Below are 72,089 nucleotides of genomic sequence, written 5' to 3'. Positions count from 1 at the left end.
TTTATGCAATTTTCATATCTTATTGTTATGAATTACTTAGCTATGTCTGAGTAGTTCTCTCTATTAGATTTAGGGTTCAAATATTCATGAGGGATTGGCCAAAAATATAGAATTTCTAAGTGTTAGGATATAAATCAATTAAACTGTTCTTAATGCATGTGTTCTAGAATAACTAACTAGGACCTTGCCTATAGATATTAGGGTGCAAGCGGAAGCTTGGTTCTCTGTCTGAATTAGTATAGATTGTGATAGGATTGCTAGAAATAGGCGGAAGCTGATTTAGTTAAGCCTACTAAACTCGTGAAACCCGTGCGTTAACGCTCCCAGGAAGGTTCATCGATCGACAACTCATTAGCTGTATCGATCGACGGGCTGAAAGGTGTATCGATCGAAACCTTGTTGTTGGAATCGATCGACACTTTCTCAGGACCGACAAGCGACAGCTGAGGTCCTAGATCCGGCGATAGATAGTCTAAAAATACGAAAGTTGATCGACTATTTTTATTGTTTGAGTTCTAGAATATCCATTATATACTTAGTATTTATATCTCTATAATTCTGATTGTCTGAATAGAAACCCTAAATCTAACGCTTTCCATATATGTTTTAAAAACCACAATCAATCAATCGAACAATTACTTGTTCACCCGTGCTATTTACTGCTTTAAACCTATTTTTCTAACTTAACTACATAACTATATAGATATATTGTGTGCCTTAGCTCCCTTTGAATTCAATCCCTAAGTGCTACAACTCTACCTCTTACTTGGTAGAGTAAATCACTCCTTAGGATAATTTGAGTGATATCACTCTGCTGCGTTCAGAGTTGAACGCGACGCGTTCTGATTTGAGCATGACGCAAGCTCATTTGGGTTCACTCGAGGGTTTTCTGGACGTTTTAGCAGCTGGAATCCGCAATTGGAGAGCATGTTGCACACGAGACGGGTACAATTTAGCATTCCACAGCCACGCCGCCGCGCACAGGAGGAGGAGGAAGAGATCGATAGAAGGAGTCAAGACTTCTTCCATGAGTTCCAGAATAACCCCTAGCTACTTTTTTCTTTTCTTTTTATTGTATTATAAAACTTAAATATTTATTATAAAATATTTTCGTTTTTGTTTTATTATTTAAAATTTTAATATATTTTAAATAATTTTATTTATTCATTTGATTATAATTTTTAATGTAGAAAAAATAAGAATCAAAGTAAATTCGTGGATAAATTTAAGTCGCTTTAACGAGGAAAGACTTGCAGATTCCTCGTTAAGTTTTACTTGATATTTATTTCGAAAGACATGCAGATTCGTCGTAAAATGTATGTGTCTTTCACGATGAAATGGAGCGTGGACTTTACGAGGAACATGTTACAAGTCTTTTACGACGAAACGTGGACTTTACAAGGAAACGCTTACGTGTCTTTTACGACGAAATATTCAACTCTTCTTTACGACGAAAGTTTTTCTCGTAACCTTACGACGAATTAGCGAGGAAATGCGCCTTACGACAAACGTCTCACGACGAATTGACTTTCGTGGTTATTTTCTCGTAAAGGGTTAGTTACGACGAAATAACCACGAAAATGATCGTCGTTACGTTCATGTTTTCTTGTAGATGATCTCGTAGTATTGTTACATAAAATATAAAACAAGAACCAGAGACATAAAATTAAAATTGAAGTGGGATATATATAATTTCAGCAATTGCAGAAGTTGAGAAGCTTGACATCAGCGATTGGATCTCTCTTCTTTTTTGACTTCTTGAAGTGTTTTGAAGCTGCCTTTAACACACCATCCCATCCCTACAATCTTCACATATATTATAGAATATAAATCACACTGAGAACAAAAATAACAGAGAAAAAGAAGATCATTATCAATGTATTTACCTTAGTATGAAAAGGAAAACAGCCGCTATTAGGAGAATCTTCATTCTTTATCAAAGACATGTCTAGTTTCACTAACTTACTCTTCTTCATTTTCTTGTTCATTGAAATCTTGATCATCTTCTTGCCTTCTTGAAACTCTCCGAGTTCAAGGTTACGACAAACGCAACTGTCTGAGTTCAGATCGGAAGGGCTTGCGTAGTTTCGAGGCAAGAAAGGAGACCAGAGAGAGCTCTGCGTGTAGTCGAATCCGAATGCAGAGTTGTCTGGAAACTTGCAGAGTAGCTCTTGACACATTACAGGTTGCAAGTATTCAACTATTTTTGTTGTTATAAGAGGACAGTTCTCCTTCTCTTCTTCTAGACTTATTTGCTTCACCATTTTTGTTTACTTTCTTAGCTTTTGTTGTTTCTGATCTTTCTTGCTTTTCTTGGATACATTGGGTTGAGTCATTCTTCTTATAGTTTAGGCGAAGGACAAGAAAAAAGAAAGACGACCGCTGGGTCATATTGTGGACGTGTCTTCTAGTGGTTGGATAACATAAATTGACTTCATGTATGAAAAGTTACCGTTGGAACACTAATACTGCGATCGGCGCAGGAATCATGTAGTGCGCCACTACCGAATCCAACATTGTTAATACTATTTATTCATGTTATACCGTTATTCTGCTAAGTGCTAAATCCACTAACAGCAATCTTGATTATTACAGGTTATAATTATTTGATACTAGGTGTTTTTTCTCGCGCACACGGATATAATTATCTTACGAATACTTATCAGTACATCTCCTATATACTAAACTGCAAGTTGTCTGGCAAATCAGAAACCGTCATGTGGAAATTTTTTTTAAGAACAATTAAAAAAAAATTGAATTTCTCTTTACATCTCCTATTTCTTATGCAATCTAGAATTTCTCTTTACATCTCCTATTTCTTATGCAATCTAAATCAACAATTCCTATATTCCTAATTTTTCTCAAAAGTTTTAACCCCGTTAACTCAAATATTCAGAAATTGTTTCTTCATCTCCTATATAACTTGCAAATCATCTCTACTTTCTTCTCTATGACAAACAAAATTTAATACATCTTACCTTCAAATTTTTTTCCTCTATACTTTTCATTTGTGGTTGGACTAAGGAGCTACATCACCTTATCAAAAAGAAGAAGTAAGTGTTTCATTGTCGTGCAATAATAATATAACGTTTACGTTAAGATTTACTGCCCATGTGATGGCGGGTAAGAACTGATGATATCAGCTCAATCTAGGGATTTCGATTTGAAATCACTAGAGACCTGCTTCTTGAAGAAGATGAATTTAATCTAATCTCTTTCAAGGCTTCTCGAACAAGATGAATTGAATCAAATCTCTATCAAGGTATAAAGCTCAAAGCTAGTTTATTAATTATCAAAAGTGTATCTTACAAAAGCCATAAGAAAGTTCTTTATATAGAACTCTTAAACCGTCATTAAAATCCTTAACCTAATAGTAAAAGGCAAAACACAAAGCCATAAGTAAAAAGGAAATACTAAAACAGGAAAGTTGCCCTTAAGTTCTAGGATGCTGCTGCATCACCATGTGCAACCCATAAGCACAACTACGTAATGTATGGCTTATTAATTTATAGATATCAATTTTTCTGAATGTTTTTTGCCAATTAGGTTTTAAAATATTCTATACATATTTGCTATAATAGATGGAGAGATCAAATGTAAAAGAAGATAACAAAAACCTGCAACTCCGCTCACCATCTCAAGACTTGATGAAGCATCGCTCAAACTTGAGATAACATCAAAGGTAAAGAGGTAAATCATCCATAACACCAAAGCTTAATACTCTTTATATTAATGTTACCGTAATAGTATATAATAAAAGAGCAAATCACATGTTTACCACTTTCATGGTACCACTTTTCATTTTTAGAACCACTAAAGAGACATTTTCAAAAATACATTCTTCATTAAGTGGCAAAAGACTCTTATGCCCTTGTTATTATATATATAATAAATCATTATTTAAATAAAAAAATTAAAAAATTAAAAATTAAAAAATTAAAAAAAGTAAAATTTTGTTTTATGTTTTCGAATTATAATTTTTCAAATTCAAACTTTTTTATAAATTTTTTTTTTTGAAATTTTTATTTTTTTTTCAAATTTCTTTTTGCGAAACGAAAATTATGTTTGAAACTATTTTTAACAATTTTTTTATATATTTTTTAAATATTTATTTATATATTTATTAGAATCCTAAATTTCACATTCCAAAAACCCTACCCCACCCCTCAACTCTAAACCCTAAGTCTAGATTAGTTAACCCTAAAGGTATAATTGTCTTTTACCATTCATTAAAAGTGAGGATAAAAGTGGTTAGTGTAAAGATGAAAAGTGATACTATGAATGTGTTATTTGTGGCAATTTCCCTTTATATAATAATAATTATGAAAGAATAAATAACTTTTAAATTTTTTCTAAATAATTTAAAATTAAACTTGAACTTTTCTTATAAATAATTGTGTATGTAAACACATAATATGATAAAAATAAAAATTTGTATTATATACATGTATTGTCTTTATATCTTTTGTGTTTTGGATTTTAATACTTTTTTATTATTTAAATATAATCTATTTATTTGAATCGTTTTTAATATTCAAAAATGTATCTTTCCCGTTTGATATGCATTTCTCCTACATGATATGTTTAATCTGTCTGCATAATCTGCTTGATCTTCATATCTTCTGTATGATCCACTTGATCTGCATTTGTTCTCCTTGATCTGCATGATCCGCTTGATCTGTCCTGTTTGAAATGTTTTCACCATTCAGAACCTTAATAGAGATATATATAGCTTATTGTTGACTTAAGTTTTTGTAATTTTCTAGATATATTTTCTATAATATATGGCTTTGCAAATTCAAATTAACACTCTTATGTATATTTTGTCATTCAACAATAATGGAAAAACAATTTATGTAACTGTTTATATATTTTAACAAAAAAAAATACATATTTTAAAAAAGAAATTCTTTAACCGTACGTAGGGACCTAGTATTATAAATTTAAAAAGCAGCATGATAAATTATTTTATGCATTTAATCATTTTTTAACCTTCATAAAAACTTGAATATAGGGTAATTTTCTCAAATAAATCTTTTTAAGTTTTTGTTACAAAAAAAACTTCAAAAACTAAAATGATCAAAATAGCTTATTTTATTTTGAAAATTTTTAACTTTTTTACTAATTTGAAATTTTACTCTCCAAATCCCACTTCTCAACCCTAAACCCTAAACTCTAGACCAAACCCTAAATTCCACTACTTAACTCTAAACCCTAATGGGTTTAGATTAATTAACTATAGGGATATAATTATATATTTGCTTCTTTTGATAAAATTTTTAAGGGAAATTGGGCTGCATAGCTACAAAACAAAACATAATTAAATATCTAGCCAAAAAAAAAAGTACCTCCATTATTTATGTAATATATACTATAATACCCTTAACAACCGGTTAATGAAAGATAAAAATATCTCTTCTTCTTCTTCTTCATCTTCGATTAACAATTACCATCAATCTGCTTTCATCTCCACCACTTTGTCCTCCGACGCCATTACAATACGATCATCACTAATTCTCCATTGTGTTTTGTGTTTATCGTCTCTTTAAAGATTTTTTTTTCTATAATCAGTATTCCTTTTTCATAATTATTCTCACCTCATTCATATTCACATTCATCACTGAACCACCATCACCATAGCCATGAAATCTACAGATCACGACGGCGTTACGGTCGAGGCGCCCTTATTTGAATCCTAAGTTTTTGATTGTACTATGCTATTTTGACAATATGTACTATGTCATTTCGTTTGTTACTATTTTATTTAATATGCTTCATATTATGTAGTACATGCATGTTTTGATATTTGGGTTAGGGTTTATATTTTCTTTTGGGGTTTGGTGATTGGTGTTTTGGGTTTAGTTTATGTAAGGTTTAGATTGACGTTGGGGTAAGCATTACCTCATTCCTGCAATCATAAACATTTCAAAATTTGAAAAATATGTAATATGCTATTTTGTTTGTTACTATTCTATATGATAATGTTTCATATTATGTACTATGTGCATATTTTGATATTTTGGTTAGAGTTTATATTTCCTTTTATGGTTTAGTGATTAGTGTTTTGGATTTAGTTTATATGAAAAGTTTGGGTTGACGTTAATATGTACTATGCTATTTGGGTTAGGGTTTATATTTTTTTTTAGGGTTTAATGATTAGTGTTTTAGGTTTAGTTTATGAGAGGTTTGGGTTGACATTGGGATAAACATTATTTTTTTCCATGTAATCATAGACATTTTAAAATTTGAACAATATGAACTATGCTATTTTGTTTGTTACTATTCTATTTTGATACTACTTCATATTATGTACTATGTGCATATTTTGATATTTGGGTTAGGGTTTATATTTCCTTTTAGGTTTTAGTGATTAGTGTTTTGGGTTTAGTTTATGGAAGGTTTGAGTTAATGTTGGGGTAAGCATTACTTCTTTCATTGCAATCATATACATTTCAAAATTTGAACAATGTGTACTAGACTATTTGATATGTTCCATTCTATTTATAATATCTCTTTCTTCAACCACAACCACAGTAATCCTTATCATGAAAGATCATCTTTTTTCATGTATCCACGACCGCTTCATTCTCCATAGCCACTACCACCGTAGTTTTCACATCGTCGTTGTAACCATCACCACCACATCTTCCATCCATTGCCATTGCGGTAACCACCACCATCCATTTTCTAAGCACTGTTGATTTTCTTACCAATTACAGTCTTGATATTTTAGGTCCACATATTTTTCACCATCAACGTCACCACTTATTTCTTCTTTCACCTGCAACTTGTTATGAAAAAGGATAAAACCGGATGAAACTTGGAAAAAATTGTTAGTGACTTAATAATGTCAAAATCATAGCTATATTCTTCATTTTGCCTCCAAATTTAGCTATTTGGCAAATTAACCCATTTTTTAATTCTATTTTGATAATTTTTCTTTTATTTTTAAGGTCTATATTTGAAAAAAAAATATCTTTTCCACAGCAATCATTGTCGTCTGGTAGTGACCATCTCACTCTTCACTTCAAGCAATCTCGATATCTTCTCCACAACGTTTCCATATCTGATCATATACCTCTCCAAATCAAAATCTGATCATATACCGCTCTGCTCCCGAGTCATCATGTGGCGATCTGGAGATTTATAGGAAACGGTGGCTCCAAATCAAAATCTCCAATGAGATCTTGATTTCCCACGATCACGACGTCCATCGACACGTGATCGTGATTTAGTCTTGATGCATGCGTAGAAGCCCGTGAAGAGCACTTTCCAAAGTAAAAATTCTGTTTTCCTTCAATGGAAATAAAAGACTCCTTTGAGTTATTATTAATGGCAATGTGGGTCAGCAGAACAGGGAAAAATAAAAACGCGGGAAGGGTAAGGGCAAGATGATTGAGGAACCTGATTCCAAGTGGGTAAACGTGGCAGAAAGAAAGAACAAAAGACCCCACATTAATCAATGTAACAACCGTGGAGATGAAGAAGGTTCTCGTCATAGGAACACAGCTGGGAGCCGTTAAGAGTTCATTCTCAAGACGATCATGTCAGGTACAATCGTGGTATAAGAAGAGAACGAAGCCCATAAAATGATGTAAGAGAGGAAGTACGCGACGAGGGAAATAATCTGAACCAGGAGGTGAGGAACACCCAGTAGGAAGAGAAGGAGTTGACCCAGGCATCTTAGAGTTTCAAGCTGAACTGATCAAAACTCATGCTGCACCAACAAAGGTAATACGGAAAACTTTAGGTGAGGAAAATGGCTTAGATTTGGTCAAAGATACTCTATAGGAGCGTGATAATTTGTTAGGTGTTGATGGGATGGACTTGGATGAGTTTCATAATAGCTTGTTAACGAATGGGAATAATGAGAATGTTGAGGATGAATTTCATAGTCTCTCTGATTAGGAGATTGAGGATGATGTTAAGTTTCAGGAAGATGGGGTTGTTAATGTCGAGGAAAAACAAAGTGACGATGCAGAGGCAAAGACTCTGGTTGCTGGTGATACGGTGATGAAGCAGGGGGCCCGAAAGTGGTTGTTTAAACCATCCACTATCACAGGAGGATCAACTAAGATGAGAATGTATCAGGCGCTGATTTCTCCACGCAAGCGTAATGTTGCCAAAACAGGCACCCTCCAAGGAGACAACTCTAAACAGGTGGAGGATAAGGGTATATCAAACCCAAAACCTGGTCTACCAAAACCTTAATAGTGTTTATGGATCAAGTCAGTCCAGTTGAGAAGTTATGCGAGCAGCTTTTGGTTTATGGTTTCAGTATTTTAATTGTTCTAATAAGCTCCATGAGCATTTTATCTTGTTTTATTGTTGAGGTTTCGTGAATTCCTGTTTTTTTTTATTGAGGATTTGGTTGTTGGTAAGATCTATTTATAATGGCCCTGTTCGTTTGTACATCTGGAATCTGGAAGATGCATCTAGATGGTCCATCTAAATGTCTTATCCAGATGCTTTATTTGAGTGTTGTTCGTTTTTTCATTTTGTTCATACATCCAGATGAATCATCTGAATGCAGCTATGTTCGTTTTTTTAACTTGCATCTGCATCCAGGTGGACTTGTTAATAAAATGACTAAAATATTTTTTTTTATGTTTCGACGGAAAAATAACATTTTTACGGGTTTGGCGGAAAATACGTTTTTATGGGTTTTGGCGGAAAATACGTTTTTGCGGTTTGGCGGTAAAAGTACGTTTTGCGGTTTTGGCGGAAAATGTGTTTTTGACGAAAAAGTGTGTTTTGCGGGTTTGACGGGAAAAGTTTTTTTCGTAATTTTGGCGGGAAAAGTGCATTTTTGCGTTTTTGACGGGAAAATGCATTTTTGCGTTTTTGACGAAAAATATTTTTTGCGGTTTTTGACGGGAAAATGAGTTTTTCTGGTTCTTGCGGGAAAATACGTTTTTTTGGTTTTGGCGGAAAAATACGTTTTTTGGTTTTAGCGGGAAAATGTGTTTTTTCCGGTTTTGGCGGGAAATGCGTTTTTCCGGTTTCGGCGAAAAATGCGTTTTTCCGGTTTCGGCAAAAAAATGTGTTTTTCCGGTTTCGGCGGGAATATACGTTTTTCCGGTTTCGGCGGGAAATACGTTTTTTCGGTTTCGGCGGAAAAATGTGTGTTTTCCGGTTTCGGCGGGAAAACGTGTTTTTCCGGTTTCGGCGAAAAAATGCATTTTTCCGATTTTGGTAGGAAAATACGTTTTTTGGTTTTGGCGGGAAAATACGTTTTTGGGTTTTAGTGGAAAATTTTTTTTTTCGGTTTTGGCGGAAAAAATGTTCGGTTTTGACGGGAAAATACGTTTGGTCTCATTAAACCGTATGCAGCTACGAACTAGATGCCTTATAGATGTGCTGGACAGGTTTACTGGTCTAACCCGACAACAAGCACGAGGGTTTGGTGATATGGGATACAATGGTAATGGATTGAGAGTACAATGGTCAACTATAAAGCAGTGCCAGGCTAGGAATGAGTTATGGAATACCAATTACACATTGGTTCCTAGTTAATGGCTCTATAGTTATATTGCTTTGTGTTTATTTGGGTTACACATGATGTACACATTGGTTCCTATTTAATGGCTCTATAGTTATATTGCTTTGTGTTTATTTGGGTTACACATGATTCAACATAAATTATCGATCAGTATTTATTCTTGACGATTTTGTTTTGTGTATGGTTATGGTTATATATGAGTCAGAGGTTACTACACAATAAGGATATACTATTTATTTTGGTTAACGGGTGTTTTTGTTTTGGTGGTGCACATTGCTTCTTCACATAGTATAATCTTATGAGGTGGGTACAGAAACAAACAACAGACATTTGGAAAAATATGGTATCACGGCTGCATGCGGAGAACAAGCAATCACTTTTGCCTGCCTTGGTAATCAGAATATCAATGCAACATCATAGGTTATCTGGGCACGTAGGGTTTCTTTGCACCTGGTTGCTTAGCTCAAAGGAGCAAATAAAAAAATATATTATAAAAGTTCTCAGCTGGAATTGTAGGGGTATGTGAAGCAAATAGACAATAAATTATCTTAGAGAGATATGGCATAAACATAAACCTAATTTTTTTTGTCTTAATCGGAAATAAAGCAAGATTTTGCTTTCATTCAAGGACTTCAATCACCCTGGATCAGCTTTATACTTCAATAATGAGTATCAGGTTAAAGTCTTGTACACAAGTAACAAAATGATAGATATGGAAGCAGTAGCTCTTGGAATATCAGTCTTCATGAAATTTGCATACGGAGACCCGGTTCAAAAATTAAGAGATCAAGTATGGAAACATACAAGATATAGCCTGGAAAGATCTGGCATGTGGTTTATCATTGGAGATTGAATGAGATCACTGGAAACCATGAAAAACAAGGTGGTTCTTTGAGATATGCAAGATCGTTCTTATCCTTCAATAATATGATTTGGAAAAGCGGACTTTTGAAATTTCCGGCTAGGGGGAATCAAATGTCCAGGCAATGAAGAAGAAGGAAAACGATGATTCGGTGTTGTTTGGACCGAGCTTTACCAAATGAGGACTGACACGCGTTTTTTCATGTTCTTACACAGAATATTTAGGGATGATAGGCTCTGACAATCCACCAGTAGTTACTTATCTTGAGGATGAAGTACCCAGGCGGTGGGGACAATTTCGATTTGATAAAAGATGAATGGACAGGACGGCTTATTGGAATCCATTGGTAGAAGCTCGGGTCATTCAACATAGGGGAATATGGGGGATTTTTGTATCAAAAATTATTAATTGTCGTCATGAGATTGCTCTTTGGCAAAAGAATAATCCAACATATGGCAAGGAGAAAATCAGTGAACTTCAAAAAGTTCTGGAAGAAGTACAAACAGAAAACAACAGAACTCAAGAGGATATACTGGAAGTATCTGGGAATTTACAGGAAGCGTATATGGATGAGGAGGAGTTCTGGCAACAAAAGAGTCATAATATGTGGTATATATCAGGGGATCTTAATACTAAATTTTATCATGCCCTAACGAAACAACGTCGTGCTCGTAATAGGATTGTAGGTCTCTACGAATATGATGGAAACTGGATAATAGAGGACAAAAAGGTAGAAAAAGTTGCAGTGGATTACTTTGATGGCATGTTTAGTACCACTTCACCTTCAGAATTCCAAAATTTCTGGATGAGATTACGCCTAGCATCACTGCACAGATGAATCAAAGGTTATTCAGGATTGCAACAGGGGATGAAGTACGACGAGCTATGTTTACTACGCATCCAGAGAAAGCATTTGGACCGGATGAAATGACAACTCTATTTTTTCAACACTCTTGACATATAATAAAAAAAAAAAAGACATTCTGGATATGGTTAATTATTTTTTACTACAGGGAAACTAGATACAAGGTTAAATATTACAAATATTGTTTGATTCCTAAAATGAAGCGGTCCACAAGGATAACAGAGCTCAGGCTTATAAGTTTCTGTAATGTAGGATACAAGATTACATCTAAGGTATTATGTCAGAGGTTGAACTTGAAGGCTTGTCTTCCCACACTTATCTCGGAAACACAATCGGCTTTTGTGGCTGGAAGATTGATCTCTGACAATATCTCATTGCTCATGAGATGTCACTACAAAAACGTTTTTTCTTTGCGTAATTAAAAAGCTATGACATGTTATTCTTAACGTTATTGAAACCGCTATGTCTACCCAAACTATAATAGGCCTCCCCTATATCATAGCAGTTTTATAAAATGCTATTGTCTCCAAACTATATAATAGCATTTCTCATAGTTTGTTGTTATTGGGTAACATCATAATTAAATAAAAATAAAAATTAATCCAAAAACTGATTTATAAATTAAAAATAAATAAATTTATTTATTTATAAATTAAAATAGAATTACAAATAAATTTTGGTTTACAATGTTAAAAAAGAATTAAAAAATAATTAAACCAACACAGATGCCCAAATCGATTTACACTAAACCAAATCTATAAAAAGAAAAGACATCATGCATGAGCCTTTCCTCTTCCTATGTTTGCTTTGGATATAGAGTATAAGCATTATGGATTATACTCTATGGTGTAGGTTTAAGGTGGAGAAGCATTATGTTTTTTTCAAAAAAAAATTTGAAAATCGAAAATTATTTTTGAAATATTTTTTATATTTTTATATATTTTTAAGTATTTATTTGTATATTTATTAGAATCATAAATTTCACATTCCAAAACCTCTATCCACCCCTCAACACTAAACTCTAAGTCTAGATTAGTTAATCCTAGGGTTATGAATATCTTTTACCCTTCATTAAAAATGAGAGTAATAGTGGTTAGTGTAAACATGAAAAGTAGTACTATGAATGTGACATTTTTGGCAATTTTCCATCAATCTAGACCTTTCAAAAAATAAAATCAATGGTCAATATTAGTTATCATCACCCTTGTATGTGATTGGCCACTTTATGTTTACCAATCAGATTTTTAAAGCTATTTTTTTTAAATACTATTGTTTTCTACACTATTTTGTGCTTTAATATATATAATATTTTTAATATATTTTCGTAAACAAAAAAATATATTGAGAAAACATCAAAATTTTATAATTCACAATAGAAAATTTATAATTTTAAAAGTTAAACTTTGTGATTGATATTTGGGTATAAAATAGAGTTTATGGTTTATGATATATAACATAGGGTTTAAGTTTAAAATTTGAAATTAAAATTCAGAGTTAAAAAAATGAAGTTAAGGGTTTAAGAAATATAGTTTTGGTGTTTAAGTTTGAAAACATCAGATTTATATTAAGATTATGCGTTGGATATAGAGTATAAATTTAGGGTTTAGGGATTGAAGTATTGTGTTAAGGTTAGTTTTAGCATATAAAATTTATGTATTTGAGTTTATAATTAATTACATTTTAGTGTTATGATATAAGGTATGGAGTATGGGGTTTGAGATTTAGAGTAAAATTAGATTATTGAATAAAGTTTTAAGATTATTATTTATGTTTGAGTGTTTTGAGTAAAAATTTGGGGTTTGGTTTAAGATTTGTATTATTTTAAAATTTTGAGTGTAGAGATAATTTTTTAAGATTTTAGAGATTTAAGTAGAGAATATTAGATTTGAAGTTTAATTTATGAATTTAAATATATGGGGGAGTTAGGGTAAGATTTGAGTTTGTTTTTTGAAAATAATAAATTGATAGTTTATATTAAGGTTTGGTGTTTAAGTTTCAAAAATATAAGATTAATATTTATATTATGATTTGGATGTAGGGTTTTAGGGTTTGAAGTGTAATGTTAAGGTTTGGTTTTAAGATTTTAAGATTAAAAATAACTAAATTTTAAATTTTATTTTAAGAATTGGAACTAAATATGAACAGTAGGGGTGTTGAATACAATATGTTAGTGTTGATATTTATAACTTGGAGTATAATGTTTATATATAGAGTTTAGGATATATAGTTTAATTAAGGATTTAAGGTTTGTGGTTTGGAATTTAAACATTAAGATTAAAAGGGATAATTTTGAGGTTAAGTTTATGATTTCAGGTTATTGTATGAAAAGATTTGAGTTTTAAGGTTTATGTTTAGAGTTTAACGTTTAATACATGTTTAGGGTTTAAAATTTCAAAGATTAGAAATTGATTTTTCATTGCAGTTCTGAAAACAATGCTATCATAATGTGTTATAGAAAAAAAAAATATTATGTCTAGGCGCATGTCTAATTTTCACCTAAATATTAGCGGTATTAGTGATTTTCTCTTCCCGCTTACTAGTTTTACACAACAGCATTACTACACTGCTATTAATATAAACCTAAAAAAAATAATTTTTGATAGCAGTTCAGAAAACACGGTATCATAATGTGCTATCAATATCACTTTTTTTTGTAGTGTGAGTAAAGAATATGAGAGGATTGAATGGACCTTTATTCAGGCACTACTTCACAAGATGGGATTTTGTTGTAGGCACGGGTCCGGCCAATCCTGTTGGATCAACTGAGGTTTCGGATCCGACAGCAAGACGGTATGGGCGAACGGCCGGAATGGACTTTTGGAAGCCGATTTGTAACCTGAAACAAAAGTGTAAGTTTTTATGAGTTTTCTTATGGATGTTTATGAATGAAACATAAACAAATAAGATAACTAATATTATGAATAGAATATGAATGATGATGGACGAGTTGATCAATGGGCGATAGATGATATGCAATATGGAAATAACAAAGAAAAGAGATAGGATCGTTGGAGGATGGAATCTTTTTGCTGGACGTATGTCACTCTCAACAATATCAGTGGATGGAATGATGGATCCGGTTAGTGCTGGATGTGTATCGCTCTCAAGAACAGACGAGGGATGAAGATGGATCGATGGACTCCACAAAGAACAATGGACGGCTCTTTGATATGTCAACGATTTTCTGTCAAGTTGGCTTCACGCAAACTGGAAAGAGTTTAGGATTTTGCTAGAGGAAAACTGACTCATATATTATCTTAGGTAAAAAAATACACGGCTGCTTATAGTGGGTATTAAATACCCGGCAGTTTTGCCTTTCTAGAAGACTTGAAGCAAAAACAACATGGACTCTGACTCTCTTGGACTGTAAAGCGACAAGGCCAAAACATAATGGACCGACTCTACTTGGACTACTAAAGCAAAGGCTAACAAAGGCCTTGAATTATTGGACTCAAATCAAGCTAATGAAAATCGAATCAGCAAGGAAAAGGAAAGAGAACCTAATCAATTTGGAATACAAAAATTATGGAAACTAAGTTATTGCGGTCGACCCGAAAATGGAAACCGGTCGAGAAAATTGGTAAGAAAATATCCGACCAGCTTTCTAACCGAGCTAAAGATCTAATATTGTTTTTTTGTATTTTCAATTTGAATGTAATGATGAACACAAAAGAACAGAAACCTAAATATGCAATTTTTTTTTAAGATGATGCATAAGTAAAAGAATGCAACTAAGAGAAATAGATAACCGAAGGAACCAGCTTCGGCTCTGATACCAAAATGTTGTAGGCACGGGTCCGGCCAATCCTGTTGGATCGACTGAGATTCTGGATCCAACAGCAAGACGGTATGGGCAAAAGGCCAGAAAGGACTTTTGGAAGCCGATTTGTAACCAAAACAAAAGTGTAAGTTTTATTAGTTTTTTTTATGGATTTTTATGAAGAAACAGAAACCAACTAGATAACTAAAATGATGAATATAATATGAATGATGATGGACGAGTTGATCAATGGGCGATATGCAATATGGAAATAACAAAGAAAAGAGATAGGATTGATGGAGGATGGGATCTTGTTGCTGGACATATGTCTCTCTCAACAAAATCAGTGGATGGAATGATGAAAAGAGATGGATCCAGTTCTTTTTGTATGTGTGTCTCTCTCAAGATCGGACGAGGGATGAAGATGGATCGATGGACTCCACAAAGAACAATGGACGGCTCTTTGATATGTCAAGGATTTGCTCTCAAGTTGGCTTCATACGAACTGGAAAGATTTTAGGGTTTTTCTAGGGGAAAACTGACTCATATATTAGCTTAGGTAAAAAAATACACGGCTGTTTAAAGTGGAGATTAAATACCCGATTGCTTTGCCCTTCTAGGGGACTTGAAGCAAAAACAACATGGACTCTCTTGGACTCTAAAACAACAAGGCCAAAACATAATGGGCCGACTCTACTTGGACTACTAAAGCGAAGGGTAACAAAGGCCTTCAATTATTGGACTCAAATTGGAAATAAAAGGGTACAAGTTTGCCCATTGTGTCTTAATGAAATCGAAAATAAATCAACCAAACACAAACCAAAAAAAAATAAACCGGTTAGAAATCATGATTGAATCCTTACATGCTTACCTTATTTGGATCAGGCGGCTAAGTCTCTAAACCAGATGCAATTGGACTTGAGGCCGAACCGAGATTTAATGTGGAGATGATTAGACGGGCTTGGTTCTGGGTGATGGATGAGAACTGGATCGTACCGTACGGATCTTGAACCTCTATTGGACCGGCTTGTTCTTCAATCTTTAACTCGGCCATTTCTGAATCAGCAGCTGCTTGAAGCCGGTCTTGTCTTGATCTATCATTTCTTGGACATCCTTGGTGAGAACATATCTTATGACCCCCGAACCTGACCTGGTTGTAGGACCTTTGCGAACTAGAGGAACCTCAGCTTGCGTTGCCACAACAGATTTGACCATCGTTGGATCCAACTAATGATGGAATATATTTCCTTGGTATAATTTAGAGGTTTATTGAATGACTAACCATGGGGAGACATAATTCCACATGGGATCCTACGATAGGGTGATCCTTTGTCTCGTTATTTGTTTATTATGTGCACAGAAGCACTTATTGCGAATATTTATAAAGCTGAGAAAGAGAAACATTTAGCGGGATATGAAGGTTGCAATGACTTGTCCCTCAATTTTTTATCTACTCTTTCCAGATGATAGTCTCTTCTTTTGTAGAGCACAAAAACAGGAATTCCAAAAAATTCTCAGGATTTTGAAGGAATATGAGGGGGTGTCGGGTCAGCAGATAAATTTTTAAAAATCTCCGATTCAATTTGGTCATAAGATTGAGGAACCCATCAGATATGAACTATGGGATATTTTAGGGATACAAAATTTAGGAGGAATGTGATCATATATTAGAATGCCTGATAATTTGGGAGGATCAAAAACACAAGTTTTTGGTTTTGTATACTATCTTATAAATCCCTTATATATTAATTGAGGATCTTTTAAATAGTTATAACCTTAAGTTTGTGATAATTAAAAAATGACCCCATCCTATTTGGCAGTGTTTTAAGCTTCTTAAAGGCTGACGTGTCAGAATTATAAAGCATTTAGGAATAACATAGTTTAAAATTAAACTCCCTAGAGAAATACATTATGCGACAGTAACATGAATATTGGTCTATCGTTTTTAAATGGGCTGTCGTTTTAAAGGAGTTTTAAAAAAATCCGAGTATGTTAAAAAAGGACCCATCGTATGTCGTTTTGATATGTTGTGTAATATGATTGTCCACCTAAAATCATCGAGTAATAAACTTCATCGTGTATATAGATTTTTTTTTGGAGCTTTGTTTGCTGTTGGGGACCTCTAACAATAAGAACAACCAGGACCTGGAGATAAATTAAATTGTACTAAACATAGTGTCTTACAATATGTCAAAAAAGTAACGCATTGTGTCAGTCAATTATTCCATCAAGTTACTCTGTATGCAAAACTAATAGTTTGTTCTACTTCTCCTTGGTTATCTTAGTATTAGCAGCAATTTTTTAAAATTCAACATCATCATACATAGCATCATATATTTGTAGTATGAGTATTGACGAATGTGAGTAAATTATACAAAGACTATTGCTGAACATGTTAATTTCTATGAAATTTTTTAGAAATTGTGTATTTAGTCGTATAGCATTACAATGTGTAGCAATGGTCTTATAGCTTCTGTATCAATTGACAGCCAAACGTAACCAAATCACAAGCTGGTCATATTTGAACTTAACTGAAAAACCGAAAAAGTTTAACTTCTTTTTATTGTAAATCATAGTTCCATTTTGCATTTTGATTTCAATTGAACCGTACTATAAACAATTAAATAATAAAATTGGTATAAGACCAAAGTTATCTTAGGCGCGCATCGAATAACTTCTGTAGGTCGACTAATTAATATGGAAATATAGTATTTACTACTTTGAAAAATTTGGGAGCAAGGCATAGGTTGATATGATATTTTAGTTAGTTAAGGTAACCTAATATAAGTGCTTATATATCGAATATAATTGCTTGATACACAAGTTCGGCTTAATTAAGTTTAGAAATATTGTATTTACTACATTATAAACTTTGGGACCAAGCCATAAGTTGATATGATATTTTCGGTAGTTAAGGAAAAATACAATTAATCCCTTTAGTTGCAGTTAATGACGATTACTAGAAGAATTGAATTTTTTAGTTGCTAATCAAGTGAAAAGATAATATTTTAATTTTGAAATATAAATTGTTCTTTAATAATTATAAACTATTGAAACCATTAAACATTCTACATTAAAAAAAAAAATCGTTGGTGTAAAATTTTGTTACACAAATATGCAAATAATCATAAAATAATATGAGTAGAAACCTCATTAATATCCATATTAAAAAGTATACTATATATATCTATGTTAATATCATTTAAATTTAATTATATATCATAAACGATAAATAAGATTGATTAATTTGATTTATTTACCATAAAATGATTGCGAATAAACAATAGCGGTCGTTTGATTTATATGCGTACGCCAATTTAATACCTAATTGTAACTGATTTTTTAGTTATTTAATATATAATTATTATTTTATTATTTCATAATATGCAGAAAAAAATAAAATAATTAATAAATATAAAATATTTATTCTGATCAAGGCGCTGATCTTAACTTAAGTATGTATCTCTTTAATAATTTTAAATCTTAAATATTTTCGAAATCTCAGATCAAAACAAAATAACAAAATTAGAATAAACTCAAAAATCAATATTTATATCGAGTAATAACCAAAATGAAAAAAGTGATATAAAAATGAGAAAAATATTAAAGATAGATAAGATTGGCATGTGAACGTAAACTTCTTATAACCATAATTAACTTTTATATTTTTAAATCATGATACAAAATCGAGCTACCATAGTTTCATTGTAACCAAATAGTAGGCCTGAGATTTTTCGGCCTAAACGTTAGGTTCTTATGCGATAAGTGATTTTTTTGACCTAAAATATTTTAAAAAATTGGATCAACTCATCAAAATATAAATTATGTAATTAACAAAAAATTTCTTTAAAAAATTGCTTAAAAGCCAAAAATATTTATTCGATCAAGAATATAAATTTTATTTTTCTATACAATATTTTTTAAACAATTTTCATATAAATTTACCCTGCGCAAGGCGCAGGTCTTATCCTAGTAACAGAGTAAAATGGATGGATTTTTAACTTTTTCACCAAGGGAGGAAAGTGTTTTTTGTCTTCCCAAAATTCGAATATTTTTGAGTTGGTAAAGACCCACCCCTAGTTTCAGTCAGAATGGCTTGAAAGAGTCTTCTTTCCTCTTCGGTGAAAGAGGGCAAAGGTGTGTAGGAGAAAGAATTCTAAAAACGTTGACGTTTAATTCGCCCCCGAGGAATGCTAGCCACAGACGCTCTTGAGTCTTTCTTAGCTGTGGTCTTATCAGCTCAACCAAGTGATTATAAAACTATGGTGACGGCTATGCCAAATCATGTGATGTCTTGTTTTTGCATACCAAAAACGGTAACGAAGAAGCTAACGAGCGCAATGGCACAATTTTGGTCGAGCTCAAGGGGTAATACTAAAGGAATGCACCGAAAATCATGGGATAAAATATGTACTCCTTAGGACGAAGGAGGCTTAGGTTTTAAAGATCTCATAGACTTTAATACAACTATATTGGGCAAGCAGTTATGGCGGTTGATAGAGAAACCGACAACCTTATTTTCCCGAGTTTTCAAAAGACGGTATTTCAGGAATACATCACCCCTAGAACCGATAAGATCGTACTCACCGTCATATGGTTGGCATAGTATTGTTTCTGCTAGATATTTGGTTAGCAAGGACTAATCAAAAGGATGAGATCAAGATTATCTATCTAAGTATGGAATGATCATTGACTCCCACCCACCCACCTGGGACCAGCAAACAAAAATCAACATATCTTTACCATGACCATACAATGGACTCTCTCATCAATGCAACTTTGAGAACATGGAACTTACATGCCATTCAGTCTCTGGTAGATTCCTCAACGCCAAGTTCGGTTAATCCGGTTGCAAAGCCGAAGCATTCACTTTCTCCTCCACCAAGAAAATACCACGTACATTGAAGCTTTCAATGGCATCAGCAAGGGATCGAGAACCAAACCTGAGGAACAAATACCTTGAGGTGTAATCGAACTGTGGTGAAGATAGAAACTAGAATAAAGTTTTTCTGTTCCTGCAAAAAAAAAGAAGATAAATATGCCGAGACAACCGAGGAGCCCTCGCAGCATTGGGATGACAAATCCCAACCATGTCTCCTCGCCGAATGCAACCCGACTGAATCAATTAAAGCTACAAACGACGTCTTGGTCCAAATCAGAGAACCCGATCCGTTTACTCTGCGCTTGCGCAAGATCAAACGATGATGTAGACACAACGAGGACCTGAGAAATCAGAGAAGAAGGAACATAGAGACCACACATGAACCGTCATTAGCGACACTTGAGCTAGATAGCGAGGAGGACATCGAAAAGGAGGGTAACCACTGAACAAATGGCCAAAACTGCCATACACGACAGAGCAAACCGCAACATCTGAGTTATAAACGCACGAACTTTAGAGAAGACGGAGCCGCATGACCAGTGGAGCCTTTGAGTACGCGCCGATCGAAAGCATCTAACACCTCCTTTGAACGCAAGCAAAAACCTGAGTCGAGACTAGACACCAAGCCTCAACACATAGACAGCCAACAATCCACTCCACAATGAGGACAGTCTTTGCTAACATCACATATGAAGAACAGAGGAGAGAGCCCATCTCCAACCCTCATGTGGTGTCACCACAAGAACTCCAACCAGATCTACAAACAGAAAATGAGATCCGTCGAGGTCCAAACCCTAAAAGCCGACTTTTTCCGTCACACAACCCTTGATAACTCGTTGAAAACTACATAAAAGGACCTTAAAACACCGGACCTAGCTCTCTTCGGAGCAGATCTAGGGTTCCAGCACAAAAGCCTCTACCAGAGCGTCAGACATATCGCTGTAAACAGAAAGATGAGGAAGGAGAGCGGATGAAAAGAGGGAGGGAGGAAGAGACTTGTCCGATAACGGAGCGAAGACCGAACTCGGAACAACGAAATCACCTTTATATTCGCTTCTTAGAGATAGTTTTTGTTTTTCACGTGTTTTTCCACGTCAAAGTTTTTCAAATTAGAATTCTTATAATTTATATTAATATATTTGACATGAATTTTTAATTTTTTTTTAGAAATTCATAAATTAAATACTAACATAATGTATAGTGATATTTGTGAAAATTCAGTTTGAGAAATCCCGAATAATAAGTTAAGACTTTCTTTAACACTGGATAAAATACATTACATCACCATATAATTTTAATTCTATTACATATGATGATCAACTATGTGTAATATATGCAATATTAATTAATAATTTCACGGATAATGATTCTACGATAAAATTCTCTCCGAAACACTTGGGTCAACGGATGGTTCTGTATGTATGTATGTCATTTTTTATGGATAGGTTCTCTTTGCAGCAAACAATCATAACGAATGGTTCTGTTTATCTATAAAACCTCAGATAATATTTGCATCATGTAATCTGCAATAAGTTGTATAAGTTGGAATTTAGATCCCAGATCTAAGTATTGTGGGAACCGAAATTCGCACTGTCGATTTCCGTTTAAATAAGGAAACTAGGAAAACCCTAATTTCCCAGAGGTCCCGGATCTCTGCGAGAGCCAACGGCAAGTGACCAAATATATGCGGAAATTATGAAAAGATAACAAACGAGTTTAGAGAAAACAGCTGATCTTATTTCGAGTCTGCGTAAGAGCGTTGCGATCGTTACAAGCGATCATAAAAGCTTTGGCCGCAAAGGCTGTCAGCGAGTTACTTAGTTCTAGCGGCCTAATAGCTCAAACCTAGTTGAGTCGCAGCTCGATAATGAAAGACGAAATAGATAAAGAAAAGGTTTTTGATTGATTTCGGACTGAACCTTGTTAAAGGCTGCCTACGTACCCCTTTCGAGGATCAAGTCGAACGTAGTTCAATTGATAGAGCTGGACAAGAGATCGAACTGCCTGGGCGAGTTCGTCTAGTAATTGAGTGCCAGTCATAGAAACCGAACTTGTCGAGAATAAAGCCTAAAGTTTCTAAGTGCAAAGAATTCTGAGTCTAAAAAGTTCTCTCTCTCTTCTTGCTCCTCGCCTAGGACTCCTTATATACTAGCTCCAAGGTCGGTTTACGCTTTTACTCTTCTGCCCTTAAGCCGTCATAACATAAAAATGGAGATATTCCATTTTTCCCGATCTTCACAATTATCTTCAAAACTTCCGTATTTATCCGCGGAAACTTGACATTTATCCTTCCTTGTGGGCCAAGCGTAAACCATGCTGTGGTTTACGGGCTTTTGGTTAGGAAAATCATAGGATGGGCCTCGAGTCGTGTTTTAGGTCCCTTTGGGCCGTCTTCCGACTCGACACGTTTACTACGAGTTTTCCGCGGTTTCTAATCCGCTAAGTTTGATCGATGAATTAGAATGGCGGGAAACATGGACTGAGCTTGCTACGGTCTTCGGGAGATAGCGTTCGAAGGTTTGACGAAAATGCAAGAACTGGTGTTGTATCGATGTTCGGAAAGGTTCAATCGCTACACAGCGACCGAATTTTGGCTCGAGCCCGGTCACTTCGTAGCGACCGAGCGGGACGAGCGCTCGGTCGCTACGTAGCGACCGAGCGGGACGAGCGCTCGGTCGCTACGTAGCGACCGAGCTTGGCCGAGCTCGGTCGCTATGTAGCGACCGAGCGGGACGATCGCTCGGTCGCTACGTAGCGACCAAGCTTTGGCTCGAGCTCGGTCGCTACGTAGCGACCGAGCTTGGCCTGGTTCGAGCTCGGTCGCTACGTAGCGACCGAGCTTGGCTCGAGCTCGGTCGCTACGTAGCGACCGAGCTTGGCTCGAGCTCGGTCGCTACGTAGCGACCGAGCGGGACGGACGCTCGCTCGCTACGTAGTGACCGGGCTGTGTGCATGCTTGGTCGCCGCGTATCGATCGAGCTTGGCTTGTCCGTGGTCCGATTGTCGTACTCGAGCTTGTCCGTGGCCGAATTGGATACATGTCTGTTTCCTTCGGACAATCGGTATTTAGTGGTTCGATTGAGATTTGAACAAGATTTTACCGCAAGGCTCTTTGTAAAGATATCTTTACGAAGATTACTTTTTCGTAAAAATGTTAATGCTGATTTTTACGGACTTTTAGACATTGATTCCGTCGTGACCGATTTTGACCCCAACAGTTAGCCCCCCAGCTCGTTAGAACCATGAGTTTACAGCGTGAGGTTCTAGCGAGTGGCCTGGCAAGTTAGGCAAGTGAGTTAGGCGGAATTAATGGTTGAAAAGGTCAGTGGTAAATGGTCTTCTCGCTCTTCTAAAAATAGAACGCGATAAGATTGGGGCTGCGCCTTATGACGGCTGCCTACGTACCCTTGTTGAAGGGATCAAGCCTTTCGTAGTTCGTCTTGGAGTTTAAGGTTCTTTAACTAGTTTTCCAGTAGGACCTTTATGGTCTAGTTTTTATGTAGCGGTTATAAGGCGTGTTGCTGCCGATGGCATTTTGTATGGGTGTAGAGGGAAGACTACGAGTTGTCGTCTCGTAATCTAACTCTGTGTGTATTGCCATATCCATAATCTGTTTCGAGAGTTTTCCGCAGTGTGTAAACTTGCGGAATTTTTCTGAAGACGTTCGAATATTGGCAAAGAGACAAATTTTGGGATCTCGTATCAGGGTGTTTGATACTATGCCTAGAGATGTTAGAGACCAGTGCGCTGGGTTTAGGGCAAGACCTAGGTTTACTTTCGGTTTAAGGATTGTGCTGTGACTGGCCGGCTATCGTTTTTCCTGTTGCGATTTCTTCCTGATTCGTATCGATTTAAAGTCCGCGATAGGTTCTCGGCTTATACGACTTGTTTGATACGAATCGAGCATCTCTCCGGAAACCGGAAGTGCTAGACCAAAATTTCGGATTTCTTTTATAGCGCTATTATCCTTGTGTCGGATGTAAGAGAGTCATCTTCTACGAGATGGCTAAGTCTGTTTAGGACGTTTAAGAGTTTGTTGTGATCAGCAACAAACTTAATGGTAAAAATTACTATTTTGAGTCTTCGCGAAGAATATGTTTTGAGAAGATGTTAGTGCGTATGACTGTCTGGTCTTCCATGAAGGTGTTTTTATCGAGGAAGGAAATTTCGTCGAAGAACTAATCTTCAGGCGTCCGCGACGTCTCGCGATGCTGAAGATTTGTTATTCTTTCGTATGCCACGTTTCGTGCTTGAAATGTTCGCGGGCTTTGAAGATATTTCGCGATGTTGCGAGGGTTTAGTATTAGCCATGTGTTTGAAAAACGTTCTGGTTTGACTATGAATGTTCGCAGCCAAAAATTGTTGTTCCTGCTCGGATGCTAATAGCTTTATTTGCGATCGAGGAATTATGACTGAGGTGTCGTGTAAATTTGTCCATGGGAACAAGCGTTTTCCTTCATGGTTCTTTGTGAAGAGTTGGCCTTCCGAGATGTATTTCGTGCATTTTTTAGGATGTTTCGTATAGCTCTAGAAGCTTTGTTACGAATTTTTCCTTACATGCCGCGTATTATGGTTAAAACGTTGCGGGCTTAAAGTGAATTGTGGAGCGTATTGAACTTGGTCAATTTTCGAAAAGTTTAGATTTTCCGTTAACCGTTTGGTTGTTAGGACTTAGTTTCGTTACGAAGAATTTATCATATGATTTCCGACTGTGGGTACACGATAATTTATCATATCATATAACCGATTTTACGAAGGTTGTAAATCAGTGATATGTAAACATATGTCAAAGTAGCATTGTTTCTGCGGGTTCTACGAGAAACGTTCCCGCTGTGATTTTGATCTTAGATGAAAGTTCCTTGGAGTTACCCATGGAGTATTACCGAAGTTTATTTCAATACGATCTAGTCGCGGAACGCTTTTCATAGGTTTTTCGAGAGGATTCTCATGACACATTCGTTTCTTGAACGAATTGGTCAACCAGAAGTGGTTCTAGCTAACCATCGGGAGGAAAATGCTCCTTTTAATGTGCACGATGCTACATATATTCTCGAGTTTTCTTCGTCGCAAATGTTTTCGATGCTTTTCCGTGACTTACTTGGTACAACGGAAACTGAAAGAAACGCTTTGGTGATTGAAGATTTCTCGTAGAAATTTTTAAAACGAAACTGGCTTTCTGAAGCCGGAAAAGGCTTCAATACTTTGGCTAATCGTCGAGTTTCAGTTTGATATTGGTACCAGTTTTCTGTACGCATGATTGCGACAAGAAATGATGTATAGTTTTTGAGATTATGTTCATGATCGTCTGGATATGTTGCTAGCGTTTAGACGAATATTAAGATTGTCGTTTGCCTATTCTTGACGATTTGCAGAAGTTTTTTGAAGTTTGGGAGTATACGAGTATAGTATACGTACCTACTCCCCATTTTTTTTTAACGAAAGAAAAACGGTTGAACCGATACTTTGAAGGGTTGTGTACGTTTCCTCTCCTGATGTTTGCAATGATCGATAATTCGGGACGATTTATAGACGACGCTTGGACTGTGATTTGGTTGTTTCCACGTTGACGACTTGGGATATGTCGGTTCCGAGAAAATTGCCAGAAACGAATCGGTTTTAAGACGACGTTCATGTCTCTAACTTTTTCTCTCTTTAGGAAGCGAACTTGATATGCGTGGCGATCGTTTCTCGACTTTCGGAGAGTTTAGATCGGTTTGCAAGATCTGGATGAACAATTATGGAACAATATATCGAGACAGGAAAAATCGCTTAAAACTTAGTTCGCTAGACTATCCGCCTAGGTTTTACGTTCCCTAAAGTTCTATGGCAGCCTCAAAGTAATTTCCTACGAAAATTCCAAGTCTGATTTCAAAAATTTCAAGTCGGAAATATTTAGTTCTCTCGAAGATGCAGTTTTGTCCCTTCTCAGTTTGCGTGCTCATTTTCGTTTCCTATTCTCGTGTATGTTCGCCATTTCCGATATTGATGTTTATCCTTTGAAACTTGACATTCATCTTCCGAACTTGACTGTTATCTTCTCCTTAGATAAGACGTCGATTTTTGTAAAAAGGTTCAACGTAATCGTATAGTTAAGGCGGCTAAGGTGTTAAGTTAACCATTGCCGTTTTATACGATTAATCTGAATCCATGCGAGAAAATAGGTCTTTGCGATTTTTTTTATATCGTAAAGTCTCAATGGTAACTTCAATCGAGGCGAAACAAGAGACGTTTCGATCGAGATTCGAAAGTGAACGCAAAGATGGAGGTAGGGTGAGCAGAAACAAGCCAAGGAGTTTAAGATGAGGTTTACTTATTTTTATCGTAAAATCTCAACGGAAACTCCGATTGAGACGAAACGAAAAGCGTTTCGACGAGGATTCAAAAGAACCCAAAGGAGGACCTTTTGAGGCCTTACAGGTCGCTACATAGCGACTGACAGTCTGACAGGTCGCTACGTAGCGAGTGGAAGCAAGCCGAGACGAGTCCCACTTGTTTTGGTCGTAAAATCTCAACGGAAACTCCGATTGAGACGAAACGAAAAGCGTTTCGACGAGGATTCAAAAGAGAACCCAAAGGAGGACCTTTCTGAGGCCTTACAGGTCGCTACGTAGCGACTGACAGTCTGACAGGTCGCTACGTAGCGAGTGGAAGCAAGCCGAGAAGAGTCCCACTTGTTTTCGTCGTAAAATCTCAACGGAAACTCCGATTGAGACGAAACGAAAAGCGTTTCGACGAGGATTCAAAAGAAAACCCAAAGGAGGACCTTTCTGAGGCCTTACAGGTCGCTACGTAGCGACTGACAGTCTGACAGGTCGCTACGTAGCGAGTGGAAGCAAGCCGAGACGAGTCCCACTTGTTTTCGTCGTAAAATCTCAACGGAAACTCCGATTGAGACGAAACGAAAAGCGTTTCGACGAGGATTCAAAAGAGAACCCAAAGGAGGACCTTTCTGAGGCCTTACAGGTCGCTACGTAGCGACTGACAGTCTGACAGGTCGCTACGTAGCGAGTGGAAGCAAGCCGAGATGAGTCCCACTTGTTTTCGTCGTAAAATCTCAACGGAAACTCCGATTGAGACGAAACGAAAAGCGTTTCGACGAGGATTCAAAAGAGAACCCAAAGGAGGACCTTTCTGAGGCCTTACAGGTCGCTACGTAGCGACTGACAGTCTGACAGGTCGCTATATAGCGAATGGAAGCAAGCCGAGAAGCGTCCTACTTGTTTTCGTCGTAAAATCTCAACGGAAATTCCGATTGAGACGAAACGAAAAGCGTTTCGATGAGGATTCAAAAGAGAACCCAAAGGAGGACCTTTCTGAGGCCTTACAGGTCGGTATGTAGCGAGTGGAGAGTTGGCTTGAGCTCGGTCACTACGTAGCGACCGAGCAGTGTGCGTGCTCGGTCGCTACGTAGCGACCGAGCAGCGTGTGTGTGCTCGGTCGCTACAAAGCGACCGAGCAGCGTGTGTGCTCGGTCGCTACGTAGCGACCGAGCAGCGTGTGTGCTCGGTCGCTACGTAGCGACCGAGCAGCGTGTGTGCTCGGTCGCTACGTAGCGACCGAGCAGCGTGTGTGCTCAGTCGCTACGTAGCGACCGAGCAGCGTGTGCGTGCTCGGTCGCTACAAAGCGACCGAGCAGCGTGCGTGCTCGGTCGCTACATAGCGACCGAGCAGCGTGTGTGCTCGGTCGCTACGTAGCGACCGAGCAGCGTGTGTGCTCGGTCGCTATGTAGCGACCGAGCAGCGTGTGTGCTCGGTCGCTACGTAGCGACCGAGCAGCGTTTTGTTGTGTTTCCTTTTTCTGCGATTAACGTAGGGGTTTTTCAGCGGTTTTTTTGGGAGAACAAGTTTTATCCTTCCGAAATGTTTTCGGAAAACGTGTTTTGGTAAAACCCTTACGCATCGAGATTTTTTTACGGGGTTTTGATAAGATTTATCGTTTCCCTTCTTGTTTACAGGGAGAAATCGCGAGCTTGTTTTAGTGCTCTTCCTGTGGCGGAAGGTCGCGACTAAGTTTTCGATTTTGTTGAAAACTACGGCGTTTGCGTAAGCGTTGGCCATAGGAGCAGTCAGTGCTGCGAGTTTGTCTTTCATATATCCAGACATAATTTCGATCAAGCGTTTTGTGGCCATGAGTAAGAGTAATCCGTAACCCCCCTCCTTCTAGCGCCAAACTGTGGGAACCAAAATTCGCACTGTCGATTTCCGTTTAAATAAGGAAACTAGGAAAACCCTAATTTCCCAGAGGTCCCGGATCTCTGCGAGAGCCAACGGCAAGTGACCAAATATATGCGTAAATTATGAAAAGATAACAAACGAGTTTAGAGAAAACAACTGATCTTATTTCGAGTCTGCGTAAGAGCGTTGCGATCGTTACAAGCGATCATGAAAGCTTTGGCCGCAAAGGCTGTCAGCGAGTTACTTAGTTCTAGCGGCTTAATAGCTCAAACCTAGTTGAGTCGCAGCTCGATAACGAAAGACGAAATAGATAAAGAAAAGGTTTTTGATTGATTTCGGACTGAACCTTGTTAAAGGCTGCCTACGTACCCCTTTCGAGGATCAAGTCGAACGTAGTTCAATTGATAGAGCTGGACAAGAGATCGAACTGCCTGGGCGAGTTCGTCTAGTAATTGAGTGCCAGTCATAGAAACCGAACTTGTCGAGAATAAAGCTTAAAGTTTCTAAGTGCAAAGAATTCTGAGTCTAAAAAGTTCTCTCTCTCTTCTTGCTCCTCGCCTAGGACTCCTTATATACTAGCTCCAAGGTCGGTTTACGCTTTTACTCTTCTGCCCTTAAGCCGTCATAGCATAAAAATGGAGATATTCTATTTTCCCGATCTTCACAATTATCTTCAAAACTTCCGTATTTATCCGCGGAAACTTGACATTTATCCTTCCTTGTGGGCCAAGCGTAAACCATGCTGTGGATTACGGGCTTTTGGTTAGGAAAATCATAGGATGGGCCTCGAGTCGTGTTTTAGGTCCCTTTGGGCCGTCTTCCGACTCGACACGTTTACTACGAGTTTTCCGCGGTTTCTAATCCGCTAAGTTTGATCGATGAATTAGAATGGCGGGAAACATGGACTGAGCTTGCTACGGTCTTCGGGAGATAGCGTTCGAAGGTTTGACGAGAATGCAAGAACTGGTGTCGTATCGATGTTCGGAAAGGTTAAATCGCTACACAGCGACCGAATTTTGGCTCGAGCCCGGTCGCTTCGTAGCGACCGAGCGGGACGAGCGCTCGGTCGCTACGTAGCGACCGAGCATTGGCTTGGGCTCGGTCGCTACGTAGCGACCGAGCTTGGCCGAGCTCGGTCGCTACGTGGCGACCGAGCGGGACGATCGCTCGGTCGCTACGTAGCGACCGAGCTTTGGCTCGAGCTCGGTCGCTACGTAGCGACCGAGCGGGACGGACGCTCGCTCGCTACGTAGCGACCGGGCTGTGTGCATGCTTGGTCGCCGCGTATCGATCGAGCTTGGCTTGTCCGTGGTCCGATTGTCGTACTCGAGCTTGTCCGTGGCCGAATTGGATACATGTCTGTTTCCTTCGGACAATCGGTATTTAGTGGTTCGATTGAGATTTGAACAAGATTTTACCGCAAGGCTCTTTGTAAAGATATCTTTACGAAGATTACTTTTTCGTAAAAATGTTAATGCTGATTTTTACGGACTTTTAGACATTGATTCCGTCGTGACCGATTTTGACCCCAACAAGTATATATGTTTTTAAATTTTAACCAGTAAGTTAAAGGTGCTTTGATAATATATTTAGACTAAGACGATTAGACTTAGAGCTATTTGACTTTTCCTCTACGCACGTTTCCAGTTTTCCTTATATGGATATTGAATTAATTATTTTATGTATACCAATCTGATGATTACAAGAAACACCGCACGTCGGTGCAACACTTTGAACCCATGTGACTATTAACATATTTGGTTCATTTGGGAGCACGAGCGAAGCTAGTAACAAGACACAGGGTGCACATGCACCCATAGTTAATGCAGTTCTTAACTATATAGTATATATACTAAAATTTATACCTATTAATACATTTTTGCACCCGGTAAAATCAACTTCTAGATTAATCGCCCATGTTGGAGCATTAGAAATTAGGATACTACGTCAAACTTTACATTCAAATATCGGTGGTTTTGAAATGACTAAAAAATTTGTTATTGTGTTCAATTCGGTGTGCATGTAAACTTCAGTTTGCTCCAAGCTGGATATATATAGTTTCAAGTCGTCCTTCATCCAATGATATTGGTACGTGAATATTCAGTTGAGCAAAAAGAATTTAATGGCATTAAACCTCTTTGTCGCATACACCAAAAAAGGTTCATGTTGTCAGTTTCGAAATGTATATACTAATATATACCATTTTCTCCATTTCTCAAATACCTAGCTGGCATCCACGACCTATGTCACGTTAAAATATACTCTCTGTTTCATAATAGATGATGTTTTAGAAGATTTTTGTTGTTTTAAAATAGATGATGTTTTGATATTTTTGTGTTATTTTTAACTTTATTAAAACTTTTGTAACCAATTAGATGTTGTAATCATTTCCTGTAATTAGTTAGATTATTTTTAAATTATATTTTTAAACTACTTTTTAAAAAAAAGTAAATTTCTTAATCTTTATACACTAAGGAATAACATCATTTATTATGAAATGGGGGTAAACGATTTGAGCTTCTTTGATCATCATACAAGATTAAAATATAAACGTTTACTCTGTCAAGAACTGTGGTTCTTGTCGCCACTCATTCATAATTAGTCAACATTTTCACCGAGAAATATTAAGTTTTACGTCAAAAAATGGAAAACACGCCTATTTTAATTGAAACTAGATTTTGACCCGCACGCCCGTGCGGGTGTATTTATTTTTAAAAAAATATGATGTTATTTGATTTTTATGTCACTATTTAAGGTTGGGCAAAAAACTCGAATTCGAAGAATTGAACCCATCCCAATCCGAATAAGTAGTACTAAATTCGAACCGGAATTGATTAAATATCTGAATTATTTAAAATTTTGGTATTTGAAGAACTGAAATCTAATCCGATCCGAACCGAAGCATTTTGGGTATCCAAAATAGATTTATATACTTATATATATATTAATAATTTTTAAGAACATCCAGAATATATATGATACTTTTAAGTTCGCTTAAATGCTTGAAAATATATACAAATAATCAAACGTAAATATTTTAAATAGTTAAAATATACTCAAAACTCCAAAATACTTAAATAATTATTAATTCTCTATCCAAATATTTAAACCAAACCTATTTAAATTGACTATCCAAATCCGAACCAAATCCTCAAAGATCTGAACTGAACACAAAATCCCAAAAAGACCCGAAAACGAACCCGAACGCCCACCCCTAATCACTATTATATATATATATATATATCCTATATCTGTCATCATAGGTTACAAAATATGTGTTATCATATAATTAATCGTATTTTCTACGAACCATCAAATAAGTTTTCTTATAATTAATAATATTTTATACGTACAATCATATAAATAATCACATATATTATATTTTAAAATTTAATGTGAAATATAAAAACCATAATTTAAGTTGGTGTTTGAAATTGGGCCTTGTATTGTATTTTTCTTATATATATTGAAAACATTTTTATAATAGTTATTGGAAAATATGTTAGTAAAATCAAATTTTGAATATATATATATATATATATATATATATATGAATGAATTTTTGATATTAATTAATTTTAAATTATTATTTTGATTTGAATATATATATCAAGTAACATAGACCCATTACTTTTTAATATAATGTAATGGACTTTCAATTTTTTTTAGTAGCATTAAGCCCATTATTTTTTTTCCTAACTTACTGCTATCCATGTTTCCAAACAGTACTATTTTTTTAACTACTATCCATATTGCCAAACAATCTCAATGTGTACTTCAACTTTAATAATATAGATTTGCATGGGAAGAGACTTGACAATTTTAAAAATGAAGTAATCCCGACAATTTGGGGATTCGGATTTTATTAATAAAACTTATACTCTGGCCCTTGGTTTCAGCACAAATTAATGAGGGTGCGTTCACATGCAGATATCCATACATGTGAATTGTGATTCATCTTTTACATCTATATTATTAAAAGTGAAGTATTTTTGTATTATTTAAAAATATGAATAGCAATATAAATAAAAAAAATTTGAAAACATGAATGATAATTTTAGTTTAAGAATTTATTAATATAATTATATTAATTGTCTTTCCATATTTCACTCAGTTTAACAATTTCATTAATTATATTATCTTAACAATATATCACATCATTACTTATATTATCATAATAATAATAATATATTTATTAGTTAATCAACATTAACTTTGTGCAATTTATAAAATAAAAAATTACTAAATACCGGATTTTGCATATGGTTAAACGATCAATTTAGTTTGTTTTACTAAATTTTATTTATTTATTTTAGTTTCAATCGGTGGAAAACTACGTTACCAAAAGCATAATTCAAAGACATATTTTTTTGAATAAAATAATAACTTAAATCAATATAATAAATTGTATTACATTATTATCACTTAATTTTTCACTCCATATAATTATTTTACTAAATAAAAAAATCATTATATTTCATTTAATTTAGCCAAACACATAGAAATAGTTATTCTTACTAGTTTATAAAATCAGTTACAATGCCTGAAACACATAGACATATTTTTGTGAATAAAATAATAACTTAAATCAATATAATAAATTATATTATATTTATTGTCACTTAATTTTTCACACCATATAATTATTTTACTGAATAAAAAAATCATTATATTTCACTTAATTTAGCCAAACACATAGAAATAGTTATTCTTACTAGTTTATAAAATCAGTTACAATGCCTGAAATCCTGATAAAGAAATGGATCCAGTCATCCAATTGAGCAAGAGAAGCGGATAAATCTCTACTCTTTGGTTTTATAAAATTCAGAGGTGTCTCCTAAGTAAGTCAAATAATAAAGACAACTTCTTTCATCAGTTGTCACGACCCTAGCCATTATATTACGAGGGTGAATGATTGGACTGTAAGAGCTGACTTTAGTTTTAATATTAACTAGACTTTGATCCGTCTGACCGGACGGGTATTTATTTTATGTTTTTAATTTTTTTGTTTATATTAAATGATGCATTTGTAATATTAAAACATAAATTTATATTGAAAATTAATCTTTGCAGTTATAATAAAATTAAAAATTAAAAATTTAATAAAACATTCTGATATAAATTTTAAATTTCCTAATTAAAATAATATAGAGGTGGCATATTTTTTCCAATTTCATAATCTAAGCTTCCTTAAAGACAAAGAAAATAAATCTATAAATACATAAAATATATAAACATATTTGGAACTATTGTTTCAATTAAAATAATTTTGTTAAAGAAAAATAATCTTGCTGTTGTTATTTATTTCTAGAGCTTGACCCGTGACCCTATAAATATTTGCTTTCACTTTAATTTTTTTCTTTGTACTAATGGTATAATATATATATATATATGTAAATTAAAATATATTGCATAATTGTTAATATAACATTTTTAAACATAACAATTTTATTTATTACTTTGAATAATTATATTTTGTGATTTTAATCGTCTATTATATCACAATGTAGGACTGGGCAAATAAACCGAACCCGAAAACCCGAACCGAATCCGATCCGATAAAAATGAATCCGAACCGATCCGAACCCGACATAAATACCGAATGGATCTTGTTTTGTGGTATTTCGGGTTATGGGTATTATCCGAACCGAACCCGAATCTAAATGGATATCCGATAGAACCCGAAACATTCAAAACCTCGAAAAGATCTTGTACCAAACATGATCTCAATTCCTAATATTTATCCAAAATACACTAAGTAATATTGAACATCTAAAATACTTATCTATTACATGAAGGTTGGTGGTTCTATTACATAAAGGTTAGTGGTTCTATTACATGAAGGTTGATGGTTGAAGATGGCCGTTGAATCTTGAAGTATTTAGATTTAGATTTTGTTTTCGTTAAACAATGTTTCTCATTTCATGAGAACTTGGTTTTCGTTTTATGCTTTTATTTATTTTGTTTTCTTTTGATCAGTAAATATGTTTTATTTTTCGTTTGATTTTGAATGATCACGGTTGATGTTCCTTATTTTTGAATAGATTTTACTTAAGTTTTGGTTACAAAATAGGTACAAATCAGGTATTTTAAAACAGAAGAACCGATTTTACTCATGTTTTGGTTATAAAATAGGTAAAAATCAGGTATTTTTAAACCGAAAAACCGATTGGGACCCGAACCCGAAAATATATTGGGTTGTACCGGTTCTTTGAAGATTTACTAACACCGACCCGAACCCGATAGAACCCGAACCGGTCCCAAACCGAATTTTCATATAATCCGAATGAGGCTGATTTTGATAAACCCGAAAAACCAAAACCCGATTGGATAAAACCGAAATCCGATTGGGACCCCGAATGCCCAGGCCTATCACAATGTATCATATAAACAAATCCAATATTTATAACTAATTAGACTTATATTATGAAATCATTATACTAATATATGAATAAACTATTTTATATTTTATTTAGATGTTATATAAATTAATTATGATGTGTGATTTTTTTTATTTTTTTATTTATTACTTATAAATATTAAAAATATTGAATATGTTAATATGGAATATATTAGGAAATTTATTTTGGTTATGATTTGATAAAGGAAATCTATTATTTAAATTTTGGAAAGACATTAAATGCTTAAATCTATTCATAAGAGCTCAAAATTATCCATCATCATTTTCATTTATAATTTTGTCACAATAAAAATAGAATGATTTTGCTCAATATTCATAAGAGCTCAAAAAATTAAAAATATAGCCATTAAATAGTTGATGTGACAATTAGAGCCAAATGTTGATATTTTTTTCCTTTTACTTATGTGCGCGTGAGTATAAACGCGTCACATTATGTAGTGAACATGATTAAAATATACTATACTGTATACCATATAACATAGTCAAAGGAGGCCGCGCGTTTCGCCCATGGCAAGGATTAAAGTTAGGCATTCTCTATTGGTGATGTATAAGAAACCTTTGCATCCATCGTGTTTGGAGACTGTTGACCCCATTCTAAACTACAAACGATATAGTATATATTCAATTAAAGGTATATGCACAGACATCAGTAGCTTACACAATATCAAACCTGATACTATACAATATTTAAAATAGTATAGGACGTATCCGTTGGGTATGGACTAAAAGAAATAACAAGTAAATCAAATATTCGACCCAAGTTGTACACTTGGAGGTTATAAAAGGTAGATGTATGCCATAGATGAACCTTAATAATAGGAATCATGCACTAGATAATACAGCCGTTTTCAAAAACACGGCTGCAAGTATTATATAATGTACAAGCTATCATATGGAATGGTCTGGTCAAGTTACAACACCAGCACAACGTGACATCATCGGTACTAGTACGGCATTTGTACACAAATACAATCGAAAGAGGGAGGGAGGGAGGGGAGGAGGGTGACGGTCCGACAACAGTGATGTTATTTCACAAATGGATACTATGTAATTGAATCTTAAGTTTTCCTCGTGCAAGAACATAACATGAAGATGTAACTGGAATATACATATACAGCGTAATGCAACAATGTACATGAACGTGCGACACAATGAAGACAATATAGCAAAGCTGCAAACACATTGAACTATACCATATAAACACACATGGAGGGACGTAATTACAATCTTCCATTGGCGATACATAAGAAACCTCTGCATCCATCATGTTTTGAAATTGTTGACCCCATTCTAAACTATAAAAAATATAGTATAGAATAGATAGTTTGAACCCTTTCTGATACAACTGCTCCGGCATACCCCAACTCTTCCATCCTATACATGGAATGTAAATACGTTATTTCACGTCACATCCATTTACAAGTGAAAAAGCCACAATGTTTTTTTAGCCATATAGTTTTCAATGTAATAATATAGTTCTATGCCGCAAAGTGACATCAATCGCCCTATACTATTACATTATATAACATAGAATTTATTTCGCATTACAGATTTCATCTTTTTCCCTACGAAGAATCAGATAATGAGTTTTGAAAATAGCAGTAATACAAGAACATCTTTCACCAGATCTCGTATTTCGGGTATACAAGAACACCCATACCTGAATTTAAAGCACTACCAGACGTCTCCGATGACCTTTCCACGCGCAGGGAATGATATTTTTGTCCAAAATCACCATAAATATGTAACATATTGTAGCCTTTCATTTGCTATGTGCATATATTTTATTTAAATCCTATAATGGATATGATCCCAAATTTCTCATAAAAATATAGGGTTGGGCAAAAAATGTGAATCCATAAAAACCGAACTAAGGCCGATCCAAAGAATAGTACTAAACTTTAACAAAAATTGGTTAGATATCCGAATGGATTCAAAATTTTGGTATCTAGAGAACCAGAACCGAATCCGATCCAAACCATAATATTTTAGGTATCTGAATATATTCGAACAAGATTTATAGACTTAAATATATTAGTTATTTTTAAATTTAATATCTAATAGAATATACAAAATATATAACGTTTTTAAGTTATCCAAAATACTTGAAAATATATACAAATAGTTATAAGTACATGTTTAAAATAGCTAACGATACTTATAATACCTAAAATACTTCAAAATACCTATTGATTTTCTATCCAAATATTTAAGCTAAACCAATTTTTATGTTAAGTTTAAGTATTTTGGCATACATCATTCAAATTTATATGTTATATATTATTTGTTTTTAGATTTTGAAAAATTTAAATTATATATGAACTTTATTTTTGATAAAAATTTAAATAGGTTATCCGAACCCAAACCCGAACCAAACCCGCAAAGATCCGATTCGAACCAAACCAAACCCTTAAGGATTCGAATCGAACCAAATGATACTCAAACGTCCACCTCTAATCAAATGTAAAAAAAGTATTGATAACAAATATATATTTTTATAATATTAATTACAATATATTTTATAAAAAAAATCACTCCACCCAGGATGCAAATTATTATCTAGTGTGCAACTATTGGCACACACAAAATTGTACAACTACGAACGTACTGAAATTCCGGAAACTCCTACAAGACCCTTTTACGTGCTTATTTTGTTAACGTAATATTGTAATTATATCATAATCCAATTTCAGTCATCTTATATAAATCGCAATTTTTTTTTGTAACTTATATAAATCGCAATTTGGCACGTTCATATCATCACGATGATGATAATGAGAACATTAATTATCATAAAGGGGAAAAAATATCTTAATGATTCCTTTCGGTACCACTATATAAAGAAGACGACACTCAATAGTTTCAACGTACTTCATCATTTCCTCACAAAACCAAACCTTAAACCTCAAGATGGGGTTTCTTCACAAACAGTATCACTCCTTTGTGATACTTCTCCTTTTTGGTTTCCTCGCCATCTCTTACGCTTGTGAATGTAGTGACCCTCCAAAACCATCACCTCCACCACCGTACACTCCATGCCCTCCCACCGCGAAGCCACCGCCACCACCAACCCCATCTCCTCCACCACCGTACGTCAAACCACCGCCACCTCCAACCCCTTCGCCCCCACCACCGTACGTCAAGCCACCACCGCCAACCCTATCGCCCCCACCACCGTACGTCAAGCCACCACCACCACCAACTCCATCGCCCCCACCACCTTACGTCAAGCCACCACCACCACCAACTCCATCGCCCCCACCACCTTACGTCAAGCCACCACCACCACCAACTCCATCGCCCCCACCACCTTACGTGAAGCCACCACCACCACCAACTCCATCGCCCCCCCCACCACACATCCAGCCACCGCCACCACCAACTCCATCGCCCCCACCACCATACGTCAAGCCACCGCCACCGCCAACCCCATCTCCCCCACCACCACATATCCAGCCACCGCCACCGCCAACTCCATCGCCCCCACCACCATACGTCAAGCCACCGCCACCGCCAACCCCATCTCCTCCACCACCACACATCCAGCCACCACCACCACCAACTCCATCGCCCCCACCACCATACGTCAAGCCACCGCCACCGCCAACCCCATCTCCTCCACCGCCACCAACCCCATGTCCTCCTCCACCTCCAGCACCAACACCTAAGCCTAAGACTTGCTCAATCAACGTGCTTAAGCTAGGCGCATGTGTGGACGTGCTTGGCGGTTTGATTCACGTTGGACTAGGGAAAGGCTATGCCAAGACGAAATGTTGCCCGGTTCTTGACGGTTTAGTGGGTCTTGACGCAGCGGTTTGTCTTTGTAGCAGCATTAGAGCCAAGCTTCTCAATATTGACCTGGTTATTCCAATTGCTCTTGAGCTTCTTATCGACTGTGGTAAGACTCCACCTCGTGACTTCAAGTGTCCTGCTCCACAACAAAGGAATCCTCTCTTGGGTTGATCTCCTTGTGTTTCATTTGATTCCGTGAAAAGTATTTAAGTTCTCAAGATTTATGTTCTTTTTAACGTTTTCTGATTCCTAAATCAGTAGCCAAAAAGGATCAAATTTTATTACTTCTCTAAATCAAAAGGCAACTTTTATGTTATTGTAAGGTTATTGTATGTGGTAAACAATGTTACATGAAATTTAAAATTTAAGGGGATTTTTTAGCACCACTTAGTTTCATTACTTACACTGTTTGCATACAAACAAAAAGAGAATTAACCATTATCTTTGATATAAATCATATAACATAGAACAACAACACAAATACAAACAAATATATCTTGATGAGAAAATGATATTGAATTCAAAACAAAGGCTTGAATCCATTACAGAATCTTCACGATAAAGTCGGACAGCTGGAGAAACCATGTTGACTGTCATCTTGATCCAGTATGTTGTAAACTTCCACTAGAGAAGGTAAAGCTTTCTGCATTATAATCTGTCTACGAATAATCGCATAAGATTCATTAAGTCCAGCAAGAAACTTAACAATCTTAGCTCTATCCGCCTTCTGTTGTAAGATCACAGCATTACCACAAACGCATGGTGTTACTGGTTCATCAACACTTTCCAAATTATCCCACAGAGTCTTCAAAGTAGTATAATACTCAGATAAAGACATCGAACCTTGCTTGAGATCCTGAATCTCTTGAGTCAGATTGAAGGTGCGAGGTAAGTTCGTCATATGAAAACGACCATGGAGATCACGCCATATATCAACTGCATCACTCAAACGAAGTATGCTTCGATAGATCTGAGGAGAAACAGAGTTCAATATCCACGATTTGACCATACTATTGCATCTAGACCACAAACGAAATGTAGGTGCCAATGTATCAGGACGAGTCAAAGATCCATCAACAAAACCTATCTTATTCTTCGCATCTAGAGCAATCGTCATCGCAGCATTCCAATCATCATAGTTTAAGCCATCGAGACGTAGAGAGATGAGCTGTAAACCTGGATGATCAGCATTGTGCATAAAAAGCGGAGATTGATTGGGATCCATCGAGTCTGGGACGATCACAGCTCGCGAAGCTCCGATGTTGCGATCTGTAGCTACCGGAGGAGAAGGCGGAGGTGATTCATTTCTAGCGACGGATCTGGACGTACGAAGAGCTACTCGAGTTGATTTTCGCGGGATTTTCTTCATGGAAACCATCGTAGTGGAGAGGAGACGATCGAGAACACGAATCGAGCACTATCAATGGAAGAATCAACCGAAAATCAGTTCAGATGGCTCTGATACCATATTAGTTGAATGAGAGAAACAACATTCTAGAGAGAAAGTTTGTTATGAAGATATTTCTCATTAACGTCAAAATGGGTACAATGTACAACTTATATACAAACTACACTAAACCAACAATGATTATACCGGCAAAAGGAAACCGGAAATAACCGAAGGAAAGTAATTGAATAAATTGTGAAGTTGAAATCCAACCCTCACCTATGAATTTTTTTTTTGATTGCATCTTCTGGCTTCTTAAAGAGCGTTACGCAAGATGATAAACCGGTATACAAATTACAAAATTTGCTTATAAACAAGGCCAAAACAACTTCTCCTTCATTGAAAGAAGGTATGTAGATAAGATTTTCTCCTCAAAAGAGAATGATGAAAGAGTCGAAAACGGTGAACCCATTGCTAATCTCTTCAAGAAAAAGAGATATGACCATTTGTGCAAAAAAAATCAGATAAAACCCCTAGTGAACCTACTAGAAATCTTTGTTGGTTTAATCAATTAAAGCAAACCCAAAACACATGCTAAGAGCCATACCTTCTCCACGAATCTGGATTTGGACGGGCTGATATTTTCAAGATGCATCACGGGAGAAGACCTACATTATAAAAACAATAGGGCGTCGGAACATGAAGAAGAGTTAGGTTTCTCGATTTCTACTCCAAAGGGCTTTTCAAGGGGATTTTAAACCTTTCAATTTTGAGAAGATTCATTTTAAACTGTTAGAATATAATTTTTTTTAAAACATCAACTAAATTCGATTGACGGCGTAATCATCTCTCCACGATAATCTTTGGCAATGAGATGATATTTGTGTGTTTCTTTTAATTTATGTGTGAAATAATGTTTACAAGCCTAAGTATATATGATTAATTAATATGGTGATTTAGATCTAAACAACATTTTGTTTTGTCTCTCAATTTTCAACATTCATTGTGTTTTCGATAAACCAATGATGCATTGTTCTTGTTACTGTAGCCATCGAGGGTTTTAACGTTAATGTGAATGGAGGATCAATATCATTAGTGTAACCTCGTTCCCGAAGATCTTATTTTCAACCCTAATTAACACACTTCTTTTCAGTTTCGTACTTATTTTATTTCAAACGAATAGTCTTACAAGCAACTTAAAACCCAAATGAAAACGGATAGGGTAAACATAGTCTCAAATACCTTAAGAAAAATTAAAAAAAAAAAACCCAAATGGATAGCACCACCTTGCAAAAGGGAGGTGTGAGCAATGAAAACCTACAAACTTATTTTCAGTCAAACAAAACAAGCATAGTCATAAGCTACTATTTACAAGCATGCAACAAGCAGTAAACAACCTATACTTCTAGGACTTATAACACGCCCATGGTTTTCCATTCCCATCGCGGTAGTTCTGTAGGGCGCCCAAACCGGGCTTACAATTAATAGCTCTTACGTGACTACCTGTCACGGCATGTTGGCTCATCAAGCATTGTACGCAATCCTGTCACCATAGTCATTTTTTCCCAGGTCCAGCATGACTCGATCTTACTGGTGTCGCTATCCACATCCACAATCCTGACCACACCCATTCTCGGTGTTATAACTCCACACATCACATCATCCCTAGCATTATCGCTTAAAATATCCTCATCTAGTTCAGTCAAAACACACAACTCATCAGCACAATCATTCATATCACACAATCATTTTATCCTTTAACACCCTAGCAAGTCTAAGTGCTTTTTATCAAATCAGCACAAATTAACAACTCTATTTATTAGTTCATTATATCAATATCGTCCTAAACTAAACCTCATCAACATTAAAAAAAGGACGATCTCTTTTGAAGGCTTGCGTGACATGAGAAGATTTCAGAGTCCGTCCTCAACTTAGCTTGGCTTGACGGTATAGATCTGGATCTAGGAGAAGTAGATCTGACACACAGATTTGAAGAACAAAGAATGACGAGCACACAACACATCAAACTATATATTGCGACCAAGGGAGGAAGTCTAGATCTGGTGGTGAGCACTTGACGAACGACCGGCGACGCGAGCATCTGGTCGGTGGGATCCGGTGGTAGCGCACAAAATGTGAATACAGATAAAATGAGAGATACGAGGCAGACTAACAAAAAACCTAACAACACAAATCACAAAAATACTGATGAGTAGCCAACTAATGGCCTTAGTCATAGTTGATGGGTCGATAATATTAGAAGCTAACTACATATCAACAAAATGAGGAAACTGATCAACCAAAGATTGTTGGCAGTTGACTACGTATCACCATGTATCGGGTATTACAAAAGCATGCATATTAAGCAAAGTTCTTCTTGGACCATAAGGTTCAACCGTCAGTCACTCTCTCAATTATCAAGATGATACTTTGCAATTTCACTTCTAATTGCCTTATGTCGAGATCATGTACTTGAAGGTGTTCTAGAAGAACTCAAGTTCGTATTCTCTCTTCTCATATTCAAGAATTTAGAAAGGAAATAAACATGTGTTGAATGCATACCAATGGTGATAGGAAAGTTCTCACATCCCTGCATCGACCATGAATTTCGGACAAAAAAGAGTTACAGAGGCTGTTGGTAATTTGTCAGGGAATACGTTTATGAAATATATAGATAATGGGTCGCGAGTGATGAAGAGTTTGAGGACCTCTACTCTCCCCTTTAATCTGTCGTCACAAAAAGAAAATGAGTTCACTTATTCTGTGACTTCATATGCAAGATACAACACCAACCGGAGACCACTAAAGATGATTGAAAGAGAGACTCAATTGTGCTTCATTGGTCATCACCCCAACGAAAATAAAGATTCCAATTTAAACAGAGTTTTTTTCCTACACATAGGAACAATAACATCACGGCAGAGGTAATGCAAACCTTCCTTGCGGTCCAATGGTATAGCCTATATTCAATATGTCCAAGGAAGTTAAAATGCAGAAACACTGCAGATTGTTGTCTCCTCTTCTCCGGTCCCCTCACATGCAAACGACAAGGAATCCTACTTGTGGAGGTCTCATACGGGTGGGTTTGGGACCACTTTGTCATTTCAGTCACTTGGAACTTATTGCGTCAACGTTCTCCTACTGTTGAGTGGCATGAAGTAGTTTGGTTCAGGGAAGAAATTCCCCGGTGTTTTTTTATCACTTGGTTGTCTTTGTTGAAGAGTTACCGACTATGGATCGATTAATTTCATGGGGTTTGACAGTTTCTGATGCTTGTCTGTTGTGTTCTTCCCATGTGAATCTCACCAGCATCTCTTTTTTTAGTGTTCATATGCTGCTGCTATTTGGGTGATGTTCAGTAGCAGATTTATTACTTCTCCTCCATCTGATCTCTCCTCAACGGTCTTGATGTGTTTGAATTATCATGGTATCTTTGCATTGCAGGTGAAGATTATTATGAAGTTATTGTTTGGTCATTGTTACTCACATCGGTGAGAGCGTTACGGCCGAATCTTCAGGGGTATCAAACACCAGCCGAGGGTCTTCGTCATGATGGTTGACCGGCAAATGAGAGACAGGCTGCTTTCTCTTACCCCAGCTCCAAATGATGCTCGCTCTTTTCTCAGGGGCGAAACTACGTTGTATAGTAAGAGTGCACGTGCACCCATTATTATTTAACTTTTGATTTTTTTATATTGTACATTAAAGGTGAAAATGACCTATTTGGTCATGGTGCACCCTAAACTTCTAAACAACCTAAGTTCAATACTCATATTTTAACTTATATCATTATATTCAGTATATTAAATTTTTATGCATCCAATAGAAAATAGGTCTGGTTTCGCCGGTTTATTGCTTCTTTTAGCTAATGTTGTTTCCAGTGTCTCTGGTTTTCTTCTTTTCGCTCTTATAGTAAGTTGCTAATCCCCCTATATATTAAAAGAGAAGTCACTTTAGTGATTTCTGGTGACGTGTCGTTTATAGGTGAAGTTTCAAGAAAATTGTTATAATTTGATTGGTCGATGATTTTTAATTTTTATTTATTTAATTTTGATCTAAAATTTAAGGTAAGTTTAAAATCATTTAACATCACTTGCCATATAATCTACAGAATAACAATTTATGGAAACTGATTCTCGAAATTATAGAAAGATTAATAATGTTTTATTTATTACTTTTAATATTTATAAACTATAAAATATAATGAACGAAATCTTTTATAAGATAATTATAATTGTTTTATACTCTACTTGATGAATTGTATTCGAATATAATTATATAATAATTATTTTAAATATTAAAAAATTCAAACATGTTTATTAATATTATTTTTAAATTATTTATCGTTGTTTAAAGAATAAATTTATCATAATTTTAAAATAATTTACAGAATGTTATAAATTATTAATAAAATTAAATTTACTTTATATTGAATATTTGTTTATTTTTAAATATTTTTTAGAATTTCTTTTTGATTTATATTTTCCATCGACACTATTAAAAAGGAAAGCCCTCTAAATACTTACCTTATTTTGTAATTTCGATATATCATTTAATTCATCGATCCCACTATAATAGGAAAGTATCATTGAATACTAATTGCAAGGGAAAACATAATTTAATGACCAATTAACATCACTTTCCAAATGACTTACATAATATTATTAATAACTATTTATGGTAACTAATTGTCGAAAGTATGGTATATAAATCCATTTTATTAATTCAAATAAATATTTTGGATTCCAAATGACTTACATAATATTATTAATAACCATTTATGGTAACTAATTGTCGAAAGTACGGTATATAAAGTCATTTTATCAATTCAAGTAAATATTTTGGTTTATTATTTTATGTAGTCTATAGATATATTAGAATATAAAGTCATTTTATCAAATCAAATAATTTATTTTAATTCATCGATCCCCTATAAAAGGAAAGTAACATTGAATAATGATTGAAAAGGAAAAAATAATTTAATCCCTCTATTAACATTACTTGCGCAACAATATTAGTTAATACATGTAATAATTAGTTTCCTTATTACAAATGGAAAGAATTCTCTTGATTTTGTTGATTGATTTTTTAGAATTTCTTTTTCGATTTATTTTAATCAACGACACTACTAAAAATGAAATCACTTTAATACTTAACTAGGTGACCGGTCCGCACCCTGTGCGGGCATAAGAACATGATCGGTCCGCACTCTGTGTTCTCTCTCGGCCCGTATCTCACGAGAGGGAACACAGTAACGTCAGTATGAAGAGCCAGATATTGTGTGTATGTATAATTGCAACGTCACAAAATATTTTGTGTGTTTACGAAGATACTTTCATTCAAAAAATGGAATAAATAGTGTATAGTTTTTGAAGTAACAGATTTTATATTATCATTAATTAGAATTGTATTGTATATGTTTCGTAATTCTTTATTTTAGGTGAATAATATTATTTTTCCATAAATAATAAACAAACATTTATGTAGACATATTAAAAGAAAATATAATAAAAATCAAAATATTATCCATAAATAATATAAATTATGAAGTACATTTCTCGATAAAGAAAGCAAATTCAATTAGAAACTTGCAAAAAATTAAATAAATTTTGTAAGCAATTTGACGGGTTAACAATATTTGATAGATTTCTAAATTTTTAAATTTTATTGAACATGTGATAATATTAAATTGACATACCGTCATCGGTCTCCTAACTCATCACAACCCATCTAGCAAATACAAAAAAATAAATAATTGCAACAGTTTATTCATTTTAAAATTTGTATTTGAAAAAAAAAGTAGATTAAAATTACGTACCGTGACTACAAAATATTCTGACAAACTTGTTTGTAGACAACATTCAATATTTTTGTCCGCGGCTTCCCTTCTTTACCAGTTATTAGGATTTTTAATCCAAATCTCGACTTAACTCTTGAAAGTGAAACTTTGCCTTGCATTTTGTAAGCATTTTATAAATTATTTTAAAATTATGAAAAATTTATTCTTTAAACAACGATAAATAATTTAAAAATAATATTAATAAATATTTTTGGATTTAGTAATATTTAAAATAGTTATTATATAATTATATTCGAACATAATTCATCAAGTAGAGTATAAAACTATTATAATTATTTTATATAAAATTTCGTTCATTGTATTTTATAATTTATAAATATTAAAAGTAATAAATAAAACATTATTAATCTTTCTATAATTTCGAGAATAGTTTCCATAAATTGTTATTTGTAATATTCGTTAGATTATATGGCAAGTGATGTTAAACGTCAATAAGTTAAACAATTCTTCCATATTTGGAAAACATATATATATATATATATATATAACAATGACAAATTAAATGGTAGAGTATGTAAACACCTGTTTTCTACCAGCGTGAGTTAGAACACCGCCGTATTTAAGAATCATAAGGGCCTCTACAGGTCTTTATTCTTCGCCTTCACCATCCCACTTCAACGGCTTCAGTTGAACCTTCATGTATATCCCTGAGAAATTACCTCCCTGCGCCATTCCAAAAGGTTCTCTCCTGTGAGAAAATGACCTCATGAATTAAATAAAAAATGCATAATGCTAGCTTACTTATAAGATAGTATATTCAACAAAAAAATGATATAAGATAGTATTACTAAATGATACTATGTAATACTTTCCCAGACAATATTCAACAAAGAGAGAGAAAGTACTAAAGAACCTCTTCAAGAACTGCTTTAACTTGGTGAAGCTTCTCATGATTTTCAATCAAGGTTTTCTGGATCACTATCACTCTCACGACCTGGTCTACATATAAAAAAAAGGAAGACCATATTGTCGTTACCAGTATTCAACACATGAAAAACATAGACCACACATGCTTTTTGGAGACAAGACACAAAGAGTTGAGTTCAGGGTTCTAAAGATGAGGAGCCTTTGCGTCTAAACACATTTTTCTTAGCACACAAGCAGCATTGTCGTAATACCTTAATAGTATGAGAGGAGAGATTTGTGAATAATACTTTAAAGAATGAAAAGAGAATGTTTGTATTTTAAGACTTTGGGTATCTCCTATATATATACAGTCGATTTATTCTCATATTAATGATTTTAATATTTTGCACAATAAGTAATAAAATCGTCTAAAGAAAGATATTAAATGTGTATTGTCAAAAAATGATTTGCATATGATATGATTTTAACTTGCGCAAGTAATCCATATTAGAAAGGTAAGTTATTAAAAACAAACAACCTAATTAGAAACATTAAAATATTTTGTAAGCAATATAATAAATATGATATCAACATGCGCAAGTTTACCGTTTGAATAATAAGAAAAGTTTTTAATATTTGTCTTAATTCTAAATCTTGCCCAAGGGTAAACTAAATCGATAAAATTTAATGTATTCAACTTGCGCAAGTAATCCATATTCTGAATAAGTGATTTGCATATTTAATGATTTCAACTTGCGCAAGTAATCTATATTAGAAAGGTAAGTTATTAAAAACAAATTTTGTCAATAAGTTATTTGCATATTTAATGATTTCAACTTACGCAAGTAATCTATATTAGAAAGGTAAGTTATTAAAAACAAACAACCTAATTAGTAGGGGTGGGCACTTTATCCGATATCCGAAGTGGCACCCGAACCCGATCCGAAAAATACGAACTGAAATCCGAACCGAAGTAGCAAAATACCCGAACGGGTATTGAATAAGGAGAGATTGGATACCCGAACCCGAACGGATAATACCCGAACCCGAATGGATATCCCAAGATAACCGAACATATGTATAATTAACCTTATATTTTTAGTTTACATCTCTCATTTTATATAAAATATTTATATTGATACTACACATACTTTAAGTTCATATGATATACATACAATTACGAAAAAAATGATTTGCTACTCACTTAAAATGCATGTCAAGTTTTTTATTAAAAAAATTAACAAAAAGTTACATCCGAAATTTAAAAAAAATAACTAAATTAATGCCTTTTTAGTTTTAAAATGTTATGTCCAAATCTATTAACTATTCAATCTATTAAAAATAAAAAATTAGTTAACTGAAAGTTATATTTTTAAATATAAGAAACTTGAGAAATAAAAATTTTAATTTTTTTCAAAATCTAAATATCCGAACCATATCCGAAATAACCGAATCCGAACTAAAAATACCCGAACCCGACCCGAAGTACAGAAATACCCGAACGGGTTCTACACCTCTATACTGAAATACCTGAAAATCCGAAATACCCGACCCAAACCCGAACGGGTACCCAAGGCTAAACTAAATCGATAATTATTATCCCTTAGCTATATATGGGCTTAACGAAATCGACAATAGTTTTGGGCTTGTCTACATAAGCAATTGATTAAAATAAATGAAAAAGAAAAATTCAAAAAAACCAGCCAATAGAATTATAACGTTTTTCCTGAGAAGCTCTATATGAGTGCCACCTCAGCAGAAATCACTAAAGTGACTTCTCTTTTAATGTATAGGGGGACTTTTGTGTTTTCTCGATTCAAAGAACATCTTTTTGCGATCATTTCTCTGTTTAATTCATTAAATACTCACTAAATATTTTAGATGTTAGAGAAACGAAATTAATTGACAAGATATTTTCTCTCCTAAAATCATGCATTTAAAACTTAATATATATGGTGAGACTTGTCAACCAAAATTCTGGTGCAATCTATTCACGAGATGTTCTCCTTTAGCTTTATTAACAAGATATTCCAAAAATAATATTACCTTATAAGTATAAGATTTATTGAGAATTTATTAAAGAATATTCTACTTCTTAGCTTATCATGCAAGCTAAATCAATGAGAAACGTCTACCAATTTACTATAAATAAGACATTCACAGTAGAAGAAACGAAATAATTGAACTTTGTATTCTGAACTTTTAATGTTAATAATGTTCTGAACTTTTTTCTTCTTCTTATTTTAGAACATTAAGCTTTTATATTTCATGAGAGCTGATTTTTCTTTTGGTTTATATGCAGATACTCTATTATGACGATTTCTCCACTGAAGCTATATATGATTTGATTGTACACCTCTTTGATATATAATTTCGATAACATCTTTGTTCCTCAATCTGGTAAAAAAATTTTACTCAATTTGATAACATCTCTCAGCTAAATCATTTCAATAGCATCTTTTTGTGCTGCGAATATTTTTTTTTTTATTTGTAGATTTATATTATTGTTTAGAATTATAAGCTTATATATACACATATTTGTTTTTTGGTTTGCTGATTGTGATTTTTTTTATATTTTTTTCAGAGATGATTTGAGAGAAGTGGTCATATTTCATACCTCTAAGAGTTCACCATTCCGATCCTGCAAAAGATGTGCACTTAGAATGGTATTTTCTCTACTGTACATCAAAATTGGATAATCAATTATATTTTTAAAATATCTATAGTAGAATGGTATTTTCTCTACTGAAATAATATCTTATTTCCTAATCTCATGCTTTAATATTTAAACTTTAAGGACAAGATTTGTTAATTAAATCATTAGTGTAAACTACTCCCGAGATATTCTCTTTTTTATATTTAAAATGTAATTTTAGTAACAATATATTCCATAAATAATCCTAACTTATAGGTAGATACATTTTTAAAATTAATTTGAGAACATTCTATTACATAGCTTATTGTGAAAGCTAAATATTTTAGTAAAGTCTAGCATTTTACTTATCTTTTGTGTTTGCTCGATTCAAATAACATCTTTTTGAGATCATTTCTCTGTTTAATTCATTAAATACTCACTAAATATTTTAGATGTCAGAGAAACGAAATTAATTGACAAGATATTTTCTCTCCTAAAATCATGCATTTAAATCTTAATATTTATGGTGAGACTTGTCAACCAAAACTCTGGTACAATCTATTCACGAGATGTTCTCATTTAGCTTTATTAACAAGATATTCCAAAAATAATATTACCTTATAAGTATAAGATATATTGAGAATTTATTAAAGAATATTTACTTCTTAGCTTATCATGTTTTTATCAAAAGAAAACGTCAGTAGATCATATTAATTTTTACATGTTCTTTCAGACTTGAGTTTATCAGAAGATCAAATTAAGAGTTTATCTTTGGCGGAGATTGAATCAATCATGCGTTTGAACGGAAGCTCATTTACATTGTTTAAGTTTTGAAACGTGTTATCAATAGTATACTCTTCTATTGGTTAAGATGTGGCTTTTGTTAGATTTTCTATTAATTAATTTTTTTTGTTTTACTTTTGTGGAATTCGCGATATTGTAATGTAGTAAATCAATAATAAAGACATTTTTCTCACTATTAATAGGTGAGAGAGAGAGGGAGGGAGAGAGAGGGAGGGAGAGGGAGGGACGGAGAGAGAGAGAGGGAGGGAGAGGGAGGGAGGGAGGAGGGAGGAGGAGAGGGGAGAGAGAGTGGGAGAGAGGGAGAGAGAGAGATTAGTGTTTACGGTATATCCAAAAATTTTGAGTTTATTGTTTATGATTTATCCGGTAAAGCCAAAGGGTTAGAGTATACTTAAGGGTTTAAGGTTTACCAAGAGTTTAGAGTTTAAAAATTAATGAATATAATTTGTATATTTTACAATAAAAAAATAAAAACTAACAGCAAAGTAGATTGCATTATATCTTGAATTAAATAATGTTAAGAAGATTTATAGTTTTCAACCACAAATAATGAATCATAACTATGTGATTATTATACATATAATATATATTATGCATATACATGTCATTGTATGTAAAAATTAACTAACCATGTAAAATTAAACTAATCATAATATTAATATCCGCATATGCGATAAAATATCCGCATATGCGATACAATATCCGCAGTCACTCCATAGAGAGCTGGATATTTAATTGCCGAGTTAATAGTTTTGATAAGCTGACAGAGTCTGATTCGAAAATCACCGACTGCAATTCGTATCTTCTCTCTGCTCAACCCATTTCTAACATTATTTATTCCATATTTATTACATATTTTGAACTTTTTATTCTATATTTTGAATTTTTTATGTCCTTAATTACATTCTGAAATGGTAAAGGAGGGTTTCAATGGGAATGTAGTGATAATATAAAATATGTTACCTCTGAAACTATACACTATTTATTCCAGATTTTGAAAATAAAATATCTTCTTAAACATACAAATTATTTTAGAACGTTGCAATTATACGTACACACAATAAATACCTTTTGATACTGAAATTACTTTGTTCCATCTCGTCCATGTAAAATATTGAATACCAACATTTTTTTGTACCTGATGCTTTCTCCCAAGGGCGGTGGTATTATGATATAAAATTCGTTACTATGTACTACTTAGTTAATAATTTGAATATGTTTATGTTCGCACAGGGTGCGGACCGGCCACCTAGTGTAATATATAAAACTCCGAAAATGGTTAAATTTTTTAATATTTAGACCCAAAAAATTCAGAACTGTGACCTAGCGAAAAATAATAGAATACCGAGGAGGATGTTCGTGTGTATCTGAAACGAGTATGTGGGCTTTACTTGGCATTAATGTAGTGGGCCGAAAATTGAGAAGTCCAGTAAATAAGTTATTTATTTTTCTTGTTGAACAAGCTCGCCGTGCCTTCCTTGTATAGAGCAGAGGAAGTTGTAAGCGAAATCAAGGAATCGAGAACCCAGAAGAAGAGTGAGAGGAAAGTTTCTTCAGGTAGTTTACTTGTTAATCGAATCCGTTAATTTTCCTTTTGTTCTTGTTCCTCAGTATCTTTGAAATCTGATTCATTAGTTCCGTCCCCATGGATCAGTTTTCTTCAGAAGTGACTAAAATCTGGATAATTCGTTAATATTAGTTTCTCTGTTGATTTTGATTTATCTTGGCATCACTAGTTCAATACCTGTGTGTTAATGAATGAGCCTGAGAAAGTGAAGAGTTTTATGAATTTTTCGTTTAATCAGTGTTCAGGGATTCACTTGTGGCTTTTTTGTGTGATGCTAAGATAGTGTAGAACAATGACTTAGGCGCGCTTAGAATGAATAAAGATGAAGACTTTCATTGTCATAATTTGTTGGGCGTTTTTTGTTTTCTCCAATGCAGCTGTTTCCAACATGTCTCGGAGGTATGACAGTCGCACCACCATCTTCTCACCGGAAGGTCGTCTCTACCAAGTTGAGTACGCTATGGAAGCCATTGGCAACGCTGGCTCCGCTATTGGAATCTTGGCCAAAGACGGAGTTGTCTTGATCGGTGAAAAGAAAGTCACCTCTAAGCTTCTTCAGACCTCCACATCCGCTGAGAAAATGTACAAGATCGATGACCACGTGGCCTGTGCTGTCGCTGGCATCATGTCTGACGCCAACATTCTGATCAACACCGCTCGAGTCCAAGCTCAGCGTTACACCTTCATGTACCAAGAGCCTATGCCGGTTGAGCAGCTGGTTCAGTCTCTATGTGATACCAAGCAAGGGTACACACAGTTTGGTGGTCTTCGTCCCTTTGGAGTTTCTTTTCTTTTTGCAGGATGGGACAAGAACCATGGGTTTCAACTCTATATGAGTGACCCTAGTGGGAACTACGGTGGATGGAAAGCTGCAGCCGTTGGTGCGAATAATCAAGCTGCCCAGTCTATTCTTAAGCAAGACTATAAGGATGATGCGTCAAGGGAAGAGGTGGTTGAGCTGGCTCTCAAGGTTTTGAGCAAGACCATGGACAGCACGAGCTTGACATCTGAGAAGCTCGAGCTTGCTGAGGTGTTTCTGACTCCATCAGGGAGTGTTCAGTACCATGTTCACTCGCCTGAGTCTCTCACTAAGCTTTTGGTGAAGCATGGTGTGACCCAACCAGCTGCAGAAACTTCCTAAGCTTGAAACCACTAGACTTGTACGGTAATCGACATTCTGTCACAGAATTTCTGTGTTTGTGCTTTACCATTTGCTTTGTTTTCCTTTGGACTTGAAGATACTGTCTCAAAATCAATTACTACTCTGGTTATGTCATGATGGTTGACGTTAGGGGTTGGTTCAGTTATATGTTGTTATGAATCGAATCTGAGCACTTTTATTTTTGAAATCCGGTTTTGTCTCTTTTCTCCACAAATGAATTTCACATCAAAATGATAAATGCAATGTATTATTTTTCTCTACTTTATTCTGCGACATTTTTTGTGTTAACATTTTATTTTGTGATATAATATTGAGAAAGTTACCTAGAATAACCTATGTTTTATAACAAATGACTACACTAGCCTGTCAAATTCATTATTGCTCTTGTCTATATGAAGTGAATTTTCGCATTGTATAAATTATATAAAGAGAAAAAGACTAAGATAACACCAAACCAAGTTTTTGTTTCCAAATTAGCACTCAAGGCTCAAAGTCACAAAAATAGGTTTCATTAAAGAGGTAAATATACACTTATACCCCTTGGGTTAATTAATCTAAACCTTAGGGTTTAGAGTTAAGGGGTAGGATTTTGGAATTAGGGTTTAAAATTTTATAAAAAATAAATACTAAAATAAAAAATAAAAATTTTAAAAACAGTTTCAAAAAGTATTTTTAAATTATAAAAAGAAAATTTGAAAAAAAAATAAAAAAAAATTTCAAAAAACAAAATTAGAAAAATTTCGAATCTGAAAACAGAAACTATAAAAAAAAATTTTTTTTATTTTTTTTATTTTTATTTTATTTATTTTTGTTTGTTTATTTAATTTTAAACCAAAGGTATTAGAGATATTTTACCTTTTAATGAATGTCATTTTTGTGACTTTCTCCTTCTAGTGCTATTTTTGAGACATAAACTTCAAAAGGTGCTATTATTGACAATTGCTCTTATATAAACTAGGAAAAAAAATTAAAACGAATTTAAATTATTTTTATTAAATAAGTGATTTAAATTGATAGTAATAAAATTACCCAAATTGTAAATCTATATTTTAAAATAAAAAAAAGATAATTCATATATATTGTGTTGTTATATGAAAATATCCTGTTAATTAAAAAAATTAAAAACTAAAACACTGAAAACACATAACTAAATATTAATCAAGTAAAATTTTAATTTTATATAATTAAAACAAGAATATTGTATAATTTTTAAGATTTATTTATTAATAATGAATATAATATGCAAAGAAATTTTCAAAGAATTTAAATGTAAGAATTTTCAAATGAAAACATAAATAATAATTGGTTAAAAAGAAAACATAAATACTAATTTATAATTATAGTTTTTTCAATAGTAATGAATGTCTTAATAAAGATTATCCCCTATATATTAATTGAGACATTAAAAAAATTGTAACATATATTTTGTACTAATTACAAAAATATCCAATGATGCGTCACTTAATTAGGGTGTCAATTTGGTTTACGTGTCAACATAAGAATCAATCGAATAATTTGTAGGTCCAAAATTTAATTGTTAAACAACATTATATTAACCCAAAATATAACAAAAATGTGTTATTTCCTTAAATAAAAGCTATTGTTAAAAAACAACAACAAAAACTACTATACCTTATGCTCTTAAAGTAATATGTACAACGGAATTAATATATAGTAGTATATTATATTAAAAATGTCAGATGCTTGAATTTTGACTAACTAATGACTAATTCCCATCATCACACAGACCATGGTTAGCTAAAAATGAATAGCAGACGAAGTCACGAAACTACAAAATTCAAACTTAGAAATCAGAATGTGGATAACAAAATAAGGCAGAAAACATTATGTGATGGTTTACAATGCTTTGTATAGATCTAGATGCGTCGATGGCCTTTTCCTTTCCACAATTGTCACGACTCACATGTGTCACCAAATATCCGATCTAACCGAACATGTGGCGTCTAGTCTTTCCAAGCTTTGGGCAATCATGGTATGAGTGGAATCCATCATTTGTGGGCAACTCAATTCTTCTCTCATAGATGTTTCTGCTGGAAGATCAATTCACTTTGGTCGATACGCATAAATCTCCATGACCAAAAGCTTCCTTCCAGCAACAACAACAATAGCGTTAACTCCAACTCCCTTGACACTCACTTCCTTGTAAATATCTCCGATCATCCTTCTTCTCTGTCTCCATCTCTTCATTTTCTTCTTCCTCATGGATCATCCTCTCCTTCTTCCTTTTTTCTCCACTTATCGGCGCTGGATAGATATCCGATATGCTTTGAGGTACTCAAGGTTTTGTCGAGATCCAAGTGTTAAGCGAAATCTCTCACAATTGCAGAGGATTTCGTCAGCGATTACGATTCCTTAAACGTTAGCAAAGACGATGGTAGCAGTGGTGATAGAGATAACGGTGGAAGAGAGAACGCAAAGAAGATCGATTCTTCTTCTTCTTTTTTTCCTATCATATAAATATTTTTTTTGAGTAAATTAGCTCAATATACAAAAAGAAGTGGGATACCATAGAGTTGAGGGAAAATGGTGATGATGGGGGAAAAAAAATTGGGGGGAAATAGGGTATGGAGTGCAAATAGGGTATATGTTGTGTGTGTTGTGTGTAGGGAGTACAAATTCTCTATTTTTTTTCTTGTGGGACTCATCTAATGCTGAGGTGGATGCCTCAAGAAAAGAATAAACGATGACATTATATATATGATTTTATAGATGATGAAAGACATTGAGCTAAAGCATTCACTTTCTTTGTAGATAAAACCATGAGAGATAGTGAAAAAGTTGTTGTAGGTTTATGAATTTACTTCTATATTTATTCTTTTCCTTCTCTTCCCATACAATTCTTGAAAATTAAGTTCGGAGGCAAATCCATATAAAATCTTGAGCTAAAGCATTCACTATTCTTTTGCTTGAATTCTGGATATAGTAAGCAAAGTCTCTCCATAAAATTTTATGCCAAAAAAAGAGAAAAATATTCATCAAGAGGTTTGTAGTTAAAATACAAAGATCTGAAAAAGCTACAAACTCATAAAGACTTCCTGCATCAGTCTTAGTATGAGCTCTTAATAGTTGATACATGCCTACAATCAAATCTCCTTTGTTATGTCCTTCTGAATTGTGTATACATACCCTTTCGTACTCTTTTTCTTCAGTTAATGAAGCACTATACTTCCAGTAGCAGAAAGCACAGTTTGAGCCGCAACGCAAACAATTAAATGCTAGACTCAAGATACAGAGAAGAGGTAAAAGGTAAATATGACTCATCAAAACCGGTGGTTAAGCTGAATGGACAAAAAGAATAACTTGAGGAGAACACACAATGTAAAAGATGAATCAACAAAACACGAGTGTATTGCAGAGACGACAACACAGCTTGCGTTGCAATTCAAACAGTCAAAGTCTAAGATTCAATATTTTGAGAAGAGACAAAGGGTCAAAGATGATGACGCAGAAAAACTTAAGCTGCAGGGAAAGAAAACCTAAATTGAGTTGCAACTCAAGCGATCAAAATCTATGATCCAAGTCTTAGGAAATTAACCCAAGGTAATATGTATCGGATAATCAAACCTGGTGGACAATCACATGTACATAAGCATCTTTTGAGTCGTAATTCCAGAATTCAAAAGCTAAGATGATAGTTTTGGAGAAATCACAAAAGGTAATAAATGAAACAAAAAATGAGGTGGAGGTGCAAAGACAGATGATTGCTGCTTCCCTCCTAACCCAACTTAAGAAATCACACTTAAAATAATTATAATTATATAAAAAATACAAAAGAATTAAATATTGTAAAAATGTTTACATTTGAAATTCCTAAAAATAAATAGAATAGTAATTATTTTTACTTTAGATTAATTTATTGTAATTATGTCAAAGTGTACCGCCACTTCAATTTGTTCATAAATTTTTACATTATAATAATTCATATTGAACATACTTTTCAGCTTATAATTTAGTTTTTCATTCCTCAGACATAAAATGAAAATAATAAAATGTGTAAACAACTATGTTCTTTTCTGAACTTTTAATATTTGATTAATTTTATAATCTCTAACACAATTAGTACAGAGGAGTAAACACTATTATTTATTTTTTAATTAAGATCAAACTGAACATTTTATATACTTATTAAAATTTATAATATAATTTCACAAAAACACTCTTTTTACTAATTTCTTTAACTCTGAATAGAATAATTTTTAACTAGTGCTTAGCGAAACTTTTAATATAATTACATAATAATAATTATTTCTTGTTTGATCACCTGTCGCTAAACCCTAGTAAATTATTAAGGTGGTTTTATTCGTTGTAGATTTTACAATCAATTCCAACGGATTTAAAATGTATAATATTTTGACTGATTCATTAAAGATTTATAGTTCTTTCTTATAATCAATACCAATGGATTTTAAAATAGATAAGATTTTAAAAGATTATTTTTGATTTATCAATTCAAATATGTCAGATTTTAGAATAATTTGTTCCATTGTTTCGAAACCTACCACAAAATATGATAATAATACATATCATAACAATTTTATAGATAATAAGAAGGTTTAAACTTCAAGGGCCTCAAGCAATCAAATATCATCATAGATTTGTAACTCTTCTGAAATTATAATGTAATCATTTATTACTGCCAGTTAAAAGAGCATTGAAGATGATTCAATGGAGTCAAAATAATAAATTGATAGAATACATACCTTAGTCAGCAAGAAATCTATTGTTGGTAATCTTGGGATGAAAATATTGATTGAGAATCAAGAATAAAACTGAAAAATCTGATTCACCATGATAGAATTCGTCTGTTTTTTGAAGAACAAGAAAATGTGAAAGAAAAAAAAGAAGAAAATAAAGATGACACACACACGTAAGAAAAAGGTGGGTTGATAACTCTGAATTTTCAACTGAAAATCTTTGGGTAAAGCTTGGATTCTGATTGCTAAAATTTACTCATAAAAGTAATATCAAAATCATTCAACTTTTGTATAACTCTTTTTACTATGAAAATCAATCCAAGCATGAATAACACTAGATTTAAAATCATAATTTCAAATCTTAGATTGAATAACAACAAATTTTAAATTCTTATATTATTGATATTATAAATACAAGAACCAATAACACTAGATTTGAACTCTTTCAATAAAAAATATTTTAAATACAAGAATCAATAACACTAGATTTATAAAAAAAATTAAAATCAACTATTGAATAACAACAGATTGTTCTTAGATTTAAGTCCATCAATGTATAACACCTCCTAAATGTGGAAATTGGAAAAGTGAGAGTATAAAAAATATAGTTAGACAACAATGAATAAGGTATATTAAAGGGAAACCTTTGAGAAAAAAAATGGGTTATGGTTTTATAATTTTGTTGATTACATATATTCGTGTAGATGACTGGCATTGAGAAAAACATACGATTTATCTTCCTATTATCGTATTGTTGACAACAAAAATAAATAAATAACAAATCGTATGTTTATATCATACAGAAAAACCATGAATATCACTTATTATAGGAAAATAATATTTTTAATATATTCAAGGTCTACGTAAATATTAACAAAAAAACATGTGTTATAATTTGCGAAGATAAATCACTACTATTAAAACAAAAAACATTTTTAACTACTTACAAATACTCTAGGTTAAACCATTTCATTTATTTAGTTTTTATTATTTTGCATACACCAAACTTACTTATTATTAAATATATACACAATCTTAACATATTGTTAAAATATTTTCAAAATAATAAAACAAAAGATATTATTCAGTATATTTTCGAATATTGCATTTAACAATATATTTTAATCTCTTTTTCTGAAAAGTATAGATATTTATTGTTTTAAATATATATTTTAAATAATGAAAATTCGTAATTATTTTAAAATTTTATTACAAATGAATATTAATTCATTTTTTTTACAAAATAAGAAATAACATTTCTACAATATTTATATATACATAATTCATATTTATAATTAAATTATTACAGCAAAACATATATGTATATATAATAACTTAATCTATTAACTAACTGTTTTACAAATTATAAATTAAAAGAATTACATATACATAATAACATATAGGGATTCATACCGTTTACAACATACTTCATTTTATTAATGCAAAATATTCAAATAGGATATTTAAAATAATAAATAATTTTACATTTTAATTTAATATCTAAATTAGAACATTAAAATATATTTTAATTTGATAAAATACAATACTAAATTTAGTTGACATTAATATTATTTGATTATATGGTATATTGAATTATATATATTATAAATTACAATTATAGTTTCTTGCCGCTTATTTCATAGAAATGTAAGCATTTATCAAGTATGAAATGGGTTAAACATCATATAATAAATTTATATTATAATAAATATTTAATAAATATAACAATAAAATAATTTCTAAAAAATAGAACAAATAAAAAGTAAATTTATATTGTAAGAACGGATCATGTTATCGTTTTTGGTTCTAATTTGTATCACATCCTAAACTCCATAAAGTAACAATATATTGTGCAGCTTTGGATTATATTAGTTCGGTTCGGATACATCTGAAGTTAAATCCAAATTTTTTTTAAAAAACATAAGAAGTAAATACTTATTTTTATAGAATTGGATATTTAAGGTATTTATTTAAAATTTAAATAATTAATTTTAGATACCATTTCAAAATAAATATAGAATTAAATATTTGAAGTACATATATATATTTTAAATATTTATACTTGTGATTAATTTGTACATTTGAATCAATTTCCTCTCAGTTTTTTTTTTCATTTTTGAGTTACCCATTCAGGTTCGGATATAACACCCCGGGATCTGATATGTTTTGTGTACAATATTCATTCTGATATTTTTACATTTCAGAGAAGGTACAGATAAACTTCTTTTAGTTTGAGTTCGATTCAGACTCTGGGTTATGAATTTTGTGCTCAAACACTACTTTAAATAAAGACAATGCGATTATATAAAATTTTCATCAAAAAATTATTTCGCGCTTACAAAATCTAATTACAAAAATTAATATACTGAATCATATTTTCCTTACAAGTAAATAATCCCGTATTGCCTTTTTAGTTACCAAAATTTCATATTTACCATTTCGGTAACTTTTTTTTCCGTCATCAACTTTATATCAAATTAATCACGGTTAAAAGCAAACATAATTAATTCCAGTAAAATAAATAAATACACATAAAAAGTAGTATTAACACGGACGCCTTCTTCTTTCAGAAAAAAAAACACAACGGAGAGAGAGAACACAACGATACAGAAGAGAAGCGAAGGTCACAGAGAGAGACGGACACACGCGGCGGCGTAGATTTCCCGGCGAAACGGGAACAAAGAGATTGGGATTCAGCGAGAGCGTTCTAGGGTTTCCTTCTCGATTTCGCCTTCTTTGACCTCGATCTATTCTCTAAATCTTCATTCTTCTTCATTCATCGTCCCTCCCACCTCCATTCTAGGGTTTCTTGATCCGTCTCGCTACGTTTCCTTACCCTCCCGGTAAACTTCAATTCGTCGTCTCGCGTATCTTCGTCTCCTCTAATTTCATCAATCGACCCTGTAGGGTTTTGGAGATTCTCGCTCGTCCCCCTTGGTCTACATTCAGTTTTGTTGCTGATTGTTTTTGTGTGTTTGCAGGTTGTTGAGTGCGACGAACTTTGGGCGGTGGATTCTGAAGCATGAGTATTGATATCCCCGGGGAAGGGGAGGCTTAAGGACGCTTTGGGTAGAGGAAGAATTGTTGAAGGTTTCCATGAGCGATGGGGGTGTAGCATGCATGCCTCTACTGAATATCATGGAGAAGCTTCCAGCTGTGGAGAAGACGCTTTGTGGAGGCAACAATGATACCAAGCTTGCTGCTAATTCTGAGAATGGCCACGCATCAATCTCAGCTAATGATGATAAGCTTCCAGACTCTCAGCCAGCTCAGCCACCTAAGAAGAAGAAGAAGAAAATTGTTAAGAAGGTAATTCGTAAAGTTATGGTGAGAAAGCAGAAGCAGCCGAAACAGCAGGCAGTGCAACTCCCTGGAGAATCACAGGCTCAGACGAAAGAGCACGATAAGAAGAGTGAACCTCTGCATGAGAATACTTGTAATGGACAACTCGAAAACGGTGGAGATTCTGGGTTTAAAGATGAAGTGGAAGAGGGTGAGTTAGGTACAATGAGTTCTCATGGGGTTTTGGAGAACGGTGAAATTTCGCCGGTGAAGTCATTGCAGAGGAGTGAGATCGAAAAGGGCGAGATTTCTGGGGAGAGTTGGAAGAAAGATGAGACTGCAAATGCGGAGTTCAGTTACATGCATTATGATAAAGGGTACGCAGAGAGAAGGGATTTATCCTCAGATAAGTACAGGAAAGGGGAAGAGAGAGACTTCAGGTCATGGAGAGATCCCAGTGATGAAATTGAGAAGGGGGAGTTCATCCCAGACAAATGGCAGAAAATGGATACAGTAAGGGATGATCATAGTTACAACCGGTCTCGTAGGAATGGATCAGACAGAGGGAAAACGTGGAGATACGAGTATGATTATGAACATGAACGTACCCCGCCTGGTGGAAGGTTCGTGAATGACGATTTCTATCGCCGGAGAGAATTCAGAAGTGGGAATGACAGGGCTACGAGGATCAGTTCTAAAATTGTAATAGAGGATAATTTACACAAGAACGAATACAACGACCCCAATGGTCTTGGGAAAGAGTATTCTTCTACCGTGAACAAGCTGAAGCGACATGGAGCTGAACCGGATAGCTTTGAGCGCAAACACTCTTATGATGATTATGGGGATTATGGGAGCTCCAAATGTAGAAAAATTTCTGATGATTATTCCCGTTCTCTTCACTCAGACCACTATTCACGTCACTCTGTTGAGAGACCCTACAAAGATTCATATTCATCAAAAACTTCATCTCTGGAAAAGTATTCTAGAAAGCACCAAGACTCATCTTTCCCTGCAAGGGCTTTTTCGGACAGACATGGACACAGTCCTGCACGATCTGACCTTTCTCCACATGATCGGTCTAGGTACCATGAACACAGGGATAGAAGTCCACTCCATCGGGAGAGGTCACCATATGCCCGGGAGAGGTCGCCATACATCTTTGAGAAGTCTTCACATGCTCGTAAAAGGTCTCCCCATGACCGCAGCCATCACCATGATTATAGAAGAAGTCCAAGTTACTCTGAGTGGTCCAGTGATCGTAGGGATGGCACTTCTAACTATAGGGAAGATCCCCAGAGCGATCGTAACAGACGTAATGGCCACAGAGAAATAAGCAGGAAAAGTGGAGTTAGGGAGAAGGGGGATTCTCAGGCTGGTACGGAGCTCGAGCATAAGTACAGACATAGGGATTCTAATGGGAAAGAGTCGGCTTCATCAAGCAAAGAATTGCAAGGTCAAAACATTTTGTACAACAATGATCCGGTGGTTGAAAAAAGTTCTATTTGTGATTCATCCAAGATTCCAAGTCCGTGTGCAAAGGGAAACGAGTCTGTGCAAGTCTCTGAAGCTCCTACTGAGGAGTTGCCATCAATGGAGGTAGATATGGACATTTGTGATACACCACCGCATGAGCCTGCAAAGGGAAAAGAGTCTGTGGCGGCTGATTCATCTTTGGGGAAGTGGTTTTATCTTGATTACTATGGCATGGAAAATGGCCCTGCAAAGTTATCCGAGCTTAAAGCTCTTATGGAGCAAGGCATTCTTTTCTCTGACCATATGATTAAACATTCAGATAACAATAGGTGGGTCACTATTGAAAATGCAACATCTCCTACGGTCAACTTAAATTTTCCATCGGTCGTGTCAGATGCAGTGACACGGCTCGTCAATCCTCCTGAAGCGCCTGGTAATTTATTAGAAGACATTGTAGATGCTGCCGAAGCAGTTCCTATGGACCAAGAAGCTGGATATTCCTTGCCTGAATCAGTGTCTATACCAGATACTAAGGAAATTTTAGTAGAACATCATGAAGATTTTCAGTTTGATAAAAGGATCGCTAGTCTCGTGGAGGGTTGTACTATCACCCCTGGAAGGGAACTTGAAACACTTGGAGGTACTGTAATGAATGTATTATATTATTTTTTTCCGGCCACAGATTTTATGCTTTTCAGCCAAAAAGCTAGCATATATCTAGAGCATTTTTCTTTGTAAATTTAGTTTATTGTATCCTGGAGCTTCTCCGCCATACCTAAGATAGGCGTATTTTTACCATTTTGCAGAAGCTATGCAGATTGAAGTTGAGCGTGAAGAGACTAGAAAATTTGTGAGTCCTGAAGGTATGTTTCGTTGGCACCACTTACACTTTTTCTGTAGCATGATATGCTTTTTTTTTTATTTGCTTCTGTTCTTTTCTGGCAGTTTATATTCCTAACTTTACCTACATCACCTACTGTCTATAAGAAAACACAACGATACGAGTGTTTATATCTACTTATGTTAGATATGTTATATCTACATTAGTTCGTTTGTACTATTTGGAAGTGTTGTATGATTTTAAAGATGTAGTAGCCGCGTACTGCCACCATAAGATGGTTTGTACTTGAACATGGAGATCCATTTAGACATCAAGTTTGAATAATCGTAGCTTATTGTTTAGCTGCATGTTTTACATGACACTATTTAGAAGTTCTACTCTGGTATTTGCAGATATCACCTGGTGCTACTATCAAGTGGTAGATCAGTTGCTAGGGGATGAGGCGTCGGGGTCTTCAGAGCCCAAGACAAGGGATGTCGAAGAGTTGACGTCAGAAAATGTTGATGGATCTGAGAGAGATGAGATAGGAAGCTGGTTATCAGGTCGTTGGTCTTGCAAAGGAGGGGACTGGATAAGACGCGATGAAGCTTCGCAAGATATATATTACAAAAAGAAGTTGGTTCTGAATGATGGTTTCCCATTATGCCTGATGCAGAAGTCAGGTCATGAGGATCCTCGAACGCATCAGAAGGATGATTTGTATTATTCTCGAAGCAGCTCCAGGCTGGAACTTCCCCTGTGGGCTTTTTCTGGTGTAGATGAGAGAAATCAGGCGAGGGGAGTCAAGGCTAATGTGCTCTCTGTAGTTAGGCTTAACTCATTGGTCGTAAATGATCAAGTTCCATCGATTCCTGATCCCCATGTCAAAGCTCGTGGTAGGGAAAAGTGCTCTTCAAGGCATGCTCGTCCTTCCCCTGCATCTAGTGATTCCAAGTGGGAATCAGTCGAAACGATTTCTCAATCAACATCTTGCGGCAGTCAAGATTTGCAGGGGTGTTGGAAAACCGGCGCATCTGTTAATACCCCTACAGATCGTCTGTATACAGTCGAGGATTTGCAATTGCATTTGGGTGATTGGTTCTATATAGATGGGGCTGGGCAAGAACAAGGACCTCTGCCATTTTCAGCGCTCCAGATATTGGTTGATAAAGGTTTAATAAAGAGCCATAGTAGTGTCTTCAGGAAATCTGATAAAATTTGGGTACCTGTTACTTCTATCACAAAAACTCTTGAAACAAGTGCCAAACTCCAGGGAAAAAAACCAGCCCTGCCTTCAGATTGTCAAAGCCTTGTTGTCTCAGAGTTGCAGGATTTCAAGCATTCTGAAATGGACACTAGTCTAAGCTCTTTCCATAGTATGCACCCTCAGTTCCTTGGGTATTTCCGTGGGAAACTCCATCAATTGGTTATGAAAACATTCAAGAGTCGGGAATTTTCTGCTGCCATAAACGATGTTTTAGACACTTGGATCAATGGGAAACAGTCAAAGAAAGAGACTGACAAGTACATGTACCACTCTTCAGGTATGCACGACTGCCAGTATTTTAAGGCCATTCCATCCCCTCTTATTAGCTCATGTTTTTCTTTGAAGTTATTATCGGTTATTTCCTTTTCTTCATCCCTTCTGTTATAACAGTGTTCAATTTCTGCTCTCATATGTTTTGAACATTAACTCTCTTCTATCTTTTGTTTTTTTTTTGGTTCATAAACCTCAGAATTTGATTTATCCTATCCAAAAAGAGCTCGATTGATGGCTGGTGAAAGTGGGGACCATTCTGAAGTGGATGATGTGTTTCAGAAGGATGAGTTGGCATTTGAGGATTTATGTGGGGACGCTACCTTCCATGTAGAAGGAAGTGGATCTTCTCGCACCGCGGGGATTTACTGGGATCTGTTAGATGGTCATGCGTTAGCACGGGTGTTTCATTTGTTGAGATATGATGTAAAATCACTTGCATTTGCGTCCATGACTTGTAGACATTGGAAAGCCACTGTTAATTCATACAAGGATATTGCAAGACAAGTTGACTTATCTTCTTTGGGTCCCAACTGCACAGATTCTAGGCTTTGGAGTATCATGGTGAGCACTCTATGCTTTCCGTTTACTGTATTTGAGCAATTTAGTACTTTCACTGATCTGACATGACATTCTCTTGCAGAACACTTACAACACGCAGAAGATAGACTCTGTCATTCTGGTTGGTTGTACAAACGTGACTTCCAGCATGCTTGAGGAAGTTCTTCGTTTATTTCCCCATATATCTTCTGTAAACATCACAGGCTGCTCCCAGTTTGGAGATTTGACATTGAACTATAAAAAAGTAAGTTGGCTCAAATTCCAGCATCCTCGATCAGGTGAATTGCGTTCCAGGTTAAGGAGTTTGAAACAGACTACAGATGTTGCTAAGTCTAAGGGCTTAGGAGGTGATACAGATGATTTTGGTAACCTTAAGGATTACTTTGATCGAGTGGAAAAGCGAGACTCAGCTAATCAGTTATTCCGAAAGAGCTTATACAAACGTTCAAAATTGTATGATGCAAGGAAATCATCGGCAATTCTATCCAGGGATGCTCGTATCAGGCGATGGGCGGTTAAAAAGTCAGAACATGGGTATAAGCGAGTAGAGGAATTCCTTGCTTCAAGCCTTAGGGGCATCATGAAGCAAAATACTTTTGACTTCTTTACTTTAAAGGTGCTTTCTGGTTTTCATGTATGCTCAATATTATGTCTGCTCTCATTTCTTTACCATCAGTTTAAATTAATCCTAATGTATTTTGGGTTACCAGGTCGCTCAAATAGAGGAAAAAATGAAAAACGGTTACTACGTTAGTCATGGTTTGAAATCTGTCAAGGAGGATATCAGTCGGATGTGCAGGGAAGCAATTAAGTAAGGCTTCTTTCTTCTTTTTCTGGGTGACTTCTTTAGTTCGTTGATTGTTCCAATGATACTTCGATCTTTTCTTGCAAATTATAGATACGCAACTTCTTCGCTACTGATCTTCTGCTTGCCAAACAATATGTAGATTGACTGCTGATATCCTTTCTTGATTATGGGTTATCATTTCTCAAGTCAATAACCGTTTTCTTCCCATTTGCTCGGTTTTGGCATCAGTTTGTTGGGCTGTAGGATTTCGTATTTCAGACTTCTTATTCCTAGGCTCCTAGTTCTCAAGTAGGATTTAGTCTGTTGTAAAAGAGGTAGGAGTTGTTTTTTATTTACTTTCTTTACTTGTGGCTTGTAACTTTCTTCTGATTTTATCTTATGTATCCAGAGGGCGGAATCGGGGAGGCTCCAAAGACATGAACCGAATCATCGTACCATTTATTCAACTTGCCACACGTTTAGAAGAGGTCTCTATGGTTACGTCTTCATACAGAAGAGATGAATTAATGAAGTCATGGCAAGATGGCTCAGGATTCTCATCAGCCTCTAAGTACAACAAGAAGTTGAGTAAATCAGTAACTGAAAAGAAGTTCATGAGCAGGACTAGTGACACATTGGGTGTAAATGGTGCGTTGGACTACGGAGAATATGCATCTGACCGAGAAATCAGAAGGCGTTTGTCTAAACTGAATCGTAAATCATTTGGTTCGGGAAGTGAAACATCTTCTGAGCTATCTGAGAATGACAGTTATAGCTCAGCTTCAGCTTCAGAAAGTGAATCGGACATCCGTTCAGAAGGTCGATCACAGGACTCACGTGTCGAGAAATACTTCACATCAGATGAGTCCTTTGATTCTGTGATCGAAGAGCGAGAATGGGGTGCACGTATGACCAAAGCTGGTCTTGTGCCACCAGTCACTAGGAAATATGAAGTGATTGAAAAGTACACAATTGTCGCTGACGAGGAGGAGGTACAACGAAAGATGCGGGTTTCTTTGCCAGAAGACTATGCTGAGAAGCTTAATGCACAAAAAAATGGTACTGAAGAGTTAGATATGGAACTTCCTGAAGTCAAGGAGTATAAACCAAGAAAGCTTCTTGGCAACGAGGTTTTAGAGCAAGAGGTGTATGGAATCGATCCCTACACTCATAACCTCTTACTTGATTCAATGCCAGAATTGGACTGGTCACTGCAGGATAAACATTCGTTTATAGAAGATGTAGTCTTACGTACCCTGAACAGGCAAGCTAGGTTGTTCACTGGATCTGGTAACACCCCCATGGTATTCCCTTTAAGGCCTGTGATTGAAGAGCTCAAAGAGAATGCTCGTGAAGAGTGTGATATACAAACAATGAGGATGTGTCAAGGCATCTTAAAGGCTATAGAAAGTCGTTCTGATGATAATTATGTGTCTTATCGGAAGGTATCGCTCTGTCATTCTTTCATAGGGAAATCATCAATTTATTTAGGACTACCTTTGTTAATCTGCTACTTTTTTGTCCAAGTAGGGCCTCGGTGTGGTGTGCAACAAACAAAGTGGTTTTGTAGTAGAAGATTTTGTTGTTGAATTTCTTGGAGAGGTGGGTCTTCAGCTTTGCAGTTTTATGTTTGTCAGTTACTCACCTGCACCATTTCTGAAATTCACTGGGCATGCTGTGGAACATTCTCTGAAAGGGAGCTCTGAACGTATGTTTTGGATATTGTAGGTTTATCCTGTTTGGAAGTGGTTTGAGAAGCAAGATGGAATTCGTTCCTTGCAGGAAAACAAAACTGATCCTGCACCAGAGTTTTACAATATATATCTTGAGAGACCAAAGGTATGAATAAAAGATGATGCTTGGGCTTGTATTTATTATTTTAGACCATTTTCTTACTTTGTATTTTGCACGGCAGGGTGATGCTGATGGATATGATTTAGTTGTTGTTGATGCCATGCACAAGGCTAATTATGCTAGTCGAATTTGTCACTCTTGCCGACCGAACTGTGAAGCTAAGTAAGTTAAATTCTCCCCGTCTGCACTCATCCATTTCTGCCAGAATTTTGGATTCTGAGAGCAGAACCAAGTGACCGTTATTATAATTAGTGTCATACATGATGCATGCATAAACTAGCCTGCTTAAGCATACTCAGATCAATACACATATATCAATTGTTTATTTAGAAAATTTGTCTGGATACACTTAACAACATTTGCTTATGGTTGTATCTGCTCTGCTCATACGCATTTGGCAAGTCTCGTTCTTTTACCGATGCATAGCATACATGCATTTCGAAAATTGGGAGTGGAACTCCAGATGCTTGAGTCGCTTGACTGTCTTCCTATCTAATAATAAGTTATAAATGGTTCACTCACCCCACCCTCCTTTGTCATCTGGTGCTTCTAGGGTTACTGCGGTGGATGGACACTACCAGATTGGCATATATTCAGTACGTCCTATTGAGTATGGCGAAGAGATAACTTTTGATTATAATTCTGTAACTGAGGTCTGTTCTTCCCTCTTTTCATGTCCAGTTCCTACTGTAGGAAAGTATTAATTCGTTGGGTAAATCTTTATGTTCCACTCCACTGTCTAAAGAATGATACTTATGCCTGCAACAGAGTAAGGAAGAATATGAGGCGTCTGTTTGCTTGTGTGGTAGCCAAGTTTGCCGGGGCAGCTACTTGAATCTCACTGGTGAAGGTGCATTTCAGAAGGTAATTGTGCTATTAACATATATATATATATATATGGTATCAAAGATACGTGATAATGATATTGGTTCTGTGTGCTTGGTTTAAAAGGGCTCTAGATTTTTTCTGTGTGCTTGGCTTAGAGGTTTTGTGTGTGCTTGTTCACTAACGACTAATTAGTTTCTTTGTACCGAAGTTTATCTTCTTTTGTCCTAATTGTTGATTTAGTTTTGCGAACCATATTTGTAACAGGTATTAAAGGAATGGCATGGTCTGCTGGATCGACACAAACTGATGCTAGAAGCTTGTATACTAAATTCAGTTTCAGAAGAAGATTATCTTGAGTTGGGAAGAGCTGGACTGGGAAGTTGTTTGCTTGGTGGGCTGCCAGATTGGGTGATTGCGTATACTGCTCGTCTGGTTAGTCATGAATCAGTTTATGTTAGTTTATCGCAAAACTATTGATGGGATTACAACTTCTGACAGAAAGTTTCTTGTGCATAAAGGTGCGATTCATCAATTTCGAGAGAACTAAGCTTCCAGAGGAAATTCTTAAGCATAATATGGAAGAAAAGAGAAAATATTTCTCAGACGTACACCTTGATGTTGAGAAAAGTGATGCTGAGGTTCAGGTTAGATTATCATTCTTTTAATCTTTTTGCAGGTTCTTTCAATAGGTCATGTCTTTTGTGATATGAATAGTAAAAGGGGTTTGATTTTTCTCCAACTCTTATAGCTTGTTATATCTGTAACTTTGATGGTACAGGCTGAGGGTGTCTACAATCAGAGGCTTCAGAATTTGGCTGTCACACTTGACAAGGTGACTGCAATCTTTTCTTCCTTACCTTTCACATTTTTTGTGCAAGTGTTTGTAAAAACGTTATCCCCAAACGAAGGTAGTCTCTGAAAAATGTTATGCACAGGTAAGATATGTTATGAGACGTATGTTTGGGGATCCAAAGAACGCTCCTCCCCCGCTCGAGAGGCTTACTCCTGAAGAAACAGTCTCTCTTTTATGGAACGGGGATGGTTCCTTAGTTGAAGAGCTGCTTCAGTGCCTGTCACCTCACGTGGAGGAAGGCATTGTTGATGAACTTAGATACAAAATTCGCGCCCATGATCCATCTGGATCTGCAGATGTCCTTGAGGAGCTTCAGAGATCATTACTTTGGTTAGTGCATCAATCATATTTACTTATACTTGAAACACTGTACTTTTAGGAAACAGATTATACTTATATTAAAAAAAAAATTCTGTTCTCTGTGAAGGTTGAGAGATGAGATTCGAGATCTACCTTGTACATACAAGTGTCGGAATGATGCTGCAGCTGATTTAATACACATATATGCCTATACGAAGTGCTTTTTTAAAGTTCGGGTAAGTTGTTCCATATAATCTTTTAAGTCAAAAAGAAGGCAAAATCTTGTCGAACTTTTTATCTGACAGATGGGTCTTGGATATGTGGCAGGAATATAAGTCCTTTGTCTCTTCTCCTGTACACATAAGCCCTTTAGATTTGGGAGCCAAGTATGCGGAGAAACTAGGTGACAGTATGAAGGAGTACCGGAAAAGTTATGGCGAGAACTATTGTCTCGGGCAGCTAATTTACTGGTATGAACAGACGAATACTGATCCAGATGTTACATTGTTGAAAGCAACCAGAGGGTGCTTGTCTTTACCCGACGTTGCTTCCTTCTACGCAAAGGCCCAGAAACCATCTAAGCATCGTGTTTATGGACCAAAGACGGTGAAAACCATGGTTTCACAGATGGTAAAAGTCCTTGCTTTGACCCCACTTCCTAAGTACATTTTCAGGTGTCTTCACTTTGTCGTTGTTATTTTTTCTCATTTATTTCTTACTATCCGTGTGTACACAGTTAAAGCAACCTCAAAAACCATGGGCAAAGGATAAAATATGGATGTTCAAAAGCAACCCAGGAGTATTTGGAAGCCCGATGTTCGATGCTGTCCTCAACGACGCGTCACTAGATAGAGAACTGTTGCAGTGGCTAAGAAGCAGACGGCATGTCTTTCAAGCGACATGGGATAGTTAGGTACAACACCTTTTTATTATTTCAGAAGGTTCCCTTTTTGGGAAAGCGAGCAGCCCAAGGGTGGGGGGGAGGCAACACACAGTTACTAGAAATAGTCTCTTATCGATATGACCGAAGCAAAAGCAGTGCCATTGGCAGCGAATAGCCTCAATCAAGCAGCGCTTTCCCCTCGATTTTTATTGTATAGCTTTCGCCACATATAATATAATATAAGATTTTGGAAATTGATAATATAACTTTTGGGTTAGGAACCATTGTTAGATGTTAGGCTGTCACACAATTTTCCAGAGAAGAGAATCATTCGACTTAGCTTTGTATCTCTTCTTCTTATTTTGTTACCTTGGTAATAATAGATCTCATGTTCTTTTGTTCCTAGATCTATATATTATAAAGGTTGGCACCCAGATGATATTAAAGGAATATATATATTGTATAATATTGTTACAGTTTGGTGCGGATATTTTGCTATTACCAAACAGCGTATTACAGCAAGTGTATAAAAGATAAAACAACTAAGAAGATGAAGAACTACTCATCGTCTGAATCATCGGAACTGTCATCTCTCCGTTCAGCAATAGCCGGAAACAAACGCTGTTGAATATTATCGGTGGACGGTTGATGACTATCCTCCTGCATCGTCACTTGAGTTTCTTTCTTGCCGAATGAGTCCTTGTCTTGGTAGCTGATGTCGTAGTTTCCTTAACATGTCTACAAACTTTCTCCAACATGATCAAGAAATCACGCACTATAGCAAACAAACGCAACCCTTCGTTCTTAGCAGACTTGCCATGGAAATAATCGGCAGAGCTTTTGACCAAGCCATGATCCTCTCTTCTTCTTCCTTCAACCATTTAATATCAGCATCCGCACGTTCTATAAACCCAGCTAAAGCTTTCTCGAAGTCGCTCTCTTCCTCCATGGACTTCAAAAACTCCCTCGCGTTCGTCAGCGAGCCGCTTAGATTCGTCAGCGTCGCAGCTAATCCATCAGCGTCTATGACCGCTGCTCTCTTGACATCTTCAAGCTCTGTTGTTAATCCCGAAACCACTTGGAGTCCCGTGCTTCGGTAACGCTCCACTGACTGTGGACTTGAGTCTGTTGTTGTTGTTGTTGGTGTCCTCCTCTGTTCTAACGCTCGAGAAGCTTTTGCTTTGGAGGCGGAGAGCACGAACTCCTTCGGAACGAATGATCTCAAGGACAACAAAGTTCAAGAGTGTGGTTTTACCATCTGTTCCTTTCACGTCAGATAGTTTCAAGAGCGTGTCTAGTTTGAAAGCTTGTGCGTCACCACGGAAGGTTCCGACATTCATTCGGTTTCCTGTCTTGAGAACTGCTTCTAGTAGTTTCAGGAACAGTCTGCTGTTCCTCAGTTTCTTGCAAGCCACCTGACACAACACATGCAGGCAGATAAGTTAGTAGATTGAGGTGTTTTAATTTGTGTTTATTAGTGTAGACTAGTTACCTCGAGAGTAGAGAGTGATTCTTTGATGCCAGAGACTTCTTCCTGAAGTGAGATCATGAACAGAAGAGACTCTATACGTTTGAATGCAAAAGGTATATCAACAAGAATCTTCAAAAACCTCTCTGCAGGGCCAAGTAGGTTAACATCTCCTGAGTATAGTCTAAGTTTGAGTTCCTCTTCA

At 35.1% G+C, this 72,089-nt stretch overlaps 4 protein-coding genes and 1 pseudogene across 5 annotated transcripts; 3 read left to right on the top strand and 2 right to left on the bottom strand.

The window, feature by feature from the left end:
• Window positions 1–1,694: 1,694 nt before the first annotated feature.
• LOC106372838 lies at window positions 1,695–2,264 on the bottom strand. Its single transcript, XM_048772149.1, has 2 exons — window positions 1,887–2,264; window positions 1,695–1,799 (listed from the first exon to the last, which is right to left on the bottom strand). The coding sequence occupies exons 1-2, from the start codon at window positions 2,262–2,264 to the stop codon at window positions 1,695–1,697; spliced, it is 483 nt and encodes a 160-aa protein (XP_048628106.1).
• A 35,036-nt stretch (window positions 2,265–37,300) lies between these two features.
• LOC125597416 (36.4 kDa proline-rich protein-like) lies at window positions 37,301–38,645 on the top strand. The gene has a single exon (XM_048772148.1). It carries the CDS (start codon window positions 37,378–37,380, stop codon window positions 38,428–38,430), a length of 1,053 nt encoding a protein of 350 aa, XP_048628105.1. The 5' UTR covers window positions 37,301–37,377; the 3' UTR covers window positions 38,431–38,645.
• A 12,490-nt stretch (window positions 38,646–51,135) lies between these two features.
• LOC106411554 (proteasome subunit alpha type-4-A-like) lies at window positions 51,136–52,707 on the top strand. The gene is made up of 2 exons (XM_013852353.3): window positions 51,136–51,348; window positions 51,736–52,707. The coding sequence occupies exon 2, from the start codon at window positions 51,747–51,749 to the stop codon at window positions 52,497–52,499; it is 753 nt and encodes a 250-aa protein (XP_013707807.1). The 5' UTR covers window positions 51,136–51,348; window positions 51,736–51,746; the 3' UTR covers window positions 52,500–52,707.
• Window positions 52,708–59,783: 7,076 nt separating this feature from the next.
• On the top strand, window positions 59,784–70,821 carry LOC106356806 (histone-lysine N-methyltransferase ATXR3). Of its 2 annotated transcripts, none has more exons than XM_048772143.1 (20): window positions 59,784–60,078; window positions 60,217–62,633; window positions 62,800–62,856; window positions 63,227–64,357; window positions 64,550–64,914; window positions 64,994–65,527; window positions 65,622–65,722; window positions 66,108–67,143; window positions 67,229–67,300; window positions 67,427–67,537; window positions 67,614–67,714; window positions 68,106–68,205; window positions 68,321–68,416; window positions 68,645–68,812; window positions 68,899–69,024; window positions 69,159–69,212; window positions 69,316–69,563; window positions 69,661–69,769; window positions 69,861–70,163; window positions 70,270–70,821. In XM_048772143.1, the coding sequence occupies exons 2-20, from the start codon at window positions 60,332–60,334 to the stop codon at window positions 70,444–70,446; spliced, it is 7,191 nt and encodes a 2,396-aa protein (XP_048628100.1). In that variant the 5' UTR covers window positions 59,784–60,078; window positions 60,217–60,331; the 3' UTR covers window positions 70,447–70,821. The 2 variants fall into 2 exon arrangements, with proteins under 2 accessions (XP_048628100.1, XP_048628101.1); XM_048772144.1 differs by having other exon boundaries at window positions 59,784–60,138.
• LOC125597415 lies at window positions 70,407–72,085 on the bottom strand (annotated as a pseudogene).
• Between the last annotated feature and the right edge of the window lie 4 nt (window positions 72,086–72,089).

The sequence above is a fragment of the Brassica napus genome, unplaced genomic scaffold, assembly GCF_020379485.1.
Source record: "Brassica napus cultivar Da-Ae unplaced genomic scaffold, Da-Ae ScsIHWf_1458;HRSCAF=2049, whole genome shotgun sequence".
In the NCBI taxonomy this organism is placed as follows: Eukaryota; Viridiplantae; Streptophyta; class Magnoliopsida; order Brassicales; family Brassicaceae; genus Brassica; species Brassica napus.
This window is presented reverse-complemented; position numbering and strand designations above follow the sequence as displayed.

Coding starts and splice junctions, on each gene's coding strand:
- LOC106411554 (XM_013852353.3), top strand. CDS start 51,747: ATGTCTCGGAGGTATGACAGTCGCACCACCATCTTCTCACCGGAAGGT.
- LOC125597416 (XM_048772148.1), top strand. CDS start 37,378: ATGGGGTTTCTTCACAAACAGTATCACTCCTTTGTGATACTTCTCCTT.
- LOC106372838 (XM_048772149.1), bottom strand. CDS start 2,264: ATGGTGAAGCAAATAAGTCTAGAAGAAGAGAAGGAGAACTGTCCTCTT. Junction 1,800..1,886: donor GTTTTCCTTTTCATACTAAG/GTAAATACATTG, acceptor TGAAGATTGTAG/GGATGGGATGGTGTGTTAAA.
- LOC106356806 (XM_048772143.1), top strand. CDS start 60,332: ATGAGCGATGGGGGTGTAGCATGCATGCCTCTACTGAATATCATGGAG. Junction 67,144..67,228: donor ATTATGTGTCTTATCGGAAG/GTATCGCTCTGT, acceptor TTGTCCAAGTAG/GGCCTCGGTGTGGTGTGCAA. Junction 68,417..68,644: donor GTGAAGGTGCATTTCAGAAG/GTAATTGTGCTA, acceptor TATTTGTAACAG/GTATTAAAGGAATGGCATGG.